General features: G+C 43.4%; 1 pseudogene; it reads left to right on the top strand.

Annotated features, from left to right (window-relative positions):
• Window positions 1-11852: 11852 nt before the first annotated feature.
• Window positions 11853-62564, top strand: LOC143690403 (beta-1,4-galactosyltransferase 4-like; annotated as a pseudogene).
• Window positions 62565-72089: the final 9525 nt, after the last annotated feature.

Here is a 72089-nt window from a genome sequence, read left to right as displayed (position 1 = left end):
AAGATTGAAATCATACACAACACTTTCTCGGATCATAAAGGAATGAAGTTGGAAATCAATAATAGGCGGAGTGCCAGAAAATTCACAAATACATGGAGGCTCAACAATACACTCCTAAACAACGAGTGGGTCAAAGAAGAAATTGTTAGAGAAATTAGCAAATACCTCGAGGCAAATGAAAATGAAAACACAACATATCAAAACTTATGGGACGCAGCAAAGGCAGTGCGCTAAGAGGGAAATTTATTGCCCTAAATGCCTATATCAGAAAAGAAGAAAAGGCAAAAATGCAGGAATTAACTATCCATTTGGAAGAACTGGAGAAAGAACAGCAAACTAATCCCAAAGCAAGCAAAAGGAAAGAAATAACAAAGATCAGAGCAGAAATAAATGAAATTGAAAACATGAAAACAATAGAGAAAATCAATAAGACCAGAAGTTGGTTCTGTGAGACAATCAATAAGATTGATGGGCCCTTATCAAGACTGACAAAAAGAAGAAGAGAGAGGATGCAAATAAACAAGATCAGAAATGGAAGAGGAGACATAACTACTGACCTCACAGAAATAAAGGAGGTAATAACAGGATACTATGAACAACTTTACACTAATAAATACAACAATTTAGATGAAATGGACGGGTTCCTGGAAAGACATGAACAACCAACTTTGACTCAAGAAGACATAGATGACCTCAACAAACCAATCACAAGTAAAGAAATTGAATTAGTCATCCAAAAGCTTCCTAAAAAGAAAAGTCCAGGACCAGACGGCTTCACATGTGAATTCTAACAAACATTCCAGAAAGAACTAGTACCAACTCTCCTCAAACTCTTCAAACAAATCGAAGCAGAGGGAAAACTACCTAATTCATTCTATGAAGCCAACATCACCCTCATACCAAAACCAGGCAAAGATATTACAAAAAAGAAAACTACAGGCCAATCTCTCTAATGAATATAGATGCAAAATCCTCAATAAAATTCTAGCAAATCATATCCAACAACACATTAAAAGAATTATACATCATGACCAAGTAGGATTCATCCCAGGCATGCAAGGATGGTTCAACATAAGAAAATCAATTAAGGTAATACACCATATCAACAAATCAAAGCAGAAAAATCACACGATCATCTCAATTGATGCAGAGAAGGCATTTGACAAGATTCAACATCCTTTCCTGTTGAAAACACTCCAAAAGATAAGAATACAAGGGAACTTCCTTAAAATGATAGAGGGAATATATGAAAAACCCACAGCTAATATCATCCTCAATGGGGAAAAATTGAAAACTTTCCCCCTAAGATCAGGAACAAGACAAGGATGTCCACTATCACCACTATTATTCAACATTGTGTTGGAGGTTCTAGCCAGAGCAATTAGACAAGAAAAAGAAATACAAGGCATCAAAATTGGAAAGGAAGAAGTAAAACTATCACTGTTTGCAGACGATATGATACTATACGTCAAAAACCCGGAAAAATCCACAACAAAACTACTAGAGCTAATAAATGAGTACAGCAAAGTAGCAGGTTACAAGATCAACACTCAAAAATCTGTAGCATTTCTATACACTAGTAATGAACAAGCTGAGGGGGAAATCAAGAAACGAATCCCATTTACAATTGCAACTAAAAGAATAAAATACCTAGGAATAAATTTAACTAAAGAGACAAAAAACCTATATAAAGAAAACTACAAAAAACTGCTAAAAGAAATCACGGAAGACCTAAATAGATGGAAGGGCATACCGTGTTCATGGATTGGAAGACTAAATATAGTTAAGATGTCAATCCTACCTAAATTGATTTACAGATTCAATGCAATACCAATCAAAATCCGAACAACTTATTTTTCAGAATTAGAAAAACCAATAAGCAAATTTATCTGGAAGGGCAGGTTGCCCCGAATTGCTAAAAACATCTTGAGGAAAAAAAGCGAAGCTGCAGGTCTCACGCTGCCTGACTTTAAGGCATATTATGAAGCCACAGTGGTCAAAACAGCATGGTACTGGCATAAAGATAGATATATCGACCAAAGGAATTGAATAGAGTGCTCAGATATAGACCCTCTCATCTACGGACATTTGATCTTTGATAAGGCAGTCAAGCCAACTTACCTGGGACAGAACAGTCTCTTCAATAAATGGTGCCTAGAGAACTGGATATCCATATGCAAAAGAATGAAAGAAGACCCGTATCTCACACCCTATACAAAAGTTAACTCAAAATGGATCAAAGATCTAAACATTAGGTCTAAGACCATAAAACAGTTAGAGGAAAATGTTGGGAGATATCTTATGAAACTTACAATTGGAGGTGGTTTTATGGACCTTAAACCTAAAGCAAGAGCACTGAAGAAGGAAATAAATAAATGGGAGCTCCTCAAAATTAAACACTTTTGTGCATCAAAGAACTTCATCAAGAAAGTAGAAAGACAGCCTACACAATGGGAGACAATATTTGGAAATGACATATCAGATAAGGTCTAGTATCCAGAATTTATAAAGAGATTGTTCAACTCAACAACAAAAAGACAGCCAACCCAATTACAAAATGGGAAAAAGACTTGAACAGACACCTATCAGAAGAGGAAATACAAATGGCCAAAAGGCACATGAAGAGATGCTCAATGTCCCTGGCCATTAGAGAAATGCAAATCAAAACCACAATGAGATATCATCTCACACCCACCAGAATGGCCATTATCAACAAAACAGAAAATGACAAGTGCTGGAGAGGATGCGGAGAAAGAGGCACACTTATCCACTGTTGGTGGAAATGTCAAATGGTGCAACCTCTGTGGAAGGCAGTTTGGCAGTTCCTCAAAAAGCTAAATATAGAATTGCCATCGACCCAGCAATACCATTGCTGGGAATCTACTCAAAGGACTTAAGGGCAAAGACACAAACGGACATTTGCACACCAATGTTTATAGCAGCGTTATTTACAATTGCAAAGAGATGGAAACAGCCAAAATGTCCATCAACAGACGAGTGGCTAAACAAACTGTGGTATATACATACGATGGAATATTATGCAGCTTTAAGACAGCATAAACTTATGAAGCATGTAATAACATGGATGGACCTAGAGAACATTATGCTGAGTGAGTCTAGCCAAAAACTAAAGGACAAATACTGTATGGTTCCACCGATGTGAACTGACATTCGAGAATAAACTTGGAATATGTCATTGGTAACAGAGTCCAGCAGGAGTTAGAAACAGGGTAAGTTAATGGGCAATTGGAGCTGAAGGGATACAGACTGTGCAACAGGACTAGATACAAAAACTCAAAAATGGACAGCACAATAATACCTAATTGTAAAGTAATCATGTTAAAACACTGAATGAAGCTGCATCTGAGCTATAGGTTTTTGTTTGTTTGTTTGTTTTTTGTTTTTGTTTTTTGGGGTTTTTTTTTATCTGTCTGGTTGTTTGTCTTTTTTTTTTTTACTACCATTATTACTTTCTTTTTTTTTCTCTATATTAACATTCTATATCTTTTAAAAAAAATGGATTAGGTAGACGCATGTCTCCACCCATTTGTGTGGGTCTTGATTAGCTTCTGAAGTCCTATAAAAGAGGAAACATTTTGAAGAATGAGAGATTCAGAGAGAGCAGAGAATGCTGTAGCACCACGAAGCAGAGAGTCTACCAGCCAGCCACCTTTGGAGATGAAGAAGGAAAATACCTCCGGGGAGCTTCATGAAACAGAAGGCCAGGAGAGGAAGCTAGCAGATGACGCCTTTTTTGCCATGTGCCCTTCCAGATGAGGAAAAGCTCTGACTGTATTTGCCATGTGCCCCTCTCACTTGAGAGAGAAGCCCTAAACTTCATTGGCTTTCTTGAACCAAGGTATCTTTCCCTGGATGCCTAAGATTGGACATTTCTATAGACTTGTTTTAATTAGGACATTTTCTCAGCCTTAGAACTGTAAACTAGCACCTTATTAACTTCCCCTTTTAAAAGCCCTGTTATATTGCATTCCAGCCGCTAGCAAAGTAGAACAGATGGTTCAGCCCTCAGAGCATACATGGGGCAGCTGAATAGCCATCACGGGGGAGGAGAGTTGAGGTTTGTGTTCTAAAAGAGCAAAATGAAAAAGACAGACTAAAATTGTCTGAGGCTCAGGGTAGCCAACAGGGACAAGGATGTTGTCTGTGCTGACCTAGAGATGTGACGGGGAGCGCAGGGTGGCCCCTGGAGGAAGGCTTTGCATGGATCCCTGTCATGTGGGTGTCTCACAGCAGCTCATCATCTTGGAGAGGCTGGTCCCTGCCAGTAGAAGGGGAAGCTAAAGTCCTCACTCCCACTGGGGCTGGAGAGAGACCAGAGAAATCAAGGGGAGTAGTTGGAAGGGAACCTTGAGGCCAAGGGAAGGGACAAGCCTGAGAAGAGGAGAAGAGGAAGGCACAGAATGAAGGAGAAGATCAAATACTCTGGGACAGAAGCAAAGGGACCTTGAAAAAGGAGAGGATGGGGGGAAGGGAGGGAAGACAGGAAGGAAATGAGGAAGGTGAACTGGAAACAAAGCAGAGAGCAAAGGGTGACATGAGCATGAGGGAAGGGGGAGGAGAGAAACAGCAGGGGAGCAGCTGAGAGAAAGGAAAGCAAAGGGAAAGGAAGGTCTGGGGACAGGGCCAGTGTTGGGGTGCAGCAGGAGGAAGAGCCGACTGAAGGTGATGAGGTCTCACCCGCAGGATGCTTTCCAGCTCCAGGGACAGGCGGTCAGCGTTGGCATCCAGACCTTCCCAGGCCATGAAGGGGCTTCCCTGGTGGTCTACAAAGTTCTCCCAGCAATCCGCAAACTCTGCGGTGGCAGAGGAGACCGTAGTTTCCCTGCACAGAGAGGCAACGGCCACCCCATATGTCCATCGGGGCGCAGCCTCCCCATGCCTCTCCCCTCATCCTGCCCCTGCCCAGCACCATGTCTTTCCCCGAGTGTCCTTTCTGGATGGACTGTGACTGTTGGCCACGTGTCGCTAAAGGTCCTACCCCAGGACCTCCCAGCTTCAGGCTCCCAGCAGCCCTTGCAGCCCCAAGCCTGTCCCTGGGGTCTTGCCTAGTTCCCCTCCCTGACCCCCCACCGGCCGACTGACCCCTGGCAAGCATGGTCCTGACGAGGACCCCGGCCTCCTGCAGCGCCCGCAGCACCTGCTGGTTTCCTGGGACCCTGTGGTCATACAGCCGGGCCACAAAGTCCAGGAGACTGATGTTGCGGGGCTCGCTCAGGAACCTGGTCACGCTGTGGGCACGGCCAGCGCAGGGGCTCCAGGAAACGTACCAGGTGACCAGGTAGCGCCTGGGCGCGTCCAGCTTCTGTGCTCGGAGAATAGGAAACACTTCTCCACAAGTCTGGCACCCTGAAGGTAAAGGAGAAGCGGAGGGGCGGGGCCGTAGGTCGGGTGACCACGGGGGCTGGGAACGAGGCCTCTGCTCCGCCTTCCCGGAGCCCTGTCCGCTCCCCAGGAGGAAGGCGAGGCCGATGTCTTCACTTCTTCATTTGTCAGGGACCAGGGATTCGAGGATGGCCAGGTGCCTGCTCAGGAGAGCACAGTCTGGGGGGGACGGGGAGGGGGCGTTAGAGGCAGGTAGGTGCAGGCGTCAGGTGGGATTGAGGGTGGGTGGAGGCTGCGCTGCTCCTGGGCCATAGGGAAAGGCTCGGGGGCTGGTGTGACCACATGGATCAGTGTCCGGGAGAGTCCTGCAGTGTGAGCGGCATGCTCTGTGCGTCCCTAAGGACCCGCGAGTCCTTCTCACAGCCTCCACCCAACTCCGCGCCACCAGGGCTTCGTCCTATACCTGGGTATGTCTCCTTTGGGTCGTATCTTGGACATTTGGTCTAAATTTAGAAGGGATCCCCTCAAGAAAAATACATTAATTTTCTATTTGTAAGCTGCCTGACCACAGTACAAGTTGAACCATGGTGAAAAATAGACTAAAAATGGGTTTTTAAATTTGAATACCATCTGGCGATTAGATTTGTAAAAGAAATCACAAATGAGATGAGGTGCCTTATAGTCAAGCTTTTTAAAAATTATATAATGATGATGAGGTGCAAATTCTTGCTAATAACTGAATATTACTGTTTCAAAAATGTGCTGACTAAAATGCTAAAAGTGTTTAGCATTATTCTGACAAGTTTGATTTTGATGGTAATTATATGTTGTGAGATATTTCTTGAAAACAGTTTCCAAAATCATTTATATAACTTTAATATATAAGGTATAAAGGATGTGTTTTTATTAAAAAGAAAAAGAGACTAATTTTGTCCTAAATGACTGATTGTTACAGAATGAGAAAAAAGAAAATATAGGACAAAACATGAAGAAGTTGCAGAAGGTTCGCAGAAAAGGAAATTATGGTCAAATTGAGAAAGATGTGATGGGTCTATCTATAATATTTTGTAAAGTTTAAATATCAAATAACATGCTGGTGCAAAACTAAAATTTTGTTTTCTCACTGTAAAAGTGACAAAGTTTTCTTGGATTACTGATCTGTTTTAGTAAATAGTTATAAAAAGTTTTTTCCTCTGAATTAATAGTCTTTTATTTTATCAGAATAACTTCTTGTACTTTATGTTGACTTTATCATGTCCTTAGATGTTTAAGAAATTTTTCTCACTTTGAGTTGTCTTTTCCTTAGCCTTAGTTAATAAAGAATCAAATATTGTTTCAAACCTGATGACTTCTAATGTTTTTTTCCTCAGTCAAACCCTGAGGATTATTTTTATTCCAGTTGCAAAAAACTTATTCTTGTGTCTTGTAAAAGTAAAGTGCTAAAAATGATTGTTAATTTAGTATGTTGCATAAAAATATTTAATACATGTTATAGAAATTAAGACATCTTCTAATCTTCTGTTAGTTATTGATTTGCATAATATTAAACAATAGAGTGCTGCTAATCATAGTTTTTTTTTTCCTACTAAAAACTGAAAAAGAAATTGAACCTCGGTTTGATTGAGGCACTTGCATGTTTGAACTAGGCTCCCAGTCTGCGCATGTTGCCCCTGTTTGAGTTATTGGCTAGACCTGTTTATGTGGTCCCCAAACTATACCAGTACTAACCACAGCACACAGACACGCTCCAGAAGCAGATGGAACCTGCTGTTACTGAAAACACCTGGCTACTACCGACACCTGTAGCTCTGCCTGCTGAACAAGCTCAGTGGCTTCGGCTCTTCAGTGGACGTGGCCTCCAGGTGGGCTCTGTTGCATAGAGCCGGAGGGGGCTGTGAAACAGGCTGATGGAGCCCTGGAGCCCACCGTCCTTTCCCGAGAGGACCAACAATGCCGTGCTACAACAACTGTACAAAGAACAGAGCTGTGATTGCCAGGGTGATGTGGTTAGAACCAAAAAGATGCAATTGGTAGGGAGGTCAGCTCCTATGAGGGGACAGCATGTGTGGTATCGTAAACAAACCTAACACCCACTGCAGCTCAAGGAAGAACCTGTGCACTAATTAATATTAAGTGCTGTACTGACATAACTGATAAATATAATATCTCCTCTGTACTGAATCATGTGCAAAATGATACCAAGCATGTTAAAATCTTAGTAAACAACTCATTTTCTAGGTAGTCAATGAACTTGCTTATAAGATGCAAAATAATTCTCTGAAGAACTGCCTTTATTTTCTTGCCATATGCTTATCTTGTTGTTACCTATATTTGTCTTTGTATGTTTCTGTTTAAAGCATTCTCCAAAGTAATACAAAGTTTTCTTCATCCATGATCAGCAGGAAGTAACTACAGAATGTAAGACCATCACCCATTTTCCTTATATAAGGAATGCTCAGAGAATATGGCTTGTTAAGAATAAAAAGAGTAAACATACAAGGAGGGAATTGATGGCAAGAAAATGTTCTTGTCCTAGCTGAGCCTAGCGGTCTATTCTTTGTACTGAATCCCCAGGACATTGACTAGACTTTCTCAGTTCTACTGAGCATGTAAGTTCTTGTATGCAGGGTTTTCATGACTTTTCAAACTCTGCCTTTTAAGGAGGAGGTCATTGATTCACTGCGTGACAGGCGTTTTTGATGTTATTTTGTTATCTTACTCCTGAAAGCAGAACCAAGAATGTCTAGCTAATGTCCTGGAAACTGAGCACAAACATGGGACTGTTGGGCTCCACTAGGGAAGGCATGTTCTCCAGCTAACAAGACTGATGAGGGTTGTGTTGGGATGCACGGCAGAGGCGAAGCCCGGGGGTGCAGTCCAGGAGGCTAGTGCTGGCCCCTCTGGGCTGGGGAGGCACATGGGTCTGGGGGATGCTGGAGAGAAGGGCAAGGCAGGCCTGAGACAGGGCAGAGAGGGGCAGGGCTGGGGGGCTGGAGAAAGGCCAGAGGAGAGGACGGAAGGCTCTGGTCACCTGTGGCTGGAAGAGGAGCTTCAGTGAGGGAGGGGAACCTTCACCATCCTCCAATCCCCAGACCAACGAGGCTCAGAAGCCAGGCAGTGGTGGTTTATGTGGAGGGAGGAGGAAGTGTCACTGGAGCGGGAGCTCAGGCCAGGCAGGGGGCAGCAGCCATGAAGAGCGGATTTGCTGGAGCCCAATCCACTGGGGAACTGAGAATAAATTTAATAATGAAACCAATCTAAATGAACATATGCATTTAATAGAAATCCATAGAAAAACACAATTGCTTTTTTTTTTGAACTTGAAAAATGCTACTTAATTTCCAATGGCAAAGAAATGTGTAACGGAGGTTCAGACAGCCAAACCTCTGAAAGAACCTCAGAGCAACTCGAATGAGGTCAGATGTGCCTGAACCCTGAGAAGGGCAAACTGTGGACACTGCCCTGAGAAGGTGTCAAGACAGCCAACTCCCCCAGGTCTGGGTGAAATGGGAACTGGGAAGCCCTAAGGGACGCTGACTTAAAGTCAACCAGGACCTGGCTTTTTTCTAGGCTGGGGTTGGGAAAAACACATCTGTAGAGGTGATTGGGTGACTTCTGCAGAACAAGATGTGCTACACCTTGGATACGGGTTCCAAATCTACTTCATTTACCCAGGGAGTCACCTGGATACTGGTGGAAAATGGGTACAAACCCAGTGGCAAAGCAGGAACTTCCTGTTCTGAGATCGTTACGTAGGTCTCGTTTGTACCTGAAATGTTTTCTTCTCTGCTGTCTGATGACCCCCAGGATAGAGATGTTTAACTGCTCTGTCCATCTGAGTCCAAGCTTATGGTGCTTCCCCAACACAATTTTCTTAAACAAGACCAGACAGCTGTTTGATTGGCACTGGGCACACTCAATATCATTGGAAGGATGCATTTGTAATCGTCATCTCCGAGTGATGTCACCTGAACCTCTCATTTATTCCATTTTGCTGGTGTCCCCTCTATTTTTTAACTCGATGTTTACACTTTTCTAATGTGGCTTGATGTTCGTGATCCCCATTCAGCAAAACTCATCAGGCAGCCCTGCCCCCCACTCAGCACACCCAGGTGTGGTTTGCCATGTAATTCAGATGTCCCTGTGCCTTGGAACACACAGGGTTGATGTGGGAATTTTCATCGCTATTCTCACCAATATAACTAAAATTAAGTTACAAAACAAAAGAAAGAAAACAGAAAGCATTTAGAGAGATTCCAGCCAGCTCTTGATCTGCAGAGTCCTCTCCTACGCAATACCTATTTAGAATGTCAGCCCTGATATCCCATCAGCTTCATCTCCTTGGATGTCCAACGCTCTTCAAATTCCACAAACCTATCCAGAAGTCTTGATCTTCATCCTGAGCCTTCCTTCTGCCAGCCTTCTCCATCACTCATCCAGTTGTTTCAAACCCAGCGCTTCAGGTCCTCTCTTCCTTTTCACTCCTGTCAACTTCTATCTTTAAAGCCACAACCATGCCCTGTCGCCTGGAATATGTCTTACATCTGCTCCGTAGCTTTGCTTTCCACACAGGTTCTAGGGTAATTCTTCAACAGAAACCATTGTCCTGTCACTATGTCACTGCCTTGATTAGACAACTCTTGCCACGCACGCACACACACGCACGCGCACGCACACACACACACAGTCTTCTAAATGTCTTTAGAATGAAACAAAAACCCCTGACAATGACCTAAAAGGCCCCACCTGCCTCCCCATCCCTACACTCCACAGCTCTGTATGCTCTGGCCACCAGGTTTTATCTCTTTCAGGCTACCATGCCCTTTCCTGTCTCTGGTCTCTCAGATTCTTATTCTGAGCCATCTTTCTTGTTCTAATAAAATGACCTGTGTGTGAAGCTAAATAGTTTTCTCAGTGTGCTCCTGTCTGTAGAAGGTTGGAGGCCTAGAAATCACTTTATACATTTTAACTGTCTCTGTCCATTTTAGTCCAAGCTTATGGTGTTTCACCAGTACAATTTTCTTAAACATGTGGTAGGTTTTCTATGAATCTCACTGTGGTTTCTTCTGGGCTCCCAAACCCACACAAAAACTCCTTCCTTTCTCAATTTTGGGCATGTCGGACAGCCGTGGGACAAAGAGCTTACTCTTAGGAGGCTTTATTTCTAGCTGACAGACTCTACTAGACATAGCTCTGAATCTTGAAATATCTTTACAAAAAAATTAAGAGTCAACCCCTTTCTTCACCACCCCAATTCACATTCTACTAGGAACATCCTGGATTTGCTCTCCACCCCCAAATTTTAATCCCTGCTGAGAAATTTTTGCTGGCTGGAGAAACCATTTCTTTATTTCCTTTAAACTATATTCTTGAATATTGAAACATTTTCCCTTTTAGTTCATTTTCCTCTTTTGATATTTTATTATACATGACTAACAAAAGCCATTTGATGCTTTCTGCATTCTGTTAGGAAATCTCTTTAGAGATTTCCACAAGTATATTAAGGACATTTCCTACCTCCATATTACTACCCATGACAGTTTCCCTAATTTATAGCTACTGCAAACTGGGTCACCATCTTTCCAGCCTTGAACAGTAATTTCTTCCCTGCCATTCTATCCTCTACTAACAGTGTCCCATTCTTCTAGGCTTGCTAAATGCTAAACTTGCTGACCACATTCTGCTACCCAGTCCCAAAGCCAATGTCACATATCTGAAGGTTTTGTTATGGCACCTCTAAATGCCATTGTTTTTATATCAGTTATTTGTTGCTGTGCAACAAACCACCCCACAACTTAATGACTTAAAACGATAATGGTGTATTACTTCTGAACATCCATGAGTCGGCTGACCTGTCTCCCCCGCGGTCATGGTTGTGGCTGGCAGTCGGCTACAGCTAGCCTGGATCAGAATGTCCAGGTGGTCTCGGTCTGGGGTCTTGGGCAGATTGCCAGTTAGGGGAGACATCTCTATCTCTGAATGATTTCTCATCAGTTAGGGGAACAGGCCTGGTTCCCTTGTATGGCATTGAGAAAGTTTTAAGAATGTAAAATAGAACCTATGAGGCTGCTCAAAGCCCGGCCTCAGCAGTCACATACCATCACTTCTGCTACAGTTTATTAGCCAAGGCAAAGCCCAAGCCAGCCCAGATTCAAAGGAAGAGAATATCAATTTCACCCTTGGACGGGAATATTGTCAGAATCTCATTGCAGAGGGGCATGGAAATCAGGATAGGAGGGACAGTGGGGCATAACATTGTACTCTTTCACCCCCACCACCTCGACACCAAAGGCGGATGAAAAGTCAGCCTTTCTTAGAGTTGCCCCAAGTGTCTGATGAGCCAGGTGCCAGGTGAGCCTGCAAGGCCTGTGCACTCTGGGACGGGGGCTCTGAGTTAGAGGAGGATGGATCTCGGGGTGGGGGCCTTCAGGAAAGGCAGGGTTGTAGGGGGCTTAGTTATCAAAAACAATGGGCCCGACCTGGAGGTATATTGTTCTCCTGATATGGAAATGGGGACCCATCGAGCTCAGACAGGATATGGAGGTAGGTCTCGGTAAAGACCCCTCCAAACTCCTTGGGATGCTGGGCAAAGACTAAAGGGGCCTAGGCAAGCGCAAAGACCCCACCTTCGGGGCAGAGGGAACCCTTTTACCCATGCCTGCTCCATCCCTGCCCCCTGTGTGGTTTGGCCTGCCATTGGTCTCTGACACACCACTGTGGCATCTGTATGTGGCTGGGAACTCCTTACCTGTCAAGTGTTTGGCTCTGATTAGCACAGGCCATTGCTCTGAAAACAGAGTGTAAACTACACAAGACTTTGTCCCTTCCCTCTCACGGGGCTGAGGGTGAATGCCAGACCCTGTGGCTCCCAGACCAATGTCTTCAAACTTGGCCTGGATGTGCAGGAATCTCTGTCTGGGACAAGTCCTGAGTCAGGTGCTGCAGGAAATATCAAGATGCTCTGTCCCTATGACCGGCTGTCCATCTCAGTGGCTGGCTCTTTCTGTTCTCCTCCTCTTGGGTTTGGTCTCTTCCCTTCAGAGTCGTGTCACCTGGATGAGGTGGGCTAGTGCTTCAGAAATGCAGCTGAGTCTGTCACAGTCCAGGAACCAAGGCTCAGATAAGCTCAATTATCAAGACTTCTGGGGAGAACCCCACTCAGGAGTCACCCCAGGTGTCCCCAAGTCAAAAAGAAGAGGGACCAGCTGCACCTGCTCAGCTTTCCGAGTGGATGCTCTGCAGACAGGAGGCCACTGAAAGCATTGCAGCATGAGGGCCCCCATGTGTCAGGTCAAAGAGAAGCAGGAGGAGCTGGTCCAAGAACTGGGGAGGAGGGCAAAGGGCAGGCGAGGCCACGGCACTGCTCACCCTCTGGGGCATCTCAAACTGTTGTCTTTCCTCTGCTTCCTGAGCCTCCACCTTCAGACCTCCTGTGATGGAGAACTCTTCTGCTCCTTCGGGAGCTCTGCCCCCCCTCCCAGGTCTCTCTGGGTCTCCCCGGTACAGCTACGACCCTCTAGCAATCCTTTCTCACAACAGTAGCTCAGGTTCCTGCCTTGACTTCTCCAGCCAGACTCTTGTGTGCTCCCAGGCTGGACTCTGTGGGTCACCCACACTCTTCCTGCCTCCTCTCCCAGTCCTGAGACTTGTTTATGCCTCAGGGGAGACTCTAAGGCCATCACCTGGTATTTGCCGAGTCCCTCTTTGGGTGGGACTGCTGAATGACTCTCCCTGGACCACATTCTTTAAGATCAAACTGAAGCTGAAATCAAGGGAAACAGGGATTGTTTCCTCTGTGGCCCATGGTCCCCTCTGCACAGGGTGGCTCATTTACACCTCACCCCCAGCCCAGCAGTGAGGAGCCAACATCATCACCTCTACTGCACAGATGGGGAAACTGAGGCTGTTGGGGTTAGTGGTTACAAAGTAGGACCAGGCAGGCAGCTCCCAGTCCAGGGGCTCAAACACTTTGCCTGGGAAGACTGAAGCAAGCCCTGTTTTAGGTTAGAAAGATCTGTCTTAAGAATGACGATTTACCCAGCTTTCCAATAATAGCCTTATTTCAAGTTCAATGTTAAAAAATCTGCTGCCCTATAGAGGAAGTTGTAGGGTGTTCTGTTAAGAAGTAGCGACCTTTTAAGAAAGAGAGTCCATTTATCCTTTAATTTCATAGTCAGAATTTTCCAATTCTTATAATCTAAATTATTCCCATTTAAAATTTTAAGTACATCATAACTTTTTTCAGTTTAATTATTCAATATGGAAAAAATTTAAATTTATAAGATCTAAATATGGCAACATGTGAACACCAAAGTGCCCAGAACATAACACAGACCCCTTTTCCCCATCTTGTCTCTGATATAAGAATTAGGAAAATAAATCACTCCTGACTTCCCTCTTAGAAACAAACTTATGAACTTCAGTGTGTCTTCTGATCAAATATTTTTCCAACCAATTTTTTAGAATTTAGTCATTAAAGGCAGGGGCAGTGGAACCAGACTTCCTGGGTATGATTTCCAGTTCCTACTTCTCCTTCCTGTGTGACCTCAGACAAATGACTCAACCTCTCTGTACCTTAGAACCAAGCCCACTGGACAGGTAGAGGATTAAATTGGATGTAGGAACAGGGCTGGTTCCCCACTACTAGGGCATAGAATGTTGCTACTGTATAGTATGTTAAAGTGTACAATTTGGAATTTTACTTTTTCATCATATACAGACCTTCAGGAGGCTTCATAATATCCTAGCTGTGAATACCTCCTGCCTTGTAATATACTTGATCTAATCTATTCCTTAATAGAGCACATTAAGGTATTTTCCAAATTTTCAGTATTGCCAATGAAGCTGCAATGCTGGTTTCATGATCGCCTTGGCTCTTTGGATGGATGGTCCCAGAACCTTTCCTAAGAACTGGGCATTTAGTCAAACTTCTCTGTGAAAACTCTCCCAGCAGGGGCAGGTGAAAGGTGCTACACCATCTCCCCTTGGCCCGCCCAATCACCTGGTTCCTCTAGTTTGAGGAAAGTGGGGGGCTGCACCTGGAGAAGATGGGGGCCAGTCATGCAAGCAACAGAATCCAAGGTCAGGGGCTGGGAGGCGGCCAACCCCCTGGCCCCCAGCACAGTGGTCCCTTTGCTTTTAACATTTTTTATTATGAAATATAACATATATACAAAAAAGCGATAAATTTCAAAGTACCTTGTAACAGGTAGTTTTAGCAGAAATTTCAAGGGATGGCATGGGCTACATTTCCATGATTGCCGATGTTTCCTTCTAGCTACTCTAAGACACTGGAGACTAAAAAAAAATATCAATATAGTGATTCAGTAGTCATACTCATTTGTTAAATGTTATAACTCCTTCTCTGTCACAACTCCTCTTCCTCCTGTGATCCCTCTCCTACTCTTTAGGGGTATTTGGGCTATACTCATTCTAACTTGTTCCTGTTGAATGGGGAGGTCAACATTATGGGGTAGGGGGATGTGCCCAGTTGATACTGTTGAGGATACCAGTAACTCTGGGATTCAGGGTTTATCAGACCTAGCAACCATCTGGAGATTCTATGTTTCTGAACAATAAACTTAGTGAGTGAAACTTTTACAGAGTCTCAGATAAGGCCGTGGGTATTCTTTAGGGTTTTCAGGAGCACTGTTGGCTAGGGTTTGGCATACCAGGGCAATTAGAAATATCTAGCTGAAGCTTGTATAAGAGTGACCTCCAGAGTAGCCTCTCGACTCTACTTGAACTCTCTTAGCCACTGATACCTTATTTTGTTACATTTCTTTTCTCCTTTTTGGTCAGCATGGCATTGCTGATTACACAGTGCCAGACCCAAACATCCCTGGGAGTCCTCTCCCACGTTGCCAGGGAGACTTTCACCCCTGGATGTTATGTCCCACGAAGGGGGGAGGGCAATGATTTCACTTGCAGAGTTGGGCTTAGAGAGAGAGAGGCCACATCTGAGCAACAGAAGATGTCCTCTGGGAGTAAACCTTAGGCATAATTATAGGTAGGTCCCTTCACTTTTTTTTTAATTTGCTTTTTTTAAAAATTTTAACATTTTTATTGTAAAAGCTTAACACACAAACATACAAAGATTCTTGACATACAAATGTTCCAAACATGGTTACAATCAATTGCTCACAATATCATCACATGGTTGTGTATTCATCAACATGATCATTTTTTTTTACATTTGCATCACTTCAGCAAAAGAAATAAAAAAGAAAAAAACTCATACACACCATACCCCTTACCCTTTCCTCTCATTGACCACTAGTATTTCAATCTACTCAATTTATTTTAACCTTTGTTCCCCCTATTATTTATTTTTTACTCATCTGTTTGTATCCTAGATAAAAGGTGTATCAGGCACAAAGTTTTCACAATTACACAGTCACATTTTAAAAGCTATAACGTTATACAATCATCTTCAAGAAACAAGGCTACTAACGGAATGATCAAAAATTATGAATGTTAGCTTTTTTTGGTGTTTTTTGATATTTTAAGAAAAAATTTAAAAATTAATTAAAAAAGAAAGAAAGAAAGAAACAAGGCTACTGGCACACAGCTCCACTGTTTCAGGTACTTCCTTCTAGCCACTCTGATATACTTAAGCTCAAAAGGGACATCCATATAATGCCTAAGAATAACCTCCAGGATAACCTCTCAACTCTATTTGAAATCTCTCAGCCATTGACACTTTATTTTTCCTCATTTCTCTCTTCCCCCTTTTGGTCAAGAAGATTTTCTCAATCTCTTGATGCTGGGCCCCAAAGCACGGAATCGGGTGGAGGCTGTGAGAAGGACTCGCGGGTCCTTAGGAACGCACAGAGCGAGCCGCCCACACTGCAGGACTCTCCCGGACACTGATCCGTGTGGTCACACCAGCCCCTGAGCCTATCCCTATGGCCCAGGAGCAGAGCAGCCTCCACCCACCCTCAATCCCACCTGCGCCTGCACCCACCTGCCTCTAACGCCCCCTCCCCGTCCTCCCCAGACTGTGCTCTCCTGAGCAGGCACCTGGTCATCCTCGAATCCCTGGTCCCTGACAAATGAAGAAGTGAAGGCATCGGCCTCGCCTTCCTCCTGGGGAGCGGACAGGGCTCCGGGAAGGCAGAGCAGAGGCCTTGCTCCCAGCCCCCGTGGTCACCCGACCTACGGCCCCGCCCCTCCGCTTCTCCTTTACCTTCAGGGTGCCAGACTCGTGGAGAAGTGTTTCCTATTCTCCGAGCACAGAAGCTGGACGCGCCCAGGCGCTACCTGGTCACCTGGTACGTTTCCTGAAGCCCCTGCGCTGGCCGTGCCCACAGTGTGACCAGGTTCCTGAGCGAGCCCCGCAACGTCAGTCTCCTGGACTTTGTGGCCCGGCTGTATGACCACAGGGTCCCAGGAAACCAGCAGGTGCTGCGGGCGCTGCAGGAGGCCGGGGCCCTCGTCAGGACCATGCTTGCCGGGGGTCAGTCGGCCGGTGGGGGGTCAGGGAGGGGGAACTGGGCAAGACCCCAGGGACAGGCTTGGGGCTGCAAGGGCTGCTGGGAGCCGGTGGGGTAAGTCCTGGGGTAGGACCTTTAGCGACACGTGGCCAACAGTCACAGTCCATCTGGAAAGGACACTCGGGGAAAGACAAGGTGCTGGGCAGGGGCAGGATGAGGGGAGAGGCATAGGGAGGCTGCACCCCGATGGACATATGGGGTGGCCATTGTCTCTCTGCACAGGGAAACCTATGGTCTCCTCTGCCACCGCAGAGTTTGCGGATTTCTGGGAGAACTTTGTAGACCACCAGGGTCTTCATGGCCTGGGAAGGTCTGGATGCCAACGCTGACCGCCTGTCCCTGGAGCTGGAAAGCATCCTGTGGGTGAGACCTCACCACCCTCAGCCAACTCTCCCTCCTGCTGCACCCCAACACTGGCCCTGTCCCCAGATCGTCCTTTCCCTTTGCTTTCCTTTCTCTCAGCTGCTCCCCTGCAGTTTCTCTCCTCCCCCTTCCCTCATGCTCATGTCACCCTTTGCTCTCTGCTTTGTTTCCAGTCCACCTTCCTCATTTCCCTTCCTGTCTTCCCTCCCTTCCCCCCATCCTCTCCTTTTTCAAGGTCCCTTTGCTTCTGTCCCAGAGTATTTGATCTTCTCCTTCATTCTGTGCCTTCCTCTTCTCCTCTTCTCAGGCTTGTCCCTTCCCTTGGCCTCAAGGTTCCCTTCCAACTACTCCCCTTGATTTCTCTGGTCTCTCTCCAGCCCCAGTGGGAGTGAGGGCTTTAGCTTCTCCTTCTACTGGCAGGGACCAGCCTCTCCAAGAAGATGAGCTGCTGTGAGACACCCACATGACAGGGATCCATGCAAAGCCTTCCTCCAGGGGCCACCCTGCGCTTCCTGTCATATCTCAGAGTCAATGCAGGCAGCATCCTTGTCTCTGTTGGCATTATGAAATTTTAATCTGTCTTTTTTTGTATAGTATAACATATGTACAAAGCCAAGAATAAAAAAGCAATAGTTTTCAAAGTACTCTTCAACAAGTAGTTACAGGACAGATCTCAGAGTTTGTCATGGGCTACCATATGATCCTCTCAGATTTTTCCTTCTATCTGCTCCAGAATATTCGAGGATAGAGGGCTTAAATATTTTTTTATCATCACAAACAATTTTTTCCTTCTTTTTTTGGTAAAAAAACAACATATATACAAAAAAGCAATAGACTTCAAAGCACAGCACCACAATTAGTTGTAGAACATATTTCAGAGTTTGAGATGGGTTACAATTCCACAACTTTAGGTTTTTACTTCTAGCTACTCTAAGATACTGGAGTCTAAAAGAAGTATAAGTATAATAATTCAGCAGTCATACTCATTTGTTAAACCCTACCTTCTCTGTATAATTTCACAATCACCTTTGATCTTTCCAATCCTCTCTTTAGTGGTATTTGGGCTATGGCAATTCTAAATTTTTCATGTTGGAAGGGTCTGTCACTAATATGGGGCAGTGAGATGGAACTATATGATGTTCTGGAGAGGCTGGACCCTCTAGGTTCGTGTCTTATCTGGACCAGGGACCCATCTGGAGGTTGTAGGTTCCTGGAAAGTTACTCTAGTACACAGAACCCTTGTAGAATCTTATATGTTGCCCTAGTGTTTTTTAGGATTGGCTAGAATGGTCCTGGTTGGGGGTTGGCAGGTTATGATAGGTAGCAAGGTCTAACTGAAGGTTGTGTAAGAGCAACCTCCAGAGTAGCCTCTCGACTCTATTTGAACTCTCTCTGCCACTGATACTTCATTTGTTACACCTCGTTTCCCCTTTTTGGTCAAGATGGAATTGTTGATCCCATGGTGCCAAGGACAGATTCATCCCTGGGAGTCATCTCCTAAGTTGCCAGGGAGACTTTCACCCCTGGATGTCATGTCCCATATAGAGGGGGAGGGTAATGATTTCACTTGTAGAGTTGGGCTTAGAGAGAGTGAAACATCTGAGCAATAGAAGAGGTCCTCCAGAAGTAACTCTTAGACATGATTATAGGTAGTGTAAGCTTCTCTGCTACCTACATGAGCTTCAGAAAAGTAAGCCTCAGGATTGAGGACATGACTTATTGATTTGGGTGTCCTTAAAGTTTGACACAGTATCGGGGATTCCCTGATAGTAAAGTTTAATAGTTCCATATTCCTTCTCCCATCCCTCAAGGGACTTTGCTAATACTTTTTGATTATCTGCTTAATATAGTCTAGGATATATCCAGGCAGTACAGTAATCTATACAGGATTAAAGGACCTGTTTCTTATTCTGGGCTCCCTATGTTTCAGCTGTTCAAATGAGCTATACAGATAGGTTGAGTTAGATTATGCACTACAGAAAATTCCAGTTCCAGACCAAATAAACCTTTCTTCCACTGGTCTCAAAGAGTATGTATGGTTCTAAAATACAGACACTGTCTTCCTTACCCCTCCATTCTGAACTACTTTAACCCCAATCTGATCACTTCATTATTACCTCTAAATATCAGGTAATATATAGTTATAAAACAGCCTCTCAAAATCCAGAAATTCTAATCACCACTCCAGACTTAATGTGTCTGCTCTAAAAGCTTACAATCTAGGCCCCTGTTGTCTTATAAGCATTTTCTAGAGGTGACCACACTGTGGTTCTTCTTTTGTTTCTGGCTTATTTGCCTCACAAAATGCCCCACATGTTCATTCACAGCGTTGCATGCCTCACACAACTTTGTTCCTTTTTGTAGCAGCACAACCTTCATTTATAAGTATACATCATCGTTTGCCAATCTACTTCTCAGTCACTGCATCCTTCAGCCACCTGCATTCATCAGACATCATGTAGAGGGCCAAAGTCCACAGTCCATCAACATTCTCAATTTTAGATAATTTCATTATTCCCAAGAGAAAGAAAACCAATAACACACCCTCACCAAATAGGAAATCTAAACCTCTTCTTAACTCTTGTCCCCCCCCCCATTATTTACCTCTGCTGTTGCTGTGGTAGTGCTGATGTTTCCTTTTGAACATACCCCATAGCATGCAATAGCAGTTTTCCCCCTGTATGCTGAACTTAAACACTCTTTGTACAAGAATCAGATCTTTGAAGTAATTCTTGCAAGAACTAATTTATATTTCTAGTGTTAATCAGTGGGACACGTGGGTCTATACAACCCCTTTCAATCTTATTCATCTTCAATATGGTAATATTACTTCTAAACCCACTAGAGAACCACCTTCACTCTTATCTTTTCCCTTCCATTGGAGTTCAACCTCATTAGCTAACCGTTCACCCATCTCTAGCTTCTTTGTATCTCTAAGTCACCTATATTTTGCCTTATAAGCCTCTGATTATACCTTTATGCTGGTCATAAAAGTGGAATCGTATACTATCTATCTTTTGCTGTCTGGCTTATTTGACTCAGCATTATGTCCTCAAGGCTCATCCATCTTGTCATGCATTTCAGGATATCATTTCATCTTACTGCTGCATAATATTCCGTCGTATGTATATACCACATTTTGTTGATCCACTTGTCTGTTGATGGGCATTTGTGAATAATGCTGCTATGAACATCGATGTGCAGATGTCAGTTTGTGTCATTGCTTTCAGCACTTCTGAGTATTTACCAAGTAGTGCTATTGCTGGGTCATAGGGCAACTCGATATTTAGTTTCCTACAGAACTATGAAACAGTCTTCCATAGCGGCTGCACCATTATACATTCCCACCAGCAGTGCATGAGTGTCCCAGTTTCTCCACAACCTCGTCAACATTTATAGTTTCTCGTTTGTTTAATAACACCTATTCTTACAGATGTAAGGTAGTATTTTACTATAATCTTGATCTGCATTTCCCTTATAGCCAATGAAAATGAGCATCTCTTCACGTGCTTTTGAGCCATCTGTATTTGTTCTTCAGAAAAACGCTTATTCATATCTTTAGCCCATTTTATGACTGAGTTGTTTGTTCTTTTGTTGTTGAGTTGTATAATTTCTTTGTATATAGAGGAAATCAAACCTTTGTCTGATATGTGATTTCCAAATATTTCTCCCATAGAAAACGGCTGCCTCTTCACCATTTTGACAAAGTCTTTTCAGGTGCAGAAGCATTTGATTTTGAGGAGTTCCCATTTATCTAATTTTTCTTTTCTTGCTTGTGCTTTGGGTGTAAAGTTCAGGAAGCTACCTCCTATTATTAGGTCTTGAATATGTTTCCCTACATTTTCTTCTAGAAGCTTTATGGTGCTGGTTCTTATATTTAGGTGTTTGATCCACTTTGAGTTCATTTTTCTGTAGGGTGTAAGGTAGGGGTCCTCTTTCATTCTTTTGGCTATTGATATCCAGTTCTACCATGCCCCATTATTGAGAAGACTATTTTGTCCCAGTTCAGAGGATTTGGGAGCCTTGTCAAAAATCAGTTGACCATAGATTTGGTGGTCTATTTCTGCACTCTCGATTCGATTCCATTGGTCAGTGCTTCTATCTTTGTGCCAGTGCCATGCTGTTTTGACCACTGTAGCTTTATAATAGGTTTTAAAGTCAGGGAATGTTAATTGTCCCACTTCATTCTTCTTTTTTAGGATACTTTTAAAGTCAGGGAATGTTAATTGTCCCACTTCATTCTTCTTTTTTAGGATACTTTTAGCTATTCGGGGTCTCTTTCCCTTCCAGATGAATTTGATAACTAGATTTTCAAAGTCTTGAAAGTAGGTTATTGGAATTTTGATTGGTACTATGTTGAATCTGTAGATAAATTTGGGGAGACTTCTTGATTATATTTAGCTTTCCTATTCATGAGAAGGGAATGTCTTTTCACCTATTTAGATGTCCTTTGATTTCTTTTAGCAATATTATGTTTGTACAAATTCTTTGTACAAGTCCTTTACATCCCTAGTTAAGTTCATTCCTAAATACTTGATTCTTTTAGTTGCTATTTTGAATGGAATTTTTTCCTTAACTGACTCCTCAGCTAGGTCATTTCTTGTGTATAGAAATGTTACTGATTTTTGCACATTAATTTTATATTCTGCCACCTTGCTGAATTTGTTTATTAGCTCAAGTAACTTTGCTATAGATTTCTCAGAATCTTCCAAATATAGTATTACATCATCTGCAAATAATGAGAGTTTTACTTCTTCCTTTCCAATTTGGATGCCTTTTATTTCTTTGTCCTGCCTGATTGCTCTAGCTAGAACTTCTAGCACAATGTTGAATAATAGTGGTGACAATGGGCATCCTGATCTTAGGGGAAAGCTTTCAGTCTCTCTCCATTGAGTACAATACTGGTTATGGGTTTTCCATATATTCCCGTTATCATATTGAGGTAGTTACCTTTGATTCCTATCTTTTGGAGACATTTATCAGAAAAGGACGCTGAATTTTGTCAAATGCTTTTTCAGCATCAATCGAGATGATCATGTGATTTTTCCCTTTTGGTTTGTTAATGTGCTGTATTACTTTAACTGATTTTCTTTTGTTGAACCATCCTTCCATTCCTGGTATAAACGCCAGTTGGTTGTGGTGCATAATTCTTTTAATGTGTTGTTGGGTTCGATTTGCTAGTATTTTGTTGAGAATTTTTGCATCTGTGTTCATTAGGGAGATTGGCCTGTAGTTTTCCTTTCTTACAGCATCTTTGCCCCGTTTGGGTATTAAAATGATATTAGCTTCATAAAATGAGTTAGGTAGAGTTCCTTTTTCCTCAATTTTTTCCTCAATCATTTGAGCAGGATTGGTGTTAGTTTTTAGAATGTTTGATAAAATTCTCCTGTGAAACCATCTGGTCCTGTTTTTTCTGTGTAGGAAGATTTTTGATGATTGGTTGAATCTCTTTATTTGTGATTGGTTTGTTGAGATCTTCTATTTCTTCCTGAGTCAGTATAGCTTGTTTGTGTGTCTCCAGGAATTGTCCATTTCATCTAAGTTGTCTAGTTTGTTGGCGTCTAGTTGTTCATAGTATCCTCTTCTGATTTCTTTTATTTCTTCAGGCTCTGTGGTAACGTGCCCCTTCTCATTTCTGATTTTGTTTATTTGCATCCTCTCTTTTTTTTTCTTTGCCAGTCTTGCTAGTGGCCCATCAATTTTACTGATTTTCTCGAAGAACCGACTTTTGGTTTTTTGATTCTTCCTATTGTTCTTTTGTTCTCCCATTCATTTATCTTTGCTATAATCTTTGTTATTTCTGTTCTATTTGGTTTGGGGTTCATTTGCTGTTCTTTCTCAAATTCCTCCAGGTATGCTGTTAAGTCCCCAATTTTTGCTCTTTCTTGTTTTTTAATATAGACATTTAGGGCAACAAATTTCGCTCTCAGCCCAGACTTTGCCACATCTTATAACTTCTGATAAGTTGTATTATCATTTTCATTTGTCTCCAGATAGCTACTAATTTCTCTAACAATTTTTTCTTTGACCTACTGGTTGTTTAAGAGTGTGTTATTTAATGTCCTTAAATGTGTAAATGTTCTCCTTCTTTGGTGATTATTGAAATCCAGCTTCATCCCATTGTGATCAGAAAAAGTGCTTTGAGTAATTTCAATGTTTTTAAATTTATAAAGACCTGTTTTGTGCCCCAGTGTTCTAGTTTGCTAGCTGCTGGAGTGCAATATACCAGAAATGGAATGGCTTTTAAAAAGGGGAATATAATAAATTGCTAGTTTGCAGTCTAAGGCTGAGAAAATGTCCCAATTAAAACAAGTCTATAGAAAAGGCCGATCAAAGGCATCCAGGGAAAGATACCTTGGTTCAAGAAGGCCGATGAAGTTCAGGGTTTCTCTCTCATCTGGAAAGGCACTTGGCCAACACAGTCACAGTTTCTCTCTCAGCTGGAAGGGCATATGGCGAACGTGGCGTCATCTGCTAGCTTCTCCTGGCTTCCTGTTTCATGAAGCTCCCCGGGAGGCATTTTCCTTCTTCATCTCCAAAGGTCACTTGCTGGTGGACTCTCTGCTTCGTGGTGCTGTAGCATTCTCTGCTCTTTCTGAATCTCTCATTCTCCAAAATATTTCCTCTTTTATAAGACTCCAATAAACCAATCAAGACCCACCCAAATGGGTGGAGACATGTCGTCCCCTAATCCAGTTTAACAACCATTCTTGACTAAATCACATCATCCAGGGAGATGATCTGATTACAGCTTCAAACATACAGTATTGAATAGAGATTATTCTACCTTTATGAAATGATATTTTGATTAAAGCATGGCTTTTCTAGGGGGCATACTTCCTTTTAAACCAGCACACCCAGCATATGATCTATCCTGGAAAATGTTCCATGAGCACTGGAGAAGAATGTATATCCTTGTATTTTTGGATGCAGTGACCTATATATGTCTGCTAGGTCTAATTCATTTATCAAGTTATTTAATTTATCTATTTCATTGTTGATCTTCTGTCTGGTTATTCTATCTATAGAGGAGAATGGGGTATTGAAGTCTCCTACTATTATTGTTGAAACATCTATCACTCCCTTCAGTTCTGCCAGTGTCTGTCTCATGTGCTTTGGAGCTCCTTGATTAGGAGCATAAACATTTATGATTGTTATATCTTCTTGGTGAATTGACCCTTTTATTAGTATGTAGTGTCCTTCTTTGTCTCTTATGATGTCTTTGCATTGAAAGTCTATTTTGTCTGGTATTAGTACAGCTACTCTTGCTTTCTTTTGATTACAACTTGTGTGGAAAATCTTCTTCCATCCTTTCACTTCAATCTATTTGTATCCTTGTGTCTAAGATGAAGCTCTTGTAAGAAACATAGAGGTGGATTATGTTTCTTAATCCATTCTGCCAATCTTTACCTTTTAATAGGTAAATTTAGTCTGTTAACAAAGTTATTACTGAAAAGACATTTCTTGAATCCACCACCTTATCTTTTTTATTTGTCAGATCTAAATATTCTTTTCCCTCTTTCTCCTTTTATCCTTTAAATTACCCTTAGTGGTACTCTTCAATTCTGTGCTCTCCTCCAGACCTCCCTCTCCTGTTTTTTTTTTTCACCTGGCAGAACACCTTTCATTATTTCTTGTAGGGCCTATCTCTTGTTGACAAATTCTTTCAGCATTTGTTTGTCTGTGAAAACTTTAATCTCTCCCTCAGTTTTGAAGAACAATTTAGCTGGGCACAGAATTCTTGGCTGGAAGACATTCTCTTTCAGGATCTTAAATATATCATGCCACTGCCTTCTCGCCTCCATGGTGCTAGCTGAGTAGTCTGAATTCAGTCTTATGTGGTCTCCTTTGTATGTAGTAGGTTGTTTTTCTCTTGCTGCTTTCAGAATTTTTTACTTTTCCTCAACATGTGACAGAGTGCTGAGTATGTGTCTTGGGGAAGGCCTATTTGGATTTGTTCTCTTTGAAGTTCATTTGGCTTCTTTGACTTGTATATTTATGTCCTTTATAAGGGTTGGGAAATTTCCCCCCATTATATCCTCAACTACTCTTCCTAGCCCTTTACTCCTCTCTTCTCCTTCTGGGACACCAATGATTCTTATATTTGTGCACTTTGTTTTGTCTGTCATTTCCCTGAGATCCAATTCAAATTTTTCCATCTTTTTTGTCACTTGCTGCTTTGAGTCTTCAAAGTCAGTTATCCTGTCCTTGTGGCGTTGGCTAGTAGATCTTGGGGGATCTAGAAGTACAATAGATTGGCAGTCTACTAAATTGTTGTTTGAGTTGTTCTAGGGCAAGTGAACAGAATTCTAACTTTAATTACATAAACAAAGAGTCACAGCCCCTTAATCAATTTCCAGACATGATACAGTTTACAGACCCAGAGTCCCTTGAATGATGGGGAGGCCAGGTCCCTTTGGGGGAGCACCCAGTTACACTGCCACAAATTTATACTATTAACCTTCCTCCAAGCTTTCCCCAAGGAGACTGATGGCCTTTCACTAGGGTAACTGTGCATTGCAGAAAAGGAAATGATCATATATTTTGGGGATTATTACACACTGGGTCAGAAGTGACATTAATTCCAGGGGACCCAAAACATCACTCTGGTCCACCAGTCATAGTGGGGGCTTATGGAGGCCAGGTGATTGATGGAGTTTTAGCTCAGGTCTGTCTCACAGTGGGTCCAGTGGGCCCCTGGACCCATTCTGTAGTTATTTCCCCAGTTCCAAAATGCATAATTGAAATAGACATACTGAGCAACTGGCAGATTCCTACACTGGCTCTCAAACTCGTGCAGTGAGGGCTATTATGGTGGGAAAGGCCAAGAGGAAGCCACTAGAACTGCCTCTACCTAGTAAAATAGTAAATCTGAAGCAATACTGGATTACTGGAGGATTGCAGAGATTATTGCCACTCTTCAGGACTGATTCCCACTTCATCCCCATTCAACTCTCTTATTTGGCCTGTGCAGAAAACAGAAGGGTCTTGGAGGATGACAGTGGATTATCATAAGCTCAACCAGGTGGTAACTCCAATTGCAGCTGCTGTTCCGGATATGGTATCATTGCTTGTGCAGATCAATACATCCCCTGGTACCTTGTATGCAGCTATTGATCTGGCAGATGCTTTTTTCTCAATAGCTGTTAGTAAAGACCACCAGAAACAGTTTGCTTTCAGCTGGCAAGGTCAGCAATATACTTTCACTGTCCTACCACAAGGGTATATCAACTCTCCAGCCCTCTGTCATAATCTGGCCCGCAAGGACCTTTATCGTTTCTCCCTCCCACAAGACATCACACTGGTCCATTATATTGAAGATATCATGTTGATTGGGCCTAGTGAGCAAGAAGTAGCAACTACTCTAGACTTACTGGTAAGGAATTTGCGTGTCAGAGGATAGGAAATAAATCCAACAAAAATACAGGGATCTTCTACCTCAGTGAAATTTCTAGGTGTCCAGTGGTGTGAAGCATGTCAAGATATCCCTTCTAAGAAGGATCAGTTGCTGCATCTGGCCTCTCCTATGATCAAAAAGAGGCACAACATCTAATTGGTCTCTTTGGATTTTGGCAAAAACATATTCCTCATCTGGGTGTGCTATTCCAGCCCATTTGTTGAGTGACCAAAAAAGCAGCTAATTTTGAGTGGGGACCTGAACAAGAGGAGGCTCTGTGACAGGTCCAGGCTGCTGTACAAGCTGCTCTGCCACTTGTTGGGCCATATGATCCAGCAGACCCAATGGTGCTGAAAGTGTCAATGGCAAATAGGCATGCTGTCTGGAGCCTTTGGCAGGCCCCTTTAGGAGAGTAGTCCTAAATCACAACACAGACCCTTAGGATTTTGGAGCAAAGCCTTACCATCTGCTACAGATAACTACTCTCCTTTTGAGAAACAGTTTTTGGTCTGGTAGTGGGACTTAGTATAGACTGAACACTTAACCATGGGCCACCAAGTTACCATGAGACCTCAGTTGCCTATCATGGGGTGGGTGTTGTCTGACCCACCAAGCCATAAAGTTGAGCACGCACAGTAGCACTCCATCATAAAATGGAAATGGTATATATGAGATGGGGTCAAAGCAGATCCTGAAAGCACAACAGGAAGTGGCCCAGCTGTGCATGGTTGCACTCCTGCCGCATTTTCTCTTTCCCAGACCAGAGCTATGGCCTCTCTGAGAGGTCCTTACAGTGAATTGACTGAGGAAGAGAAAACTCAGGCCTGGGTTACAGATGGTTCAGCACGATATGCAGGTATCACCCAAAAGTGGACAGCTACAGCACTAACCCCCTTTCCGGGATGTCCCTGAAGAACAGTGGTGAGGGGATATCCTCCCAGTGGGCAGAACTTTGAGCAGTGCACCTGGTGGTTCATTTTGCTTGGAAGGAGAACTAGCCAGAAGTGTGTTTGTGTACCGACTCATGGGCTGTTGCTAATGGTTTGCCTGGATGGTCAGGGACTTGAAAAGAGCATGATTGAAAAATTGGTGACAAAGAAGATGGGGAAGAGGTATGTGGATAGACCTTTCTGACTGGGCTAAAAGCATGAAGATATTTGTGTCCCATGTGACTGCACACCAGAGGGTGACTTCAGCAGAGGAAGGTTTTAATAATCAAGTGGATAAGATGACCCGTTCTGTGGATACCAGTCAGCCTCTTTCCCCAGCAACTCCTGTCATTGTCCAATGGGCTCATGAACAAAGTGGTCATGGTGGTAGGGATGGAGGTTATGCATGGGCTCAGCAACATGGACTTCCACTCATGAAGACTGACCTGGCTACAGCCACTGCTGAGTACTCAATCTGCCAGCAGCAGAGACCCACACTCAGCCCCCGATATGGCACCATTCCCCGAGGTGACCAGCTGGGTAGATGGTGGCAGGTTGATTACATTGGACCACTCCCTTCATGGAAGGGGCAGCAATTTGTTCGAATTGGAATAGACACATACTCTGGATATGGCTTTGCTTTCCCTGCATACAGTGTTTCTGCCAAAACTACCATCCACGGGCTTACAGAATACCTTATTCATCATCATGGTATTCCCTACAGCATTGCTTCTAAGTAAGGAACGCACTTCACAACAAATGAAGTGCAGGAATGGGCACATGCTCATGGAATTCTCTGGTCCTAACATGTTCCCTATTATCCAGAGGCAGCTGGATTGATAGAATGGTGGAATGGCCTTTTGAAAACTCAATTATGGTGCCAACTAGGTGTCAATACCTTGCAAGGTTGGGGTAATTGACCCTGACTGTCAGGGAGAAATAGGACTGCAACTGCACAATGGAGATAAAGAAGAGTTTTCCTGGATTATAGGAGATCCCCTAGGGTGTCTCTTAGTACTACCATGCCCTGTGATTAAAATCAATGGAAAACTGCAACAACCCAATCCAATGACTCTGAAACTTCAGGAATGAAGGTTTGGGTCACCCCACCAGGCAAAGAACCACAGCCAGCTGAATTGCTTGCTGAGGGTAAAAGGAACATGGAATGGGTAGTGGAAGAAGGTAGTGATAAATATGAACTAAAACCACATCATCAGTTACAGAAATGAGGACTGTAAGGCTGTTTTGTTCATGTTATAGCATTTAAGTTGTAAAATATCAACAATTTAAGAGTGAATATTACCCAAGGACTTGCACACTATTCTGGGGAGATTTAATGCGTTTCCAGTTGTATGCAGGACAGTTGAGCTATTGTCAGACAAGGAAAAAATGTGTATGTTATTGTTTATCTATTTAAAGATTAAGTATGGTTTAAGGTGATGTGCATAGCTGCCAAGTTGACATGGGATAGACTGTCATGGTCAAGTTCATGTGTCAACTTGGCCAGGTGGTGGTGCCCGTTTGTCTGGTCAGGCAAGCACTGTCCTGCCTGTTGCTATGAGGACATTTCGTGTACTTAAATCATGATTATGTTGACTGCATCCACAGCTGACTGCATTTGTAACCAGCTACAGAGAGTGTCTTCTGCAATGAATGATGTTTAATCTAATCACCAGAAGGCTTTTAAGGAGGATTCAGAAGAGACAGTCACTCTTTCCGCTTGAGCCTCTCCTGTGGAGTTCATCCAGCCCCTTCATTGGAGTTGTCAGCTTCACAGCCTGCCCTGCAGACCTTGGACCCTTACATTCCCACGGTTGTCCAGCCAGCCTCTCCTGAGTTCATGGAGGACCTTCATTGGTTGCCAGCTTGTGGACTGCCCTACAGACCCTGGACTCTGCATTCCCATGGTTGTGTGAATTTTGAATATTTTGCATCTATGGGTATCTTCTGCTGATTCTCTTTCTCTAGAGAACCCTACTAATACAGAAGCCATCTAATCAAAAGTTACCACCCACAATTGGGTAGGTCACATCTCCATGAGAACAATCAAAAAAGCACCTAGCCAGCAATATTGAATGAGGATTAAAGGACATGACTTTTCTGGGGTCCACCACAGATTCAGACTGGCACACTACATAAGAATAACCCCCCAGAATGACCTCTCAACTCTATTTGAAATCTCTTAGTCAATGATACTTTTTTTTGTTTCATTTCTCCTCCACCTTTTGGTCAAGAAGGCTTTCTCAATCTCATGATGCCAGAGCCATGCTCATCCCCCAGGGTCATGACCCTCATTGCCAGGGAGGTTTACACCCCTGGGAGTCACGTCCCATGTAGTAGGGAGAGCAGTGAGTTCACCTGTGAGTTGGCTTAGAGAGAGGGGCCACATCTGCTTCCTCTCTTTTGAAAGACAAGGTCAAAGGCCTGAATGGACAACAAAGAAAGAAGGATCTGCCAGATTACAGGAAATGGTGACCATATAAAATGAGGCAAGGGACTTTTATTCCATTTTAGTGAATTCTGACTTTTCCTTAAATTTTTTATTGCTTTCTGCTCTATACTGGCCCTTTGCCATTTCTGTCTGTTTGAGCTATAAAAACCCCAAACTACCCTTCCCATGCTGGAATGGTCTTGAAAAGTTTTCTTCCAGTTCCTTGATGATGCATCTTTGATAAACTCACCTTCTTACCAAGATAAAGACACTTGTTTCTCTGTTCAATGTAGAATCAGTTGGGCCTGATTATATAGAACTGTATTTTCTAACAGTAACAAATATACGAAGGAGGGACAGTCACAGGATAAATTTTCTCATTTCCATAAGGAGAAATTGGAAGGAAAACAATGGTCAAAGGTCCCAAACAGTTCCAAAAACCTGCAGGGCATACTTCATTAGATTTCAAAATCTTAGAGTAGTTTATAGAATGACATTTAATCCTTAAGGCTTGAGAGAGCAGCAGTCCCATTCTTTCCAAGGGCTACATTGTGGCCTTGCTCTCTCCAATCACTGGGGTGAGGGTTGCAACTGACAGCTGGAGAACATGCTTACCCAAGCTGAGCTTAGCAATCTACTATTGGTACTTAACTCCCAGGACATTAACTAGACCTTCTCAGTTCTGCTTATAAGACTAAAATAAAAGAATAGCATCAAGAATACCCTGTAGCCCAGTGAATCAGTGACTTCTCAAAAGACAAAAGTTTGAATAGTGTCATGAAGACCCTGCAAGCAAGAGCTTGCACACCAATATCTAAATTGAATCAGCAAAGCTGGAACAGGAAGGCATGCTTGAGACAGCACAGGATTGAGAAATTGCTCCTGCCATCCTCACAAAGATCCAACATCATCACTGACCTGACAAAAATGAACCATGTGGCCGTTACTTAGTTTTTGACCCCTTCCCCCCTTCCTTTTACCTATAAAACCCTACATCAAATTCTCATTTTGAACTGGTTTGGGGAAGACTTCTCCAGTTCCTTGCAAGGTGTACTTGCAATAAATCACCTTCACACTGAGAGACATGTTTCTCCTTTGGAGGGCTGGGTCAGGCGGGCCCCTCTATGGAAAGAGCCGAGTTTGTGGTACTAATTTAGCAACTCCACCAGGACCCTCATGCTGCTCCAAGATGCAGTTCTGACCCGTTTATCGTCGACCATGGGACCTTCCCGGGTACCCCAGCTCCATGCTCAGCAGCCGCCGGGGCTGGGGGGATTTCCCTGGAGGACTGCGGCTAGAGCCTTGGGCCTACCATGGGGGGACACTAGGCACATTTGTGTGATGGTAATTTTAAAGTTAGGACTTCCCCTGGGCTACGTAAGCGTATGATATTTTCTCTTTGGATCTGTGTGACTTTCATTTTGTCAGTCTGCTCGTGAGGAGGGGACTGTTGAATTGGCCTGGGTTCATTAACACGGACTCGGCGGGCTTGAGCTCCACTATCTGTGATCCCAGATTTGGCCCCCCGTTGGTTTTGTATTTTCTATTTTTGGGTTGACAAAGCCATTTGGTATTAAGGAACACCTTATTTCCATGTTTTGTCTTCATGATGTTTCTTTGCTTCTAAATTGAAGAACCAGTTTGAGTTTGAAAAACCTCTTGCTTGATGTTTTGTCTTCATGCTTTTTGTTGATGTTGCATCACCATGGGAAACTCTTAGGATGTGCTGACTATGTCTCCTTTGGGTTGTGTTTTGAATAATTGGTCTAAACTTGGAGGGAACACCCTTAAGAAAAAGAAATTGATTTAATCTTTTAATGTTGCCTGGCCATGGTATAAACTAGACAACAATGAAAAGTCAGCTAATAATTGGACTTTGACTTTCAATACCATCCTACAAGTAGATTTGTTTTGTGAAAGAAATTAAATGACTGGGATTTTTTTAAGGGCCAAATGTGATACCTCTATGCGCCACTAATTCTTCATACAAATTGTATATTACTGTTTCAAAAATGCATTGACTAAAAAGGTTTTGACATATGCAGATAAGTTTGATTTTAATTGTAATTGTATATTGTAAAATATTTACTTGAAGACAGTGTTCAAAGTTATTTTGGTAATTTAAGTATGTAAGATATAAAGGATGTGTTTTTCTTAAAAGGAAAGAGAGAGAAATTTTGTCCTAAAAGACTGGTCATTATAGAATGAGAAGGGAAAAAATATACAGGACAAAACCTGAAAAGATATAGTAGGTAACTGAAGGATCACAGAAGGGGAAATTATGGTTAAAGTAGAGAAAGAGTTGATGGTTCTATCTATAAAATTTTGAAAAGCTTTAGTATCAATATACTGATGCAAGACTAAAATTTGCTTTACTCTCTGCTAAAGTGACAAAGTTTCTTAGATTATTTGTCTGTTTTTAGGAAAAAGTTATAAAGGTTTTTATTTTTAAATCAGAGTAATCAGATTGTTTTAAGTAATCAGAGTAAAAAGCAAAAACTCTGTGTTTAATTAAAATAACTTCTTGTACTTTATGTTGACTTTATCATGTCCTTGGTTAAGAAAAACAAGTTGTCTCACTTTAAGAGCATGAAGTCTTTTCCTTAACTTTAGTTAATAAGGAACTAAATATTGTTTCCAACATGACAACTTTTAACATTTTCTTTCTCAAAGTCAAACCCTGAAAGATATCTTTATCCCAAACAGCTGCAAAAAGATATTCTTTCATTTTGTAAAAATGAAGTGCTAAAAATGGTTAATTTGATATAAGTTGCAAAAAAAGTGTTTAGGTAATGTATAAACATTTTTTAAAACTTCTAACCTTCTGTTAGTTACTGATCTGCATAAGACTAGACAATAATAAAGTGCTGCTAATCATAGTTTTTTTTTTCCTACTAAAAATTGAAAAAGAAATTGAACCTTGGTATGACTGAGGCACTTACATGTTTAAACCAGGCTCCCAGCACTGCACATGTTGCCCCCGTTTGAGTTATTGGCTAGACCTGTTTCTGTGGTCCCCAAACTATACCAGTACTAACCACAGCACACAGACACGCTCCAGAAGCAGATGGAACCTGCTGTTACTGAAAACACCTGGCTACTACCGACACCTGTAGCTCTGCCTGCTGAACAAGCTCAGTGGCTTCGGCTCTTCAGTGGACGTGGCCTCCAGGTGGGCTCTGTTGCATAGAGCCGGAGGGGGCTGTGAAACAGGCTGATGGAGCCCTGGAGCCCACCGTCCTTTCCCGAGAGGACCAACAATGCTGTGCTACAACAACTGTACAAAGAACAGAGCTGTGATTGCCAGGGTGATGTGGTTAGAACCAAAAAGATGCAATTGGTAGGGAGGTCAGCTCCTATGAGGGGACAGCATGTGTGGTATCGTAAGCTTAACACCCACTGCAGCCTAAGGGAAAACCTGTGCACTAATTAATATTAAGTGCAGTACACACATACCTAATAAATATGATATCTCCTCTATACTGAATCATGTGTGAAGTGATGCCGAGCATGTTAAAATTTTAGTAAACAACTCATTTTCTGAGAGTTAGCATTTAGTTATGAAATGGAGAATAGCTCTCTGAAGTACTGTATTTTGTTTGCCATGTTTTGTCTTGTTGTTGTCTATATTACCTTTATAAGTTTGTGTCTCAAGCATCCTCCAAAATGATATGAAAGTTCTCATCATCCATGATCACCAGGAAATAGCTACAGAAGATAAGACCTTCACCCATTTTCCCTATAGATGCAGAATGCTCACAAAATATGTCTTCCTAAGAATAAGAAGAGTGGAGAGGGGGGCCAAGATGGCAGCTTAGTAAGGTACGTGCGTCTTAGTTCCTCCTCCAAAGCAACTACTAGGTGAACTGAAACAGTGCAGAACAGCTCCCGGGGCCACAGCAGGGAATGGACACACAGCGTACCCCAGTCTGGACTGGCTAGTCTGACTGCGAGACTAGGCTGTGGTGAGATCCCCGAGCGGCGCGTGATTTCCCAAGCAGTGGCAGCTGTGGCGGCTGGAGCTCCTCCCTCCCTCCTTCCCGGGCTGGCTGAGAGTCTCGGAGAGGCAAGTTTCCTAAGCCGCGGTGGCCGGCGCCCCTCTTTTGCGGGCGGCTTCCTGGACCGGTACGAGTCTCGGATCAGAGGGCTACCCAAGCCGCGGTGGCCCTCCCCCGCAGGCGGCTTCCTTGTCCGGTGGTGAATTCCCCAGGCCTCAGTGGCCGGTGACCGATGCCCCTCCCCCGCGGCCGACTTCCTGGTCCGGTGGTGAATTCCCCGGGCCGCTGCGGCTGGCGACTGACACCCCTCCAGGGAGAGGAGGGAATTTCCGACAGTGGCAGGGACTGGGTCCAACCAAACACCAGTGGGGAATTAATAAAGGAGCCACAGGGTCCCCTTAAGCCGCAGCGGCTGACGCCCACACCACGCACAGCCCCCTGAACCAACTGAGAGAATTGGATCGGAAATCCCAAGGCTGCGGAGATCAGTGACCGGGGGGATCCCTTCCAAACACGTGAGATAAACATGTGCCACGAGCGCCACCTACTGGGCAGGATAAGAAAAACAGAACCCAGAGATTTCACAGAAAAATCTTACAACCTTGTTGGGTCCGACACCCAGGGAAATCTGACTAAATGCCCAGACACCAGCAGCAGAAGATAACGGTCCACGCTCAGAAGATTGAGAGTATGGCCCAGTCAAAGGAACAAACCAATAGTTCAAATGAGATACAAGAGCTGAGACAACTAATGCTGAATATACGAACAGAAATGGAAAACCTCTTCAAAAATGAAATCGATAAATTGAGGGAGGACATGAAGAAGACATGGGCTGAACAAAAGGAAGAAATAGAAAAACTGAAAAAACAAATCACAGAACTTATGGAAGTGAAGGACAAAGTAGAAAAGATAGAAAAAACAATGGATACCTACAATGATAGATTTAAAGAGACAGAAGATAGAATTAGCGATTTGGAGGATGGAACATCTGAATTCCAAAAAGAAACAGAAACTATCGGGAAAAGAATGGAAAAATTTGAACAGGGTATCAGGGAACTCAAGGACAATATGAACCGCACAAATATACGTGTTGTGGGTGTCCCAGAAGGAGAAGAGAAGGGAAAAGGAGGAGAAAAACTAATGGAAGAAATTATCACTGAAAATTTCCCAACTCTTATGAAAGACCTAAAATTACAAATCCAAGAAGTGCAGCGCACCCCAAAGAGATTAGACCCAAATAGGCATTCCCCAAGACACTTACTAGTTAGAATGTCAGAGGTCAAAGAGAAAGAGAGGATCTTGAAAGCAGCAAGAGAAAACAATCCATCACATACAAGGGAAACCCAATAAGACTATGTGTAGATTTCTCAGCAGAAACCATGGAAGCTAGAAGACAGTGGGATGATATATTTAAATTATTAAAAGAGAAAAACTGCCAACCAAGACTCCTATATCCAGCAAAATTGTCCTTCAAAAATGAGGGAGAAATTAAAACATTCTCAGACAAAAAGTCACTGAGAGAATTTGTGACCAAGAGAGCAGCTCTGCAAGAAATACTAAAGGGAGCACTAGAGTCAGATACAAAAAGACAGAAGAGAGAGGTATGGAGAAGAGTGTAGAAAGAAGGAAAGTCAGATATGATATATATAATACAAAAGGCAAAATGTTAGAGGAAAATATTATCCAAACAGTAATAACACTAAATGTTAATGGACTGAATTCCCCAATCAAAAGACATAGATTGGCAGAATGGATTAAAAAACAGGATCCTTCTATATGCTGTCTACAGGAAACACATCTTAGACCCAAAGATAAACATAGGTTGAAAGTGAAAGGTTGGGAAAAGATATTTCATGCAAATAACAACCAGAAAAGAGCAGGAGTGGCTATACTAATATCCAACAAATTAGACTTCAAATGTAAAACAGTTAAAAGAGACAAAGAAGGACACTATATACTAATAAAAGGAACAATTAAACAAGAAGACATAACAATCATAAATATTTACGCACCAAACCAGAATGCCCCAAAATACGTGAGGAATACACTGCAAACACTGAAAAGGGAAATAGACTCATATACCATAATAGTTGGAGACTTCAATTCACCACTCTCATCAATGGACAGAACATCTAGACAGAGGATCAATAAAGAAATAGAGAATCTGAATATTACTATAAATGAGCTAAACTTAACAGACATTTATAGGACATTACACCCCACAACAGCAGGATACACCTTTTTCTCAAGTGCTCATGGATCATTCTCAAAGATAGACCATATGCTGGGTCACAAAGCAAGTCTTAACAAATTTAAAAAGATTGAAATCATACACAACACTTTCTCGGATCATAAAGGAATAAAGTTGGAAATCAATAATAGGCAGAGTGCCAGAAAATTCACAAATACGTGGAGGCTCAACAACACACTCTTAAACAACGAATAGGTCAAAGAAGAAATTGCTAGAGAAATTAGCAAATACCTCGAGGCGAATGAAAATGAAAACACAACATATCAAAACTTATGGGACGCAGCAAAGGCAGTGCTAAGAGGGAAATTTATTGCCCTAAATGCCTATATCAGAAAAGAAGAAAAAGCAAAAATGCAGGAATTAACTGTCCACTTGGAAGAACTGGAGAAAGAACAACAAATTAATCCCAAAGCAAGCAAAAGGAAAGAAATAACAAAGATTAGAGCAGAAATAAATGAAATTGAGAACATGAAAACAATAGAGAAAATCAATAAGGCCAGAAGTTGGTTCTATGAGAAAATCAATAAGATTGATGGGCCCTTAGCAAGACTGACAAAAAGAAGAAGAGAGAGGATGCAAATAAATAAGATCAGAAATGGAAGAGGAAACATAACTACTGACCTCACAGAAATAAAGGAGGTAATAACAGGATACTATGAACAACTTTACGCTAATAAATACAACAATTTAGATTAAATGGATGGGTTCCTGGAAAGACATGAACAACCAACTTTGACTCAAGAAGACATAGATGACCTCAACAAACCAATCACAAGTAAAGAAATTGAATTAGTCATTCAAAAGCTTCCTAAAAAGAAAAGTCCAGGACCAGACGGCTTCACATGTGAATTCTATCAAACATTCCAGAAAGAATTAGTACCAACTCTCCTCAAACTCTTCAAACAAATCGAAGCAGAGGGAAAACTACCTAATTCATTCTATGAAGCCAACATCACCCTCATACCAAAACCAGGCAAAGATATTACAAAAAAAGAAAACTACAGGCCAATCTCTCTAATGAATATAGATGCAAAAATCCTCAATAAAATTCTAGCAAATCATATCCAACAACACATTAAAAGAATTATACATCATGACTAAGTAGGATTCATCCCAGGTATGCAAGGATGGTTCAACATAAGAAAATCAATTAATGTAATACACCATATCAACAAATCAAAGCAGAAAAATCACATGATCATCTCAATTGATGCAGAGAAGGCATTTGACAAGATCAACATCCTTTCCTGTTAAAAACACTCCAAAAGATAGGAATACAAGGGAACTTCCTTAAAATGATAGAGGGAATATATGAAAAACCCACAGCTAATATCATCCTCAATGGGGAAAAATTGAAAAATTTCCCCCTAAGATCAGGAACAAGACAAGGATGTCCACTATCACCACTATTATTCAACATTGTGTTGGAGGTTCTAGCCAGAGCAATTAGACAAGAAAAAGAAATACAAGGCATCAAAATTGGAAAGGAAGAAGTAAAACTATCACTGTTTGCAGACGATATGATACTATATGTCGAAAACCCAGAAAAATCCACAACAAAACTACTAGAGCTAATAAATGAGTACAGCAAAGTAGCAGGTTACAAGATCAACATTCAAAAATCTGTAGCATTTCTATACACTAGCAGTGAACAAGCGGAGGGGGAAATCAAGAAACGAATCCCATTTACAATTGCAACTGAAAGAATAAAATATCTAGGAATAAATTTAACTAAAGAGACAAAAAACCTATATAAAGAAAACTACAAAAAACTGCTAAAAGAAATCACAGAAGACCTAAATAGATGGAAGGGCATACCGTGTTCATGGATTGGAAGACTAAATATAGTTAAGATGTCAATCCTACCTAAATTGATTTACAGATTCAATGCAATACCAATCAAAACCCCAACAACCTATTTTTCAGAATTAGAAAAACCAATAAGCAAATTTATCTGGAAGGGCAGGGTGCCCCGAATTGCTAAAAACATCTTGAGGAAAAAAAAAGAAGCTGGAGATCTTGCACTGCCTGACTTTAAGGCATATTATGAAGCCACAGTGGTCAAAACAGCATGGTATTGGCATAAAGATAGATATATCGACCAATGGAATCGAATAGAGTGCTCAGATATAGACCCTCTCATCTATGGACATTTGATCTTTGATAAGGCAGTCAAGCCAACTCACCTGGGACAGAACAGTCTCTTCAATAAATGGTGCCTAGAGAACTGGATATCCATATGCAAAAGAATGAAAGAAGACCCATCTCTCACACCCTACCCAAAAGTTAACTCAAAATGGATCAAAGACCTAAACATTAGGTCTAAGACCATAAAACAGTTAGAGGAAAATGTAGGGAGATATCTTATGAATCTTACAACTGGAGGCAGTTTTATGGACCTTAAACCTAAAGCAAGAGCACTGAAGAAGGAAATAAATAAATGGGAGCTCCTCAAAATTAAACACTTTTGTGCATCAAAGAACTTCATCAAGAAAGTAGAAAGACAGCCTACACAATGGGAGACAATATTTGGAAATGACATATCAGATAAAGGTCCAGTATCCAGAATTTATAAAGAGATTGTTCAACTCAACAACAAAAAGACTGCCAACCCAATTACAAAATGGGAAAAAGACTTGAATAGACACCTCTCAGAGGAGGAAATACAAATGGCCAAAAGGCACATGAAGAGATGCTCAATGTCCCTGGCCATTAGAGAAATGCAAATCAAAACCACAATGAGATATCATCTCACACCCACCAGAATGGCCATTATCCACAAAACAGAAAATGACAAGTGCTGGAGAGGATGCGGAGAAAGAGGCACACTTATCCACTGTTGGTGGGAATGTCAAATGGTGCAACCACTGTGGAAGGCAGTTTGGCGGTTCCTCAAAAAGCTGAATATAAAATTACCATACGACCCAGCAATACCATTGCTGGGAATCTACTCAAAGGAATTAAGGGCAAAAACTCAAACAGACATTTGCACACCAATGTTTATAGCAGCGTTATTTACAATTGCAAAGAGATGGAAACAGCCAAAATGTCCATCAACAGACGAGTGACTAAACAAACTGTGGTATATACATACGATGGAATATTATGCAGCTTTAAGACAGGATAAACTTATGAAGCATGTAATAACATGGATGGACCTAGAGAACATTATGCTGAGTGAGTCTAGCCAAAAACTAAAAGACAAATACTGTATGGTCCTAATGATGTGAATCGACATTCAAGAATAAACTTGGAATATGTCATTGGTAACAGAGTTCAGCAGGAGTTAGAAACAGGGTAAGATAATGGGTAATTGGAGCTGATGGGATACAGACTGTGCAACAGGACTAGATACAAAAACTCAAAAATGGACAGCACAATAATACCTAATTGTAAAGTAATCATGTTAAAATACTGAATGAAGCTGCATCTGAGCTATAGGTTTTTGTTTTGTTTTGTTTTGTTTTGTTTTGTTTTTACTATTATTACTTTTATTTTTTTCTCTATATTAACATTCTATATCTTTTTTGGTTGTGTTGCTAGTTCTTCCAAACCGATGCAAATGTACTAAGAAACGATGATCATGCATCTATGTGATGATGTTAAGAATTACTGATTGCATATGTAGAATGGTATGATTTCTAAATGTTGGGTTAATTTCTTTTTTTCCGTTAATTAATAATAAAAAAAAAAAGAATAAGAAGAGTAAATGCAAAGGGGGAATTGATAGCTGAAGAACATGCTTGCCCTAACTGAGCTTAGCAATCTATTCTTTGTACTTCATTCCCAGGACATTCACTAGAACTTCTCAGTTCTGCTTACAAGAGTAAGATAACAGAATAGCATCAAGAACACCCTGTGCCCAGTGAATCAGTGACTTTCTCCTAAAAGACAAAAGTTTAAAAAGAGTTATGTAGACCCAGCATGCAAAAGCTTGCACATCCATATCTAAAGCTAATCACTGAAGCTAGAACAAGACGCGCTTCGTATTCCCACTTTGAACTGGTTTTGGCAAGATTCCTCCAGTTCCTTGCAATAAATTAGCCTCACACTGTGAGACATGTTTCTCTTTTGGGGCCTGGTCAGGTGGGCCCTTCTATTGGAAATGGTCATGCTTGGGGTGTCACATCAGTGGGGAGCCTTGAGGAGAACACCTTGTTCTTGGCCCCACAGTCTTCAAGCATCTCGGTGGCACCCAGTATCTCTACCACCTCCAGGGAACACACTCAACCCTTTCAGAGCAGTTCAGTTGTGCCCAGGCTCTCTCCAATCTCAGGGAAATATGCTCCCCTCCTTCTCTGGATTCTGAAGCACAAAAAAATATACCTGACCCTCACAGGAGTAAGGCCTGCCCTCTGCCTCTGGGGCAAATTCACCCTTTCCATGTGCATGAATCAGTCTGTTCTCCTGGCCTGAGATTTCTTGGCTCCAAGAAATTTCTTAGCTTTCATGGTTCTGCCTTTGAAGTCATTTTTCCTTCACTTTGTCCTTTTCTGTCCCTGTTAGTCCAGACTGGCAGTGGTTCCTTTCACACAAATCTCACAAAGATTTGTATCATCAATTTCTGGTTTCTTTCTACACGAAAGTTCAATTCTCAACTTATCTCTTTCCTCTCAAATGTTACTATAAGCTGCAAGGAGTTGCCAGGCTGCATTTTTGACATTTAGTTTGGAAATTTTCTCAGCTAGATATCTCAGCTTGTCACTTTCAAACTCTACCTTCCATCCAACAGCAGGACTCAATTTTGTCAAATTCTCTGGCACTTTCAAACAAGAATCGCCGTTCTTCCAGTTGGCAATAACACATTCATCATTTCTATCTAAGGCCTCATCAGAGGTAACTTTAGAGTCCACATTTCTACCAACAATCTGTTTAAAACAATTCAGGCCTTTTCTATCAAGCATATCACAGTTCTTCCAGAACTTTCCCCTTATCCATTCATAAATCCCTTCCAGCATTTCTGGTACTTGCAAATCACAACACCCCATTCCTGGTAACAAATTCTGCTTCAGTTTGCTAAAGCTTCTGGGATGCAATATACCAGAAATGGATTGGCTTTTACAAAAGGCATTTATTGGGTTACAAATTTACAGTTGTAAGGCTATGCAAATGCCAGAATTAAGGCATCAACAAGATGATACTTGGAGTCAGAAGAAAAGACACCAGCATCTGGAATAGCTCTGTCTACTGGGAAAGCACATGGCTGGCATCTGTTGGTCTTTGCTCCCGGTTCATTATTTTCAATTTCTGATTCCAGTGGCTTTCTCTGTGTCCTGCAAGTCTTTTTTTAAAAGGTATTTTAATGCAATTTTATCGTACACCCAAAGTGTACCATCGGTAGTTCACAGCACCATCATATAGTTGTGCATTCATCACCACAATCAACTTTGAACACTTCGTTACTCAAAAATATATATAAGAATAAAAATAAAAATAAAAATGAAAAAGAACACCCACAACATCCCACACCCCTCATCCTCCTTATTATTTATTTATTTATTGTCCTTATTTTTTTTTTACTCATCTGTCCACACACTGTATAAAAGGAGTATCAGTCACATAATCATGTGATCACACTGTAAAAGCTCTATAGTTAGGCAATCATCTTCAAGGATAAAGGCTACTGGAATACAGTTCAACTGTTTCAGGTATGTCCTTCTAGCTATTCTAATACACTAAAAACAAAAAAAAAGATATCTATATAATGCCTAAGAATAGCCTCCAGAATAACCTCTCAATTCTATTTGAAATCTCTTAGCCACTGACACTTCATTTTGTTTCATTTCTTTTCTCCCTTTGGTCAAGAAGTCTTTCTCAATCTCTTGATGCTGGAGCCAGGTTCATCCTCAGGAGTCCTGTCCCACATTGTCAGGGAGATTTACACCCCTGGAGTCATGTTCCACACAGGGAAGGCAGTGGTTCACCTGCAGAGTTGGCTTAGAGAGAGGCCACATCTGAGCAATAAGAGATTTTCTAGGGGTGACTTTTAAAAAAATATTTTCTTATTGTGAAATATATATACAAAAAGCAAGAAATTTCCAAGTATACTTTAACAAGCAGTTATAGAACAGATTTGAAAGTTTGGAATGGGTTACAGTTCCATGATTTTTCATTTTTTCTTCTGGCTGCTCCAAGACACTGGAGACCAATAGAAATATCAATACAATGATTCTGCAGTCATACTCATTTGTTAAATCCTATTTTCTCTGTTATATTCCTCCTTCTCTTTAAATAACATATATACATAAAGCAATAAATTTCAAAGTACATAGAAACAACTGGTTGCAGAACAGATTTCAGAGTTTGGTATGGGTTACAATTTCACAATTTTAGGCTTTTACTTCTAGCTGCACTAAGGTACTGGAGCTAAAAGAAATATCAGTATAATGATTCAGCACTCATTCTTATTTGTTGAACCTGACCTTCTCTGTATAACACCACCATCATCTTTGATCCTTCTCTTCCTTTTTAGGGGTATTTGGGCTAGGCCCATTCTAACTTTTTCATGTTGAAAGGGGCTGTTGATAATATGGGATGGGGGATGGAACTAGTTGATATTCAGGAAGGGCCGGCCCCTCTGCATTCAGGACTTATCTGGTCCAGGGACCCATCTGGATGTTGTAGGTTTTGAAGAGTTACCCTATTGCATGGAAACTTTGTAAATTCTTATATAATGCCTTAGGTATTCTTTAAGATTGGCTGGGATGGTTTTGGTTGGTGTTTGGCAAGTTATGATAGGTAGCAATGTCTAACTGAAGCAGGCATATGAGTGACCTCAAGTGTAACCTCTCTCAGCCACTGATACCTTATTTGTTATACTTCTTCTTGAATTCTCTCAACCACTGATACCTTATTTGTTACACTTCTTTTCCCTTTTTTGGTCAGAATGGCATTGCCAATCCCATGCTGCCAAGGCCAGGCTCATACCTAGGAGTCGTTTCCCATGCCACCAGGGAGACTTTCATCCCTGGATGTCATGTCCCACGTAAGGGGGGAGGGCAATGATTTCACTTGTAGAGTTGGGTTTAGGGAGAGAAAAGCCACATCTGAGCAACAAAAGAGGACTTCCAGAGATGACTCTTAGAAATACCTATAAGTAAGCTAAGCTTCTCCACTCCATACATAAGCTTCACAAGAGCAAGCCACAAAATCAGGGGCTTTGTCTATTGATGTGGGTGTCCCTAATCACCCATTTGGAACAGTATCCAGGATTTCCCCAGTGGTAAAGTTTAGTAGTTCCATAATTTTTCTCCCATCCCTCAAGGGACCTTGCCAATACTTTTTGATTATCTGGTTAATATACTTTGGGATATATCCAGGCATTTCATTAAGCTATAGAGGGTTAAAGGCTTTCATTCATATTCTGGGGTCTCTAGGGGTGACTTGTAAGCATAATCATAAGTAGGCTTAGCTACTTCTCTGCAGGCGTAAGTTTCATAAGGGCAAGTCCCATGATCAAGGGCCTGTCCCACCAAATTGGCAGCCCCCAACACTTGTGAGACTATCAGGTCTTCCCCAGGTGGAAAAGTTTACTATTTCCACATTTATCCCAAGTCCCTCAAGAGGACTTCGCAAAAACTTTTTAATCTTCTGCCCAGATTACTTTGGGATGTATCAGGGTATCACGCTAACCTGTACAAACCAACAAGATTCACTCCCTATTCAAGTTTTCATGAAATTATGGTGTTTGAATAAGCTGACCATATAAGTTAAATTAGATAGTGTGCAACTGAAAATACAAACTTTTTTTTTTGCATGGGCGGGCACCGGGAATCAAACCCGGGTCTCTGGCATGGCAGGCGAGAATTCTGCCTGCTGAGCCACCGTGGCCCACCGGAAAATATAAACTTCACACCAAATAAACATCTCTTCCTTTGGTCTCACACAGAAGTCGATGTTTTAAAATACAGTCAATACAAACCTTTACCCTTTAGTCTTTTTACCTTAGTCCTACCCAGATCAGCTACATTCATATCTCTAATTGAAGACATCACTTTTTCAGTGTTTTTAGCAGTTGCTGTATGGGGTAATGCTAATCTTCATAGCTGCAGAATGCTGGCTCTGAGAATCAGGTGTCATACAGATAACACAAACTTCCCAGGAATGACCAGGTTATACCCAAAGAGCTCAGCATCTCACAATTTAGAAATAATAGTTACAGCTCAGGAATAGATGTGACTGCTGTAAGAGCTTACACTCTAGGAGCCTTTACAATAAGCCTTCCCCTATGCTCTCAGAATTCAGTTCTCAGAGTTTGAACATTATAGCTAATCCATATTAGTGAAGCATTATAATGCTTGTCCTTTCATTTCTGGCTTATTTCATTCAGTATACTGTCCTCAGGTCTATTCACCTAGTTGCATGCCTCACAAATTCATTTCTTCTTGCAGCCTCTCCTGCAGGTCTTAGTATCTCTGTGCATTTCTCTTGCTAATGTCTGTGGGTCCTCTCAGCTTCCCCAGAGCAAACTCTAGATTTCCTCTTGTAGCTTAGCATCTTCCTGGGCATTTTCTTTCTCTAAGTATCTGCATCTGAGCTTTCTCCAAAATGTCCACCTCTTAAAGGACCCAGTAAAGGGATTAAGCCCCTCCATGGCTGTGTGGGATCACATCTCCATGGAAACAACCTAATCAAAATGTTCCACCCAGCCAGATAAGTCCTGAAATGCAGAGAGACCAACCCTTCCAGAACATCAACTAGTTCCATCCCCCTATCCCATATTATTGACAACCCCTTCCAACATGAAAAAGTTAGAACGGGCATAGCCCAAATACCCCTAAAGAGTGAGAGAAAGACCAGAGGTGATGGTGGAGTGATACAGAGAAGGTTTAACAAATGAGTATAACTGTTGGGTCATTATACTGATACTTCTTTTAGCCTCCAGTACTTTAGAGCTGCTAGAAATAAAAATGTAAAATTGTGGAATTGTAACCCATACCAAACTTTTAAATCTGTTCTACAACTAATTGTTGTGATATACTTTGAAATGTATTGCTTTTATGTATATGTTGTTTAAAGAGGAGGAAGATAAATAATAAAATATAAAACAAAACAAAAAGATAAACAGAGAATTCTTAAAAAGAACATAAAGAGAAGGAGGAGCATATCAGAGAAGATAGGATATAACAAACAAGTATGACTGCTGAAGCATTCTATTGATATTTCTGTTGGTCTCCAGTATCTTGGAGCAGCTATAAGAAAAAACAAAAAATTGTAAAACTGTAACCCATACCAAACTTTCAAGTCTGTTATGTAACTACTTGTTAAAATGTATTTTGAAATTTATTGGGGTTTTTTTTGTATATATATTTCACAATAGAAAAAAGTTAAAAAAAAAAGTTCCACCCAATTGTAGGTCTGCCTCACAAGACTGGATTAAAAGAACATGGCTTTTCTGGGGTACATAACAGTGTCAAACCAGCACATTTACTGAGGCCCAGTCCCTTCACTCTCTTGAAAAGAGGAGCCACTCGATAAGCCCATGGACAAGACCCCTCTTCCTCGCTGCTGCTCATGCACTCTGCCTGAGCTGGTCCTTGGCTCAGGTTTCTGGCCAGAGGCTATGAACCTGCATTTCAACTGGGCCCTGTAGAAAGAATGAATCCTTGATACAATGTAGGGGTATTTTAGTCACCAAAGTAATAAAAATCATTATGAATCTATTCTTCCATAGTTAAAAAATACATACGTATACCAACCACCAAACAGGCTTCTAGGAAAAGATTCAAACACCTTACAATCAATTGAATGAGAATGAGACTCTCCCTCTCGCCTTGCTGCATCCTACCTGCTGCCACCCCATATAACTCCAGGGGTGTCCTTTGTCCATCTGGCCTGTTCCATCCTGCACCTTCTTCATGAATTTATATACATATGTGCATAAACCACTAGGTGATATCCTTCACCTCCCATTTTATCGTGTCTTATTGTCTGCTGTGTTATTCTAAGGACATTTTAAATTGAGGAGTACTATACACACAGAGAAATGAGCAAACTAAGTGCACAATTCCACAAATTTTCCAGCGTGAACACAGTCTGAGCCTACCTAAGTCCGCAGACAGGAAATCCCTGCCGCTCAGGAACCCCCTTCTGCCCTGACTCTGTCACCCTCCCCATTTCCCAGAGACAGCTCCTCTCCTGAATTCTAGCACCGGGTGAGGCAGGGCTTTCCCTGCATGTTTCCTAAGTACTGTCACACAGCCCAGGGTCTTCATGTACTTTCTGTTGCCCAGGCTTGTGTCTGTCAGGTCCACCCATCTGTCTCCTCCAGCTGCTGTCATGGGTTCTCACTGCTCTATGGACTCTGCCCTGGGAGCACACGGTACACCTCTGCACTGACAAGGACAAACCATTATGAAGAGAAAGTAAAGAAGACCTAAAAAATGGTGAGATATACCATAGCTGTGGATCAGAAGTCTGAATATGATGCTGCTGCTTCTATAGATTAATGCAGTCCCAGTGAAACTGTCATCATTTTGGAGTCAACTGTTCTGCCCCTTTGTGGCAGGCTCTGACTCCCTGGGTGGTGGATTACAACCAGTGGCTCCCACCTCAGGGTGTCCTACGGACCTGCCAAAACAGGACCTCATCCATGGCAGTTCCTGAGCATAACAACAGCTTCCCTGGCTCAGGCACACACACATACTCACAATGACACAGTGTTGTCAAAACAAGAATCTCCTCAGGATACCCCAGACACACCCAGATACCTACCTACTTTAGCTTTGTCTGAAATCCGGGGATTTCAACATTTCCTATGGAGGTGGGGTGCAAGGAGAACCATGCCATCACACCTACTCCTTTGGTTTTGACTTCCTCTTCTCTGACAATAGACCCCCTTATACCCATCTCTATCCGTGGAAACAATTAACCAAAAAATAAAGCAGACGCAGTCACTCTGGGAACAATGACCAACTCAGGGAAGGGACAGGTGGCCTCACCTGGGAAAGAAGACCTGCCTCTGTGCTGTCGGAGGGCAGGTGCAGGCAACACCCACCTCTGTGTTCCCAGGACCCCATCACAGGGCTTTGTGCAGGTCAGATGGGGCACTTAACACACTGTTGGAAATGGACAAGGCCATTCTGGAATCTGCAGCCTAATGTCTGTCCTGGCTCCAGCGAGGGAAGGGAACTTGCCATGGTGGCAGACCTGGGACCTAAGCACAAGCCAGCCCAGCCCTGACACTCGACACTTGTGGGACTATCCCTTCCTGGCCCAGAGAGATACGGCTGAGGTGGCCCCGTGCTCCCACCCTGGGGTCCTGCAGCCCCAGTCGAGGCTCCTCAGGGGCGCCCCATCCTGTTTCCAGTTTTCTTTACAAGTGAACGAATCGGACAAATCATGGGTCAAAGAAGGTGACTCTCCCTAAAACCAATCCCAGCTTTCTTTCCTATCCCCAAAGACTTTCCATGCAGCTTTGTGTGGGAAACTCTGGCAGGACACAGGAATTTTTCATATTTTCACTTAATGTTTTTCAAAGGCTGAAATGGGGGGGATTCCTGTCACCCTTCTTCGATCTCTAGGGTGGTGCGGTTCATTTTAGCAAAGCACTTTCAAATGTTACTTCTAAGTCCAGATTTTGGAGACTAGGCTCTATTTATGCCTTTCTGAGAGATCACGACTCACTCCACCCAGTCTGAAAAACAGGAATTTTTATTTAGGCCTCTTGTTCCACCTTCAACCCACCCCCAATTCAGGATAAAGGGCAAAGCGATTGAGCAAGTATTGGATGGTGTGCTGGCTTGAAACTGTTACGTACCCCAGAAAAGCCATGTTCTTCTAATCCTAATCCGATTTTGTGGGTGCAGACCTATTGTTTGGGTGGGACTTTGTGATTATGCTGTTTCCATGGAGATGTGACACATTCAGTTGTGGGTGTGACTTTGGATTAGATTATTTCCATGCAGCTGTGACCCTGCCCATTCAAGGTGGATATTCATTAGTTTATTGGAGTTCTCAAGGGAGCTAATGGAGAGAGAACATTCTCAGAATCAACACGGAAAGCAGAGAAATGAAACCAAGACACAGATGTTTGGAGATGCTAAGATAAGAGATGAAATCCAGATTTTGCCCTGACATGCTAAGTGAGAGCCCAGAGTTGCTCAGAGAGGAGGGCACTGGAACTAGGGGCTGATAGCAATGAAACCCAGGAGCAAAGGGCCAGCAGACATTTCCATGAACCTTCCCCATGTGACAAAAAAACAACAGACGGCATCAGCCTTTCTTAAGTGAAGGTACCCTCTTGTTGATGTCTTGATTTGGACGTTTTTATGGCCTTAGAACTGTAAACTTGTAACTTTATAAATCCTTTTTATAAAAGCCAATCCGTTTTTGGTATATTGTATTCCAGCAGTTTTAGCAAACCGAAACAGGCAGGCTATGAGAAGAATGTGCCCCTGGCTGCACTGAGCTCTCCTTGTGAGAATCAGTGGAGCGATATGTTTTCAGTCAATTCCTAGGCAATGCCATCCCCTTACCCCATTCTCAGAACAAAAGTAAATTTTTAAAATATACTTTTTGCAAATTTTCTAGCCTGGAGAGAGTGTGCGGATTTCTTGCATAACCGGGGTACTGGGTGTATTCCAGAAAGATTTCCAGGTACCCGTCCAAGACTGAAGAAGGGATTTGCCCCAGTCTCTTCTCAGGAAGACTGAGGCTAGGAGGAGGGTGATCATGGACCCTTGAGAACAGAGGTGATTCCCAAGACAGCGTGGGGCAGACCCTGTGCAGGAAATCCAGAAATCACAGCCTCATGCCAGATCTGCCTTGTGCAGGGCAATCCAGCCCTGGAGAGAACCAATGACTGTCTTGTCACCCTGGGGCAGGAAATGTTTCCACAAACTTCTGCAAGGACCTATAGAAAGGGGAAAAGAGCACTGGTGCCACAGCTGGATGGGCCCGGGTTTAAACGCCAACTCTGCCCAGAGTCCCACAGCGAATCACCACCTCTTAGGACCTCTATTTCCTCATCTGGACTTTTCACTTGAAATGCCAGGTGGAAGGCCTGGCATATGTTAAGCATTTGGCACATCTTAGTCCCCCCGCCTGCCCTGGAGTCAAGTGGACTGATGCCATAGTACAGCTTCTCTACACCTTGTGCTCGGTTCAGAAGGTTCTCAGGAAGCCAGGGTCCCGGGCAGAGCTGTGGGGCGGCTCCCCTGGATATTCAAGGACGGCTGCCCAGGAAGGTGGCCTCTGGCCCCTCAGCGTCCTGCACCGTGACTTCACCTCCAGAGACTGGCTTCCTGTCCTCTTACCTCTGACCCTCTCTGTCCCTCTCTATATCGGGCAGGCCCTGCTTCCCCGAGTGAGCGCATTACTCTCCCTGCAGATATGGGACAATTACTTCCAGGAATAAAGAGGGTTCTGTTGGCCAAGTCTGAAAAAATAAACCTGAAACTTTTCTGCGATGCCCTACAATACCCACTGTTGCTCGCAGGCACAGAGGAGGCTGAGCGACAACCTGCTTCGGCTCTGTCAACTGCTCTGACATCTGAGCAGCTCCTGGAGCCCAGCCCCCCACAAGTGGCCCTGAGGCTGGGCTGAGGGACCTGTGGCTCTGTGGTTCTTTAGTCTTAGAAGTGCGCCCCGAGGAGGAAGGCGAGAGCCGGCTGTGAGCAGAAGGAAGCAGGAGGATGCAGAGCCAGGAACTGATTGGGAAGGACAAGGAGGTGGCGGCCAGGACGGTGGTCCCGGGCACCGCCAATCCCCGCCTCTTCCTCCTTCTCCGGGGCTTCCCTGATGGGGACCCTGCCCCTTCCCCTCCGAGGGCCCTCCTCTGACCCCAGAGGCTGCGTCCCCTCATCTACCTCTCTCGTGCTGGCCCTGCTGCCTTGTGTCCAGCTGTGGCGCCTCTGCTGTGAATGCTTCTCCCGCCCAACCCATCCCCCTCGGGCTCCCGGCTGGACCCTGCCGGGTTGGTGCTGAGGCTCCCCCTCCTCACCTGTCCAAACCACCTGAGACCCTGAGTTTCTGCTCTGGAAAAGCCTCTGAGTGGCGGACAAATAGATCATTTTTATTTTCAGCTTTTTGATGTCTTTTCATTACAGGAATCCTGTAAGTTATTTGAAATCCCTGATGTCCTTCCCCGGATGAGCAATCCCTGATGTCCTTCCCCGGATGAGCTCACGGGCCCGACGCACGGTGCGGCAGGGGTCAACCCTGCAGGGGGAGGCCAGAGACCCAAGGGCCGCCCCGCTGGGGCCAGGGCAGGAGCAGGTGGACAGAGGAGGGAGGCGGCCCAGCCCTGCCTCGGGGAGGGCGCAGGGGCCCCTCAGAGCCCCCGGGCACGCTGTCCTGGTCCTGGGAGAGACTCTGATGAGGTCAAAGTGGGGACAAAGAAGGAGGCTCAGGGGCCTCCAGCAAAGTGAGCAGAATCCCCCTTCTGCAGCCCCCTCTTTCTGTCCCCCCTCTTTCCACCTGCCTCTGGAGATATGAGATGGAGGGGACAGAGCATGAATTGGAGGAGGACAGAGCTCGGCATGGTCCTGCAAGCAGCCTTCTGCACTGGGGCTTGTAGATGCGTGTAAAGTGTGTGCATTTGTCACTTTATAAATGACCCTATTGCCCTGCGGTGGGAGACCTGCCTGTGCCGGATGGAGACTCCGGGTCCCACGGGACGAGCGCAGGGGCTTCCTGCCCAGTAGGGTGACCGTCTGGCCCAACCACAAGGGCCAGGCCCACCCCCAATATGGGGACATTTCTGGGTAGCAGGGTCTCGTGGTGCATGTGATGCCCCACCAGTTTCCCTCATCTTCGGCCCCTGCAACCCACGGCTGGTCCGTCCTAGAAGAAAGCAGGAGGCAATTCCTGCTTTAGATGACTCTCCATGACTGGTGGCTTCAGGCTACACATCAGAAAGAGGTCACAGCATTCCAGGGCTCGTCACCACCAACCCAGAGTCACCCCATGCCCCAGGGCCCAGCCCCTATCCTCCACACGTACCTCTGAGGAGTGCTGGGGACAGACACAAGGGGCCGGGTGGTGCTCAGGGTGCAAGAGGCACAAACTGCTTCCCCGTAAACCCACACATGACACTTCTCAGGAAACCAGCCCTTGGCAAAGAGCATTTAGGTTTGGGGAAGTAGGGTCAATCTTGTGAGGCCTATTTTCTGGGCTTACCCTTTGCAGAAGAGAGGCTGAGGCAGCGGAAGGATGAGTGGCCGAGGTGTCCTGGCCAGGGCGGAGCCCACGCAGAGGCGGGGGAAGTAGGCGCATTGCGGGTGTCAGGACTTTTGAAGAGGAAGCGGCGCAGGGCTGGGCTGAGTGGAGGGGTCTGGAGGCCGCTGGACGTTCTTCCCTGACCCCGGCCGGGCAGCCTTCTGGGGAGGAGGCTGCGTGTCTGCTCTGCTCTGGTCGGGTGCAGCTGCCCCTCTGGTCCCTTCAGGCTAAACCAGGGCCTGGGGGATCTCTGCATCAGGGTTTTCTCTGCATTGATCACAGACAACTGGTGGGTGAGTAGGTTATTTGTAATTTTACAAATGACCTTGGGTCATTGGTTGTCCTTGCAAGGGTGCTGATCCCTACTTACCCAGGGATGCCCCCTTGGCCAGTTTTCAACTCAACCCATCACACACCTGGCCATTGTCCCTGCACCACTGCAGTCGGCCTGACTTGATCCCAGTTCCTGGTTGACAATCCTTCATGTTGCAGTCTGGGCAAACCCCCACACTTTCCATTAGCCCCCTGTGCTTGTTTGGAAAGATTTATGTGCCCTACAAAAGCCATGCTTTAGTCTTAAACTTGCTCCCAATCTTGTGGGAGCAACATTTTCTCTTAAACCCTATTTTTAGCTTTGTATGCTGGAAACTTGATTAGATTATCTCCATGGAGATGTGTCTTTGCCCATTTTATGTGGGGTCTTAGTTTACTGGAATCCTTTAAAAGAGGAAGCATTTTGGAGAAAGCTACTAGAAAGACAGAGCCACCAGGCTGAGAGAACCAGAGTCCGCCAGCCAGTGACCTTTGGAGATGAAGGAAAATGCCCTGCAGGAGCTTCATAAAGCAGGAAGCCTGGAGAGAAACACCGTGTTTGCCATGTGCCTTCTCACTTGAGAGAGAAACCCTGAACTTCCTTAGCCTCCTTGAGTCAATGTCTCTTTACCTGGATGCCTTAGATTGGACATTTCTATAGACTTGCTTTAATTGGAACATTTTCATGGCCTTAGAACTATAAACTAGCAACTTATTAAATTCCCCTTTTTAAAAAATCTCCTCCATTTCTGGTGTATTGCATTCCAGCAGCCAACAAACTAGAAAAACCCCCAAGACCTCTCCAACTTGATCAGGCACTCTCCACCTGGGGAGAGTCTGCTGGGACCCTATGTCCACAGTTGCCCCGAGCAGTGAGCTTGTTTGGACAGAGTCTGTGTCACCCTTGGGTTCAGCACAAGTAAGACACAGGATAGAAGCTTGTAGAGTTGTTGGCGTGGGGTAGGTGGGAAGGAGTGTGTAGTCGGGGAGGGGAGAGAGGCATAGAGGATGACTTGTTCAGTGGCCTCAGTCCAGTGTCCCTGGGGCTCACCCGGCTCCTCCCTCCATCCTCCAGCTCTTCATCCCCTCCTGGCCACTTGCCTTAGGTGCAATATCAGAGAGGGTCCAGGGCATCCAAGAGCTGAAATGGAGTTCCTCTTGCTGGCAGAGGGTGGGGCTCCCCTCTCATTTGGTGCTGGAAGGCAGTGCCTCACTCGCTTCACCCTAGCCCCAGCATCCTGCTCCGTGCTGGGTGGCTGGGCCTGGTGTAGCTTTATCGGGCACCTCACTCATCTCCTGTGTTCATCTCCTGGGCCCTGCTCTCACCGTGCCCAGGAAGTGCTGTGTTCCCAGGGGCCTCAGCCCCAGGAGCTGGTGCATCTTTGCTGCCCACACCTGTGACGGCCACTGTGGCCCCGAGCCGGGGCTGCACAGATGGCAGGGGGCTGGGACCCAAATCGCCATCATGATTTCCATAGGTCAGAATGGAACTCCAGGGTGGAGGGGCAGTAAGCAGAGAAAGGGAGGAGAAGTTGCTAGAAAGGCATGAGCAGGAACTCGAAGCCCTGGTGGAGAAGCTTCAGTCTGTTGCTGGCGGAGGTGACGGCATACCCTGGGATGAGACTTTAGAGTCTTTTGGGGGAGCTCAGGGGAGGAGATGTGGTCCAGGGAGGGAGAGGGAGGGGGGTTGGAAGTGGATGACGGACTTGGAGGCTTCCAGAAAGAATGAAGTTTAGGAAGGATCAGATTCTAACGGGAAGTAGTAGTCTGAGGGAGAAGCTAAGTCCCTGGAGGAGGAAAAGGGAAAGTAACAGATGGAAATTATGATGGAGAAAGTCCATCCCTAAGACTCACACGCACTTTTGCCCCCTGAAGCTTAGGCGTGCCTCCATCTTCATTCTCCCACCTCAGAGTCTGAATACTGCCAAGAAACCTCTGTGGACCATCAGGGAAGTCCCTTTAGTCCCTGGAATAGACTGATAGGGTCAAGGCACATCAGGGGCTGCAGTGCATTCTCTGGGTGGAGGCTTCCCCTCCCACTGGTCCCCACCTGCCCCTTTTTCCCCTCCTTCTCTCCCTGGCCTGCCTCCTCTCTTCGAGTTCCCTCCTTTCTGTCACCTGCTCCTCCAGGAGTATCCAGCTCCCTCCTTTTTTTCCTTCTCTTACAAGTTCCTTCTTTTTCTCACCCCTACATCCCTCTGACTACATAAATGTCACTGTTTCTAAACCCGGTCTCTGTTTCTTCTTTTACGCCACCCCATTTCCCTGCTCCATTCAATTCCCTTTCTCTTTTTCTACAATGGTGACAATCAGGAAAACACCGTTAGCATCTCTGAAGGAGGCCATGACCACAGCTGAGAGGAGACACGTAACCACTTACTTTCCACAAATGTAATCGCATGATTTGCCACAATCTCCAGATGACTCAAAACAGACCACCAAAAGGCAATGAGCTATAAGAATTAGATTTTTTTTAAATCAGAGCAGAATTACTTTTAATTTAAAATTTGCTTTATGTTTATGAGAGAGCAGTAATATTATACCCAGCATTGTAAGAATAATTTTCAATGTAATGCAATAATCATTAAAATGATTTTAAATCCAGAGGAATAAAACAAACTACTAAAAAATTCTGGAATTTTTAAAATAAACCTATTGCGAATTCCAAATGGTTCAATAAACTATTGAAAAAGTGTAAATGACTCTCTTTTTGGTGATGGAGCCCCAAATGTAATTCCCTCTGGCAGGAGTACAGATCAGTTAAAGCTCTCAGGAGGGGAATTTAGAATTCAAAACCTACACTCAGTCTCAGCCTGTCATCTATTGGCCAACACTGCTTTTGAAATGACAGACCACGCAATAAGAGAAGAGAAAGAATAAGCTCAAATATTGGAAAAAGAACACACAAATTGGCATTTGTAGGTAGGAGGCCAGGAATCACACCAGACCTCACCCCATCCTTAATTCCACTCCCTCTTCGAAGAAACCAGAGAGAGGCAGCTTGCTTACATGGCAGAAACTTGCATCAGGGGGTTAACAATTCTTCTTTGACAATAGTTCCCACCAAGCATGAGCCATTATAGGTGCCAGAGGCAGGCTCCCTCCCTCCCTATTCTTGCTCTTTCCTCTCTTCCCTTTGTCCTTTGTGGAGCCTGGTGACAGGTTAACTTCCCAGACCCCTGGCAGCTGCTCAGCCCACACAGGATGTTTGGCAAAACCAAGTGTATTAGTCAGTTCTCTAGAGAAACAGAAGCAGCAGAGAGGTCTGTAAACATGGGATTTACAAAGGTGTCTCAGCAACCATGGGAATGCAAGAATCCAAAATCCATAAGGAAGGCTGTGAAGCTGGCAACTCCAATGAAGGGTTTCAACAAACTCCACAGAAGAGGCTCACTAGCTGAAGAAAACAGTGAAAGTCCTCTCTTCTTCCTTCAAAGTCTTCAACTGATTGGCTCAAATTCAACTGACTGGATTATCTTACCTACTGAAGATGCATCTTTAGTTGAGCATAGATGTAATCAACCACAGTTTCAATCACCTGACTGATGATTTAACAAGCCAGCCCCTGGTTTATCAACCAGCCAAGAAATATCCTTGCAGCAACAGATAGGCCAGTGCTTGCCTGACCAGACCGCTGGGCACATCACCCGGCAAAGCTGACACCAGAACCCAACCGTCACACCGAGGCTCCCTGACCTCCTCAGCAGACTCCTGCTTTCATCTCAGACATCAAATTGGCATCACAACCTCGTCCAGGGACTGTAATGAGGAGCACGGCCTGGCCACAAGGGGACGATTTAGTTTGAAACATCGGAGGGTGGAGGAAGAGTAAGGGAGAGGTAATGACAACGAGAGAGGAAGGGAGGAAGGAGCTAGGTCAGGAGGGCTCCAGAAACTGAGGGAGAGACTCAAAATGACCCAGAGAGATGGGAGAAAAGGAGGTGAGAATGAAAGCAGAAGGCTCCAGCCAGGACACCACATGCGGGAATGAGAAGCAGGGAAGCTCACAGCCGAGGACAGGGCTCCCGTCCCCTTCTCCAGCACATGGCACTATGTCTTTCCTCCTTCCATGCTCTCTACCCATCCCTGGGCTTCCAGGACACCGACCAACTCCCCTCCCTGAGCCTCCTCCTCTCACCCCCTGCGTGGCTTGGAACCTGCGAGTGAGGGTGCCCCAGCCCTAAGCCCAGCTCTTTCTCTGCCTGTAACCTCAGGTCGCCGCCCACTGTGACCCTCCATTTCCTCTTCTGCAAAAAGACAGCCTGGATAAGGTCGCTCCCCAGGCCTCTTCTTGCCCTGACATTCTGTGGTTTTCTAATTTCTTTCAGACTCCAGGGGCCTGCAGACCCCATGCTAATGTGTATGAATAAAACATGGGCATCAAAAAAAAAAAAAAAAGAAAAAAAAGGTTAGCAGAAATAAGACATAGTTATATCACCAGATAGGACAGCACCAACACCTGAAGAGGAAGGAGTGCTGGGGGATCTTGGAGACCGCAGTCAGGGTCTGATTAGTAAAAATCCACAGCAGATGCTGGAGACCCAGGTTCGATTCCCGGTGCCTGCCCATGCAAAAAAAAAAAAAAAGAGTGAAGGTAGGGGCCCATGGCCTGTGGTCTCGTGGCCAACAAGGCAAAACCCTGTCTCGATCACACTTTCCCTCCCAGACTCCCTCTGGAGACCCTCTGCCTCTGAGGCTCTCAACTCTGCCACCTCACACTACTGCCACCACCTCTGTGTGGGTCCCTCCAGTTTCCCGCTCCCAGGTCCCCCGTCCGTCCTCAAAGCTTCATTTCTCTCCTTCATTGTATAGAGGAATTCACCTTTCCCAGCTCCCACCCTAACAGGCACCCTCAAATCCCTCCTGACTTAGGGAACGGAAGAGGGAGAAGCCCTTCTCTTTAACATGCTCCAACCTCTGATGAGAGCAGGTGGAGGCCTGTCTTCAGTATGTTTTGTTTCTTGTCAAGCACAGGTTATCCACGTCTCTAGTGGAGGACCTGGGGCTGCTCACAGCATTGAAAGGCAACTGTAGAACCAGGCCTGGGGAAAGACAAGACCCAGCGAGGTCCCAGGGCCTGGGAGCAGGGGACAACAAATGACCTTGGAGGGCTCCATCTCCAAGACAGAGACCACTCTGGCCATGTTTTCTGTTTTGCATTATTTTGTCCAGAGTCAGATTTTCTGAACTCACTCATGTCCGAGAGAGGGCAGGAGCCTGGAATGTCCACCCATATGCCATCAATAGGGGAGAGGTGACTCCCCAAAGAAAACAGGGGAAGAGATGGATGCTCAGCAGGTTAGAGCAATCAATATCATTTTTGCCTTCTGCATTCAACTATTGTGACCCACGGAGGAAGCCACGAAAGAGATCATGGTATGACTGTGAGCATAACCGGTGGAAACAGAAACGGTGGCACCATCTGCGCTTCACACTAAGAAGATTTGTTTTTGAACAGCACTGAGATGGGAGAGCCAAGGAGGGCAGCGTGGTCAGGCCTGAACTTAGTAGGCACATTGTCCTCTGCATACGGTGATGCACCCTAGAAATATCAGGGTTGCAACATTTTTGTCAAGCCCCAAACAAGTCATGGGAGGTTGGGCTATGATTGCAAAATTAATATCAATTATTCTCAACTTTAATAAAATGCAGGCAAAGCTGAAGGAAGTTGAAGATGGATTGAGGGGGAAGTGGTGGTGGGAAGGCAAGTATCAGCCGTGGATGTTGAGGATCCAGCGATTCTGCCTCTGGTTGAGTTTCATTTCGAGTGTTTGAGCTACTGGGTAGGCAGCTACATGCGGAGGGTAGGGAGAAGGGAAGTCCAAGGGAGCAGAGGAGAGCCAAATCCTCACACTGAAGGCAAGAAGGCGGGAATATCAACAGCTGGTAAATCAAGAAATGGTGGTGCCTGGAGGAAACCACCAGAGAAACTAAAACCAGAAGACGTCCAAAGGGATTATTTACTCAAATTGAAGGCTTGGAGGAGAAAGAGGCAGTGACAATTCCTTCACATTGTAAACCCTACTGTGCTATGCTGTCACTTAACTAGCATGTTTGATGATAACTTTAACCCCATTCACAGTAGGAGTCAAAGCTATAAAATAACTAGAAATGAATTTACTAGAAAGACACAGAACCTTCATCAAAAGACACCATTAAAGGAGTCAAACATCAGACCATCAAATGGGGAAAGACGTCTACATTATGTCTCCCTGATGAAGGACTCAGCCTCGAAATACATGAAGAATATTAAAAAGTCAATAAGAAAAGGGTCAATGCGAACATGGGCAAAAAATCTTGAAGGAGCACCTCAGATAAAGTCGCAAGAGAGGATATGAACATGGGCACTGAACTTGGGAAAATGTGCTTAAAGACATTAGTCACCAGAGATATAGAAATTAAAATCACAATGAGGTGTCACTACCTACCCCCACACACCACCAGGATGGCTAAAATTCTAAAGTTTTTTTCTTTAATTTTTAATTTTATTTTTTTTAATACCAAAAAACATTCCTATTTTGATTATTCCATTCTACATATATAATCAGTAATTCACAATATCATCACATAGTTGCATATTCATCATCATGATCATTTCTTGGAACATTTGCTTCTATTCAGAAAAAGAAATAAAACAAAAACAGAAAAAAAATTCATACATACCATACCCCTTACCCCTCCCTTTCATTGATCACTAGCATTTCAAACTAAATTTATTTTAACATTTGTTCCCCTTATTATTCATCTTTATTGCATTTCAAACTAAATTTATTTTAACATTTGTTCCCCTTATTATTCATCTTTATTGCATTTCAAACTAAATTTATTTTAACATTTGTTCTCCCTATTATTCATCTTTATTCCATATGTTCTACTCGTCTGTTGACAAGGTAGATAAAAGGAGCATCAGACACAAGGTTTTCACAATCACACAGTCACATTGTGAAAGCTACATCATTATGCAATCATCTTCAAGAAACATGGCTACTGGAACACAGCTCTGCATTTTCAGGCAGTTCCCTCCAGCCTCTCCATTACATCTTGAATAACAAGGTGATATCTACTTAACGCAAGAATAACCTCCAGGACAACCTCTCGACTCTGTTTGAAATCTCTCAGCAATTGACACTTTGTCTCATTTCACTCTTCCCCCTTTTGGTCATAAAATTCAAAAGTTTGATGAAAACAAATAGTGTTGAGGCCGTGGGGCACCTGGAACTCTTACATTGCTGGTGGCAGGTTCAACCACTTGGAAAATGCTTGACAGTATCTACTAAAGCTAAACAAACATCTACTCTATGACCCAGCAATACTAGTCCTAAGTAGATACCCTAGTGAGTGCTCTTTCCATCAAAAGATTTGTACAAGAATGCTCATAGAGTTTATTCATAATAGCCAAAAATCATACATAACTCCATCTGTCCAGTGACAGCAGAGTGGGTAAATATATTGTGGTATATTCATCAATGGAATACTACAAGCAATAAAAAGGAACGTACTCCTGATCCTTGCAACATGGATGAACCCCACCAACATACTGAGTGAAAACAGACACACACAAAAGAATTTATACCATATGATTCCACCTAACAGGAAGTTCAAAAAAAGGCAAAAACAATCTATGATAATAGAACTCAGATCACAAGGGGACAATTGGGAGGGGCACCTGGGAGCCACCCGCCTTCTGGAAACAGTCTCCGCCTCATTCTGAATGATGCTCACACCAGGCTGGAAAGAAAGGGCTTTGCACTTAACTTTATGTTTTATTCCAATACAATTTTTAATTAATTTGAATTAATTTGCAATCAAAATTTTAAGTTCAATTTTAAAGAAGAAAAACATTTTGCTAAAGGTCATAAAATATCCCAAATAAATTGATAGTCATAAATGCAACACAAACCCCGGGAGAATCACCATGCCTGCTATTAGCTTTATATATATATATATATATATACTTCCAAATTCTTCTTTATGCTCATACAGCGTCTTTTTAATAAGCTCTATCTTTTCAGCCATATGTTCTTTCAGGTCCTTGAATTGAATTAGACTTGTCTGAACATCTTTGATTAGCTGTTCCAAATTCTGTCTCCTCTGAAGTTTTAATTTGTTCCTATGACTGGGTCATATCTTGTTTTTTTAACATGACTTGTAGATTTTTTTCCTGGTGTCTAGACATCTGATTATCTTTAATGGTTTACTCTGAAGAGCAGATTGCTCTTGTGCCTAGAGGCTCATTGTTAACCGGCTTTGTGTTAAGGCTCCTCTTTAATACTTGGTTTGACTTTTCTAGACCTTTAGAATTGCCTGTGTTTAACTGTTTATACTATTTTAACACCTCTTCATTTGATTCTTGCCCTGGGAAAGCAGTACAATTTTTAAGATTGCACTCTATGTGCAATTGTTTCACCCCTGGGAGAAAGCATCCTTTCCTCTGTTCCTTCCCTGGGAATCTTGCTTTGTTCTCTTCTTTTTTGTTTGCTTTTTTAAATAACTTTTCTATTGCATGATATATCATATATACAAAACAAAGAAATAAAAAAGCAATAGTTCCTAAAGAACCCCTCAACAGGTAGTTATAGGACAGATCCCAGAGTTTGTCATGAGCTACCATATGATCCTCTCAGATTTTTCCTTCTCACTGCTCCAGAATATTCCTCTAGAAGGAATAAACACTTTTTTTTCATCACAACTGACTTTTTTCTTTTTTGTGAAAAATAACATATGCACAAAAAAGCAATAGATTTCAAAGCACAGGACCACATTTAGTTGTAGAACGTATTTCAAAGTCTGACATGGGTTATAATTCCACAAGTTTAGGTTTTTGCTTCTAGCTGCTCTAAGATACTGGAGGTTAAAAGAGATATCAATTTAATGATTCAGTAATCATATTCGTTTGTTAAATCCTACCTTCTCTGTATAACTCCACCATCACCTCTGATCTTTCTATCTCACTCTTTAGGGTTGTTTAGGCTATGCTCATTCTAACTTTTTCATGTTGGAGGGGGCTGTCAATAATTTGGGGTAAGGAGATGAAACTAGCTGATGTTCTGGAGAGGCTCGGCCCTTTAGGTTTCAGGACTTATTGGGTCCAGGGACTCATCTGGAGGTTGTAGGTTCCTGGGCAGTTACAATAGTGCATGCAAACCTTGTGGAATCTTATATATTGCCCTGGGTGTTCTTTAGGATTGGGTGAATGGTCCTGGTTGGGGTTTGATGAGTTGATAAGTAGCAATGTCTAACTGAAGCTTGCATAAGAGCAACCTCCAGAGTAGCCTCTCTGCTATTGGCTATTTTTTTAATTGGGGAAAAAAAGTCCACTTAAAAATACAAATAATAACGAGGTCAGGGTGTGCCGGTGGGGTCGATCAACTGTACGGACTGTGTGCAGGGTGGCCTGCTTGTGAAGGCGGTCCTTTCCCCGGCCCAGGGTAGTTTCTGCACATGCGTGCATCGATCAGTGCTTCCAGCCGGATGATGTGATAGACTGAGTCAGGCACCCCCACAAAGACATGTTCAAATCTACCACAGTCCTGTGAGTGGGCTCACTTGGAAATAAGACCTTTGAACAACTTCTTTGGATGAGACCAAACTGAATCACGGTTGGGCCCAAATGCAATATGGCTGAGCCTTATAAACAGAGGAAATTTGGTCACAGAGAATGAGACAGAACTCTGCCTGATGGAGCTGAGATGCAAGCCAGGGAACACCAAGGAGTATCACAACTGAGCAAAAGCAGGCATCGCATCTTCGGTTGCCATCAGGTCTACAAACAGATTGGGACAAGGTGAACTCCAAGAAGCTTGCCAGACTGCACTGAGGCAGTGAGATACACATAATTCACACAATAAAAGATACGGGCTTCAACTTCCCTTTCCACCTTTCCTACAGATGTCGATTGTTGTTTCTTTTAACCTTATGCCTGATGGTGGTCGGGTGAGCCACCAGTAACTACTTTGGGGATCCTATCCAAGAGATTCCTAAAGCAAAACATTTCATAGCTTATTTCAATAAGGTGCAGTTTTGAAGAAGGAAGATGAATACAGCATCTATGAAAAAAGCAGAACTTGAAAACCGCCCTTATTTGTCTCCATACCTCAGAGGCCTCAACAAGCTCAATTTCAAACCAAAGCTCACTTTAGAAAAAGTAAGGGCAGAAAATCCTAACATGGACGGGGGGCAAGGGGAGGGGTGCGGTATCGCCCAGAGAAGTGCAAGGCTTTACAACGAGGTGCCATCCTCTCACCCTACCGGAACTGAGAGAGACATCTGGTAAACCTGCTGGGACGTCTCCACCCCTTCCTGCAGAGGCAGCAGCCAGAGTATGGCATCTACAGCATCCACCAGGCTGGAAGTAAAAAGTTTCATCGAACCAAACTCTTGATGTGGGCTATTTAGAAGCTCTCGAGGGGAACATTGGGACTGCTTCATTTTTCATGATGAGGATCTGCTGTCCAAGAATGACCTTACCTTCTACAAGTGCATACCAACCAAAACACCTGGTGGTTGCAGGGACAGCACTGGGCACAGGCTACATTACAAAGGATATTTTGGGGGTGTTAATGTCCTAACCAGAGACCAATTTTCCAAGGTGAATGGATTCTCCAACAAGTACTGGGGCTGGGGAGGAGAAGACAATGAGCTCAGACTCAGGGTTGAACTCCAAAGAATGAAAATACTGTGGCCGATGCCTGAAGTGGGTAAATACACAATGGTTTCCCACACTGAGGACAGAGGCAGTGAGGTGAGCGTGGACTGGATGGATCTCACACGAGGTGGCACAAGTCTGGAAAACAGACAGGTTGACTAGCTCTTCTTATAAATTACTGTCTGCGAAGTGCAATGCTTTATCTATCAATACCACAATGGATTTTGGGTCTGATCCATGACCCTGGATTTTTTGGTGACATTGGAAAGAACTGAATATTTGATTGCAATAATTTTGGCCTAGAGACTTTTCCTCAGTAGCACACATTAAGAACTTGTTGCAGCTAATTATTAGACTGGATTTTTCCTTTTTGTATTTTCTTAGCAGAGCTCCTGGTGATACGGAATGTAAAGCGATGGTGACAAGACAGCTTTTCTACTTGTTTTTATCGTGAGGGTTGAATATTGTAGTATAGATACTTGAAGGACTAAGTACATACACACCACACAAAGGACATAATGAAGGGTATTTGAGAACTCTGGTTGAAGGGGATTGATTTGAGTTTGAAGGGACACATTTAGGGATAAAAGGCCATAAGAAATAACATTGCTGAATGTTTGAGAGAACCAGAATTGTTCTTGTCCAAGATAGAAAAGTATGAGGATGTATTTCTGTTACGGGTCATCTGTGAGGAGGTGGGTCCCAGGTGAGAAGAAGCCCAAAGAAGAGAGGAGTAAAGCGGAAGACTCAAGATACCGTGAACTTGGGAAAGAAGAAGTGGCTGGAGGACAGAGGATCAGATGAGGAGGTGGCCCCGTGGTGCTGGTTGCTGCTGCTCCTGCTACTTTGCAGTGGGTGCCACTTGCCCAGATAATGCCTTCCAGTACCAGCCCAGCAGAGAACACATTGTCTACTAGTGCTTTAAGCATTTTTGTAAAATTATTTTGTACATGTAGGATATGAACGAACAGCTTATAAATTACTAATTAACTAATAATACATCTGAAGTACCTTGTAGTAAAATATGAAAAAGCTTTGGATGTTCAAAAAAAAATACAAATGACAGACTAAATTTGTTTGAATAGCCAAGACATTTTTGAAATGAGGTGGTGAGGACATACTTTCCTTATGACGTATTAAAAACCAGGAAAGGAATGGGTAACGGTGGCTCAGTGGCAGAGTTCTCACCTGCCATGCCAAAGACCCAGGTTCGGTTCCTGGTGTCTGCCCATGCAAAAAGAAAGGAAAAAAAAGGAACATTATAAAGCTACTCTAATCAAAACAGTGTGGGAAGGGCCAGGAGCAATAGAGACCAGAAAACAACACACAGAAAATGACACAAGGATGTCTGGGAACATAGTATATGGCGAAGGTAGAATTTCAATTCAGGGTAGGAAACTGGGCATCGATTCCGTTGGTGTCAACCGGAAGAGAAACATATTTTTAGCACCTTTCCTTCATAAAGTGAGACTGACCCAGCTCCTGGACAGCTCCTCCCACTTCCATTCACCCTCCTCCCCTCCCCTGCGAGCTCTCTGCGGATGGTTTTACCCCAGCCTTCACTGAGCAGTCAGAAGCAGAAGGAATCTCCTCACCTTCACCTCCACATCTAGAAACCTGCTTCCATCGGTATCCATATTCATTCAATAGACATAAATTTTATTGAGCACCTACTATGTGAGGTGCTATTCTGGAGGTGGGTCAATACATTGAATCAAACAGACAGCATTCCTGGGTCCACGGTCAGCCAGAGTCACTGTCTACTCTTTCAAAGTCCAACCCTTTCTCGTGTGCTCCAGGGATCATGTTTCTTGTCTCTTGAAGGGTTTCCCTTCAGTAGTTTTCTGCTTTTTCTCTCTTACTGCTGAATCATTTCCACCAGCAGGTCACATGCTCTGAGCTTGAGCCCAAACCCAAGGTGTTTTTTGTTCTTTTCCTCACTCCAATATCCATTTCATAATCAAGTGTGTCCAATCTTTAAAAACAAAGACCTTCCTTCAACACATCATTCCCTCCATTCTCTGCATCCCTTTATAGGAAAAAATAAATAAATAATTTTCTGCATATTCTGTCTCCAATTTTCTATTTCCCATTTGCCTTATGTCCTAGTTTGCTAGCTGCTGGAATGCAATATACCAGAAACAGAATGTCTTTTAAAAAGGGGAATTTAATAAGTTGCTATTTTACAGTTCTAAGGCCAAGAAAATGTCCCAATTAAAACAAGTCTGTAGAAATGTCCAATCAAAGGCATCCAGGGAAAGATACCTTGGTTCAAGAAGGCCGATGAAGTTCAGGGTTTCTCTCTCAAGTGAGAAGGCACATGGCGAACACAGTCAGGGCTTCTCTCTCAGCTGGAAGGGCAGATGGCGAACACGGCGTCATCTGCTAGCTTTCTCTCCTGGCTTCCCGTTTCATGAAGCTCCCCAGGAGGCGTCTTCCTTCTTCATCTCCAAAGGTCGCTGGCTGATGGACTCTCTGCTTCATGGTGCTGCAGCATTCTCTGCTCCCTCTGAATCTCCATTCTCCAAAATGTTTCCTCTTTTATAGGACTCCAGAAACTTGTCAAGACCCACCCAAATGGGTGGAGACATGTCATCACCTAATTCAGTTTAACCACTCTTGATTTAATCACATCATCCAGGGAGATGATCTGATTACAGTTTCAAACATACAGTATTGAATAGGGATCATTCTGCCTTTATGAAATGGGATTTAGATTAAAACATGGCTTTTCTAGGGGGCATACATCTTTTCAAACCAGCACACCTTTCATCTTACTACAATCTGGCACCTGTCCCCACCACTCCAAGGGAACTACACGTGACAAGCTCTCTAAGGAACTCCATGTTGCCAGAAGAAAGGGATTTTTAGTTCTCATCTTGCCCCTCTGCTTGGCAGCAAATGACTCAGCTGAGTACCCACCCCCTTCTTGTGCTTTGTGCTTTGTGACATCCTTGTCTGCTGGCTTTCTTCCTTCTTTGACAGCTCATTTGCTAGCTCATCCTCTTCTCTAGGATCTGTAAAGCCTGGAGCATCCAGTGACCAGACCTGAATCCTCTCCCTAGCAGTTCTAGCCTGCCCCCTTGGCAGGTGATCTCTGCACCTCCAACCTTGGCGTTCCCTGAGCTAGCTGCGGAGCCCAGATTCCTACTAGGTGTTTCCCTTTGGCTGTCCAACAGACACACCTAACATTCCCAAGAGTTCCCTTTGTGAATTTTCCCCAAAATCTACTTTTCCAACTTTATAAAGGCCACTCCCACTGAGCAGTGAGCTTCAGCCCAAACCCACGGAATTAGTTTGATTCTTCTCTTTTATTAAAAGAAGAGTGTGCAGACATTAAAGCAAATGGGATAAAGCGTTGACAACATGTGAATCTGCTCTTTAGATGCAACTTTTCTGTACATTTGAAATGAGTTCCAAATAGAAAGTTTAAACTAGTCAAAAATAAAATAGTCGTTATCTCTCAGTGGTAATATTTATCATTTTCTTTAGCAACTTACCTCTCTTTTTTCAAATCGCCTATTGTTTTTATGACCAGAAAACCAGGAAACGTCTCTTGAAGTCATCATTTCTCCCCAGGAGGCCACAGCCTATTCCTGAGAAAACTATGTGCTTCCTTGCATGCTGCCCCAAGTCCAGTGAAGACACCTGACCGCTTTCTCCCGGCTCTTACTGCAGTTCGCCGACCTCTAAGACGACATTGGTCACCACCCGGAAAGCCCTGGGGAGGGCTGAACGAGCGAGCGCAGAGCCCTGCTGCTTCAGGAGCTCTGGGGCACGCTCCAGGAAAGGGGCTCTCTTCTCCCTTGGCTCTCTTCCTGCCCCTCAGCTCAGGCCTTCCTCTCAGTTGCTGTCTCCCTTCACTGCTTCCAGATGCTTCCTTCCCTTCCCATCTCAGGGTCCCTTTGCTTCTCTCCACCTCACCAGACTTGTGTGGACTCTGCTTCCCAGGCATGGGTCTCAGCCCCGCCACTTCCAGCTGAGGAATCCTGGGAAAATCGGACACCTCTGGTGCCTCTGTTCCTTACCTGTATATGGGGTAAGACCAGAACCAACTTTGTGGTGCTTTTGTAAGGATTAAATGAGCTCATGCATGTAAGGAACTATTTTACCTTCTCTTTTCCCTAAATTATGTCCTCTGTCCTTCGAGAATTTGCCTGTCTTGACTCGTTGCCTCTCTCTCTGATCCATTCCTCAACATTCCATAGTAATCCCCACCGATGTTCTCTTCTCTCTTAAAATAGGAAAATGGAAAGACTGTATATAGGACATTTAATATCCCTCTCCAGAAAGATCAATGACTTGAAACAGTGAAATACCCACTTCCTTCAGGGCAGGCCAAACACAAAATCCTCCAGACACTGTGACTATCTTAGTTATTCAAGCCAAACAGGGCTAATATTGTATTATCCCAATCCCCAGGGATTGTGTGTGTGTGTGTGTGTGTGAGCATGCATGCGTCCAGTTACATTTATAAAAGAATGTTCTTCCATTTTTACTCAATGTTTCTAAATATAAAAAAGGACAAGGTTCTTATACCAACTATTTCAAATGAGACCACACAAAGCAATTCAAAGTGTATGTAACAATCATTTCTCTCCTTCAGTTTTGCTTCTTTAGACAATGGTATGATCAAGGGAAAAGTGAGCCGCTTATGCCTGCCTGGAAAATGTCATCTATTTACAAAACATGCAGACAGTTTCTACTTTGTGTCCCAAGTCTTAATTTACAATAACTAGTTCTTTTCTGTTTTTCATTTGGGAGGCACATGGGATAGAAAAAGTTAGCTGCTCAATTTTATTCAACCACCACATCAAAAGTACTAATGACAAATCTTGACACTGCAAACATTGGAAGGTTGAGGTAGTATCTGTAGTAGGTTCAAATGTTTTAGCCTGAAATTTTTGGCTTATACTCTTAAGAATAATAAATCTCTTTAAAGTCTTTCCTCTAATGTTGCTGAACAGGTTTCCAGAAGAGTAGTGAACAAAAACCATCTGTTTTATGTCCCATCTGCTAAAACAAATCCCGTACAACAGGTTGGTTTAACGGGAATTCATTGACTCAAAGCCCAAAAGGTTTGCTTTCTCTTGGGGTCAATATCTCGTGGATGGCCAGCAATTTGGGGAGTTCTTTGGCTTTTCCATCACATGGCAACAAAGAAGCCCGTGTTTTCTCCTGCCTCTTCTGGGCTCCGTTGGCTTCCAGCTTCTGGCTACTCATTATGGCTTCTCTCTCTGAATTTCATTCTGTTCATAAGGCTTCCAGATTAAAACTCAGCCTGGTTCATTCAGATCACACCTTAACCAAAGTAACATTTTCAAAGGTCGTATTTACAAAAGACCAGAAGTGGGGACCTGAGCATGCCTTGGGGGGGGGGAGGGGACACGATTCCATCCCAACACCATCCATGTGAAATTCAAAGTGCAGCAGCTCTATTCTGTTGCATTGTATAAAGAGAAGACTTGGGAATTTTGCAAGTTGCATAAAGACAGTTGTTCGCTAAATGGCAGTAAAGAAAATCCTCACCCGAGTGCTATGACTCCGTTCAAATGTTTCTTTCCAAAGAAAATTTTACAACAGTATTTACAGGCTAGCTTTTCAGAAATGGCTAACATCAATACTTTGCCTATTTTATCTGTCAGGTTAATCCTTCAAGAGTTAGTAAAAAAAAAAAAAAAAAAGGCCATGCATCATTACCTCTAACAATACCCTGTATAAGACAAACACCAAGTGCTTGTGACCGTATCTCAGATGGAAGCCCCCTGACGCATACACATAAAAAAATCTAGTTTTTCTGCTACGTAGGTATGTAACTTAAAGAAACTTCAGAGATTACTAAGAAAAAAACCTTAGTCCATTAGAGACTGATAGAAAAGGTCAGCTTGAGGGATTTAAAATGCTTGCTTTAAAAAGAAAACATCCAGAATACATGATCTTTTGCACAAAGAAAAACAGAAAACTTCTGAATGCCTATATTTCATCACTGTATTCTAATTTCAAATGGAATTAATGTCTTTGGTTAAAAGCTATTTTCTACTTTACTGATTCCTTTAGTTTACAAATTAATGACAGCATTAATTTGTAAACTAAAGTCCATACTTAGTTCACCTGCATTTATGGCACAAGATCTCATTTTCAAAACAGAATACTAATTTTTTTTAAGTGGAACTGAGCTCCACTTTTAGTAGCAATCGTGTGTTTAAAAGGTTAACTTGTAGAGAAAAAAATGTCTTAACTCTTATTTGTTTCCTACCTTGTACTCACAGTTTATCTGTTACAATAATTACAAAAAAGCATAAACTACATATGGAGCAACTTTCACTGTCCCCGACCCAAAGGTTTTCTCTCCTAGCTCCTTTCTGTCCTGGTTGGAAGAAGGGACATCAGAAAAGGAGCCTGCATTTTTAACATGGGTTGGTTCCTGATTTCAAGCAAATACAAAGGCAAATAAAAGAAGGAAACAAAACAAAACAAAAATACCTTTAGTTCAGAGTATGTTACCAAACCCCACAAGTTAACCATGAAAGAAAGCAGAACCTATGAAAGACGAGACCTTCTAGCGTGCCCTGAAGAAATCATTCCTTAATGAGGGAACAGCAAGACAGTCATCTTACAGGTCTTATCCAAGAAGTCATCTGAGCCAGCTTAGCCTTGCAATCCACTTTGACAGAGCAAATTCTGACAGTTGGCAAAGTGAGACACCAATCCCATAGTTACTAGATGACAGAAAAGTTTAACTGGAGGGACACCATGAAACTGAAGAAAACAAAATAGGTTTTAAAAAGTTTACAGTGAAGGAAATACAGTCCCAAGGCTCTTTGGGTAGAAAGAGATAATGGACAAAGGGAGTTGGCAACTGAGCAGGCGAAATCCAACCCCATGAACACTGTTTTCATGAGTAGATATATTTACTACTTGCATTTTCCTGACAAACCTCTTTAAAATCACAAACTCTAGAGGGTTTTATTTGCATTAAACTACTCTGGACTTATATATAGGGGAAAGAACTATAGCAGGCAGTGACAAAATACCAGCTGCAAAAATTGAGGCAAATGAGCTGACAAATTTCTCAAAAGCGCAAAGTAAATCACTTGTCAAAATAATGACTGGACACTACAAAAACAGCCAAATCTGAAATTCAGACAGTAAAACTGTGATCTTATGAAACAGATTTTGGAATTGATGTAAAATCTCTTTAAGACCAAGAATTATAGCTTTCACCAACTCCCCCCACAGAAGGAGTTGTGGAATATGTCGATGTTGTGAAAGAAAAAACAAGTCAGGGAGAACTTCAGCCTGCAAGGAAGTGGGTCTGACTTTTAGAAGACATCCCTACAAAATAAACCACAGTGGAATGCTGTTTTGGCTTGCTAATGCTGCCAGAATGCAATATACCAGAAACGGGTTGGCTTTTTCAATGGGGATTTATTAGTTACAAACTTACAGTTCTAGGGCCATAAAAATGCCCAAATTAAGCCATCAAGAATAAGATACCTTCTCTCAGGAAAGGCTGCTGGCATCGGGGGTTTCTCCATCACATGGGAAGGCACAGCAACGTCTGCTGGCCCTTTTCTCCTGGTTTCAAAGCTGTCTCGGCATTCCTTTCTCTCCTAACTTCCTCCAGGCTGTTTCTGTCTCTTAACTTCTCTGAATTCTCTCAGCTCACAATTGTCAAAGCTCTCAACTCTCAAGGCTCTCAACTTTCTCCAAAATGTCTCTTCCTTAAAGGATTCTAGCAAGCAATTAAGATCCACTTCGAAAGGTCCGGGTCACATGCCCATGTAAACGACCTAATCAAAAGATCCCAGAAACCACAGGTCTGCACCCACAAGATTGGATTAAAAGAACATAGGCTTTCTGGGTACATAACAGATTCAAATTAACACAGATGCCAAATGGAGGAAAATATTTTTGAATGCTGTGAAAAAAATGACAAGCAAAGCAAACAAAAGAAAACACAAAGGGGGTTTGCACAGTTAATGCATCTTAAATCAAATTCCACCTGGCTTTGGCTTATTAAAATATTTCACACTATTTTTTTTAAGAGGATTTCAAAGCATCTGGAAAACATGCAAAATGTCTGAAAACCCTGCATGGAAAATTCAAACAGTTTACAAGCATCCTTCAGATATTTGCCAAGGAAAATAAAGCAGTCTCTCTCCTGACTTGCTTTCAAGAGATGGCAACCAGAGGACAGTGCAGTGTTACAAGCAGGGCGTATCAGGAAATGAAGGCACGGTGCGTTTGCTTTGGCTGGGGAACAGCTCAGCCTTCCTTTCCCAAATATTTCCGCCTTTTCTGGTTTATGACACAGGAGAACTCTGATTACATCTTCCACTTTGAATTTCTTCCTCCCCATATTCACAGATCTTCCCACTCTTCTAAAATTTCAGTGGTCGTGCTTTCGATCTGGGTTTTGCTCAAATCAGCCCGGGTATCCGCATCTTTTCCCTTGGGCTCCAGCCTCTTGGTAAACCTCCCTGACCGCAGTTCCGCAGGCTGTTTCTGTCAGACAAGTGCTGGGTTGGAGGTCAACGGCGTCCCGGGTGGCCAGGGCCTGGGTCACAGAGGCCGCGCTGGCTGTCACTGTTGCTCCGGCCGCCCAAGAGGGGGCGAGGCTGAGTGAGGGGCGCACTGGGCGGGTCACCGCGGAGCGTACGGGTGGGAGCGACCTCTCGGCCGGGGCGCCCGTCGCTCCTCCCACCCCCTATTGCCGGCCCCTCCAGCTCCACCCCCACCCCCGAAGCCCCTCACAGCCGCTGCCCGGGCACAGCGACTCTGGCGCCGCGCGCTACAATCGCGAAAACTCGGGCTTCGGGACGGCGCTAGCCTGGCCGGCTGCGCAGCAGCGCCGCGCACGGGAAAACTTTGAGATCTGCATTTTAATTACGACTCTTGCCCAACGTTATCTTTACTTTTAAAACAAATAATTAAGCTCTATTAGGGTTCGTTTAGTTTGTTTAAAATCCATAATAATAAAGTAGTCTATTGAGACTATTCCTAATTTTCGTGTGCTGTTGGTAAACAGAAAATGAGCGAACGGCAGGGAGTGAAGGAGCCCCCCCCCCCCGCCCCCGCTGGGACACTGCAGAGGCGCAAACCCTCTTCAGGCAGGGAACCTGGCAGAGGTGTCCCGCGTTGGGAGCCAGGAGTGCGCACCCACCTATTTTGGTCAGAAGAGGCTAGGTTGAGCTGCAGAACCAACAACCCCCCAAATCTCAATGGCTTCCATCACAAAGGCTTTTTCTTGCCTCTGTTGACTGTCCATCTCGGGTGGGAGGGGGCTGTCCCCACGCATCCCTCTCTAAGGCACGCAGGCGTACCAAGCCGCCACCTGGACCAGCTCAGCTCCCTGGCAGCGGCGTGGCACGGTACCCTCTAGTTCCTAACGCTTCCGCCAGGAAGTGTCGTGTCACTTTTGCTCACATTCATTGGCCAAAACCAATCACATAGTGTTATCTAACCTCACGGGTGTGGGAAAGCGTGACTTCACCAGGGGCCCAAAAAGGAAGAACCGGAATATTTGCGTCACCATCTGCAAAATAAGCCAAGGTAAAGGAAAGAGGTATGGTCATTGGGAAGAAGCCACATTTGTCATTATTTGTAGGTTATTTTCCTACTTTATCTCCATTAAGAGGACAGCTTGGCAGTGTCCCAGCCCAGGAAAGAGCAAAAAGCTGCCAGAGAAATTAGAACGGAGGGGGCAAGGCAAGACACTCATGCTCTCCCAGTCCTGATTTTTTATGTGTGCACATTTCAACTC

This window comes from Tamandua tetradactyla, chromosome 7 (assembly GCF_023851605.1).
Source record: "Tamandua tetradactyla isolate mTamTet1 chromosome 7, mTamTet1.pri, whole genome shotgun sequence".
In the NCBI taxonomy this organism is placed as follows: Eukaryota; Metazoa; Chordata; class Mammalia; order Pilosa; family Myrmecophagidae; genus Tamandua; species Tamandua tetradactyla.
This window is presented reverse-complemented; position numbering and strand designations above follow the sequence as displayed.